The 69,545-nt window shown below is 42.6% G+C and overlaps 1 protein-coding gene and 1 pseudogene across 2 annotated transcripts; one reads left to right on the top strand and one right to left on the bottom strand.

Annotated features, from left to right (window-relative positions):
- Window positions 1-18,895: 18,895 nt before the first annotated feature.
- On the top strand, window positions 18,896-19,234 carry LOC308439399 (cytochrome c oxidase subunit 7A2-like, mitochondrial; annotated as a pseudogene). The gene has a single exon. The product of its transcript is annotated as a cytochrome c oxidase subunit 7A2-like, mitochondrial (transcript).
- Window positions 19,235-45,868: 26,634 nt separating this feature from the next.
- Window positions 45,869-66,454, bottom strand: SEPTIN14 (septin 14; the record flags this gene model as incomplete). The annotated part of the gene is made up of 9 exons (XM_080940589.1): window positions 45,869-46,048; window positions 48,123-48,255; window positions 50,879-51,047; window positions 52,314-52,410; window positions 57,280-57,435; window positions 60,154-60,340; window positions 62,457-62,652; window positions 63,323-63,440; window positions 66,401-66,454. The coding sequence occupies 9 exons, from the start codon at window positions 66,452-66,454 to the stop codon at window positions 45,869-45,871; spliced, it is 1,290 nt and encodes a 429-aa protein (XP_080796715.1).
- Between the last annotated feature and the right edge of the window lie 3,091 nt (window positions 66,455-69,545).

The following is a 69,545-nucleotide window of genomic DNA, read 5'->3' as shown; positions in this document are numbered from 1 at the left end:
GGGGAGTTTTCCGGTGCAGGAATTAGGGCTGTAAAACCAAACGGAGGTTTTCTATACACACAGAGATAAAAATGCAGAGACAGAAAGCCTCCTCCCAAGAAATACACAATAGAAACATGCTATCCAATGGCAAAAAAATTTTACAAAGCTGGAAATTCAGTAAGAAAGATTCTGGCCTTTAGGAGAATAGGGGAAACCTGGGGAATCAGGCTTTATGCTACAGAAAGGGAGCTGGGGATAAGAGTTATAATCTCAGCCAGATATCAGCAAGGATTGCTAGTTATGCTTAGGCCCCTGGTCGCCATGCTATGTAGGGACAGGAACTAACCTGTTGACTGATCAAACTCACTGTGACCGGGGGTGGGGAGCAGTCCAAATTAATGTTATAGGACTTACAAAGAACTGAAACTTTAACCTAGGCACTTCCCCCTATCCTGATGCCTGCTAGTCTGTATTGTGGGTTAGTTCATATGGATAATAACACTCTTACCAGGCCCCTCATACTACTTGATACACATGTACTAGTGGTTTGACTAAATGTGCCTCTTGCAGTGCTTTCCAAACTGAGTAGACAGGTTGGTATTAGAGGTTTCAGTTTCTGAATTAAAACAGCCATTAGATTCCCTTGCAAAAATGGTCCTATAATATTGGAGAGGCTTAGATGTCTCTAAGACATGAGATAAAGGAAATTATGTCGGGCTTTGGAAGAAACCTGCTTTTTCTATGCTGATTGGGAGTAATTAGAGAAAATCTTGACACAGCTAGGGTAAACTTCAAAAGAGAAAGAAACAAAGACATAAATCAAAGGATTGACACAAGTCTCTATTCTCTGGTCCCCCTGGCTAATGACTTGGGTCTCAGCACTGTCTGGGCCTTTAGTTCTCACTCTGATTGGAACAGTGGAGCCCTACATCTTAAACTATATGACCAGTTATGTATCCGTTCAATAAAATGAATGGTCCTTAGGACTAACCACATCTTTTAGATCAGGATGAATGTGAGATGTGACTTATTCACTAAGACCAGCGAGGAATGTAACAGGGCCCCCAAACCTTAGCACAACTGACTCCAAGATACCACTTAGGCCATAAAATCTAGGACATAAACAGCACCATCAGCCAAGATAACAGACCTAGTCCATCAAAGTCCACAGTCCTGGGAGAGTCTCTAAATGACTAGCCTTGTTTTTGGCTTCTGTAGTTTCATCTCTGGCTATTTCTGTTAAATGAATTGTGTCATCCCAGGATATAGTTTTCATGCTTAAAAGCTTGCTCTGAGAAGGCTCTTGGAAACAACCGGGATCCTCGACACCCAATGCAGCCAGGCAGCTAATAAAGACTTCCTGTTGGCTTAGCTCCATCTGAGTGGCCTTCTCCGGTGGATCCGCCACATGGCCTAGTATCTTCTCAGTGTTCCTGATACAGAACTATGCGCTGCATCTGAAAAAGCACCCAGTTCCATCAGCATCATTTCCCAACTCTTCTGCTTTCTCCCAGGTTTTTACTTCATGAACCACCAAAGCCAGTGGTCTGGCGATAGCTACTTTAAGTCAACAAGAACAAGGTAAAAAGTTAACAGCTGAACAACATGGCTGGGGAACACCTCTGTATCAGAAAACATCTGGATTCAAACACAACATACTTAAAAAAAAAATCAGCCATGCAAAGCTCTAGGGAGAGTCTGGCCAGAAGATGTGAGAGGCACAAGCCTGGCAACTCCGGATGCAGATGATGGGGGCCAGTGTGGGTGGGGCTGGGAGCAAAGTGGGGATGGTTAAGAAGTCACAGCCCCAACAGGATAATGGAGGAGCCGGATGGGTGAAGGAACAAAAGATGTGACTGAGTGGTCCAAGCCCCAGTCAGGGCAAAGGACCTCTGCTCCAGTCTCTGGAGGCTGGAATGAGCCCCAGACCCTTGTTCTCTAGCTCACAGTTTCCATTCCAGACACAGTACATCCCAGGAGGCATCAGAATAGGCAGGTGATATTCTGTGCCATGTGCGATAGTCCTATCCTCTTCTGTGGGTCCTCTCTGTCTTATCTTGGTTGTGGCTGAACTCAGTCCTATGGAATCCTTCCTGGAGTCCAGGAAGCCTGTTGTCTGTGTCCTGCTCTCCCAGGCCCTGGCAGCCACCCTCCCCATGTCAAGCCGTGCCCCTTCTCAGGAGAATTGTATTTGTTTTGTGTTGTGTCGTGTTATTGTTTTACAAGTGTCTTACATGGTAGCCCAGGTTGACCAAATGACCTTGCTCTCCTGATCCTCCTTCCGCTAACCCCTAAGTCAATGGTTCTCAACCTATGGGGAGGGACCCCTTTAGGGGTAAAAAAGACCCTTTCACAGGGGTCACCCAAGACCACCATAAAGCAGAGATTTATGATTCATAAGAGGAGCAAAATTACATTTATGAAGTAGCAATGAAAATAACATTATAGTTGGGGGAGTCACCACTACAGGAGGAACTGCATTAAAGGGTCACAGTGTTAGGAAGATTAAGACCCACTGCTGTAAGTGACAGGATTTCTGATGTGCACTGCCACGCCCAGTTTATGCTGTGCTGGGGATGGAGGTCAGGGCGTCGTGGATATTAGACAAACACTATTCTGACTGAAGTCCACCCCAGCCTCTCAAAGTTGTTTCCTACTGAAGGCAGGGAGAGAACCATGCACCACTGATTGGTCACAGCTGGCAGAGACCAGCAGCAGTAAAGATGAAAGCAAGGCAGTCTAATTGTCAGGTCAGTTTCAGCTGCCCTGCCTGGGAACTTTTGAGGTTATCACTCTGACCCAATCCTAATTTCTGGGAAGGACAATTCACAAATTTGTCTCAGCCCAGTGATACCTCTTTGATCTTTAATACATTCTGTTCAGGAGCTTGTTGAAAGACAGTGGTCCTTTTTCATGGGACAGTGTGGAAACAGGAAAGGACTCTGTGATCTATGGGTATGCTTGATGCCATGGTTGTGGTGGTACGCACCTGCACCCCCAGTACTTGAGAATTAGAGGCAGGAGTATCAAGTGTTCAAGACCAGGGACCTAGGGAGATGGATCAACAGTTAGAGCATGTGTTGCTCTTGCAGAGGACCAGAGTTCAGCTCCTAGCAGGCAGCCATCAATGCCCCATCCCACGAGCAACTGTTAAGTGAACCGGGGTACACTCTACTGTCTTTTGTTTTTATGGTGCTGGGATTAAGCCTATTAGATCAGGTTTGATGTGGAAGTCAAAGAGGAGACAGACCTCTGTAAGACCAGATTGTCCTTTAGTCAGAACAATATAAAGGTACCAGTCTCTCTGCAGGAATGGGACACAGGCAGCTGGGGCAAGGGCAAAGGGGGGGGGGTGTATATAGGGTGAAGAGGGAACTTTGGAGGGGGAGTTTTCTAGGTTGATTTATTTATTTACTTTACATCCTGACCACAGTATCTCCTCCTTCCTCTCCTCCCAGTCCTCTCCCAACCCAACCATCCACTCCTCCTCCCTTTCTCTTTGGAAAAAGTGAGGCCTCCTCTGGATATTAACCAGCTTTGTCATATCAAGTCCAGTGAGATTAGGCAAGTGTCCCATTGAGGCTAGATGAGGCAGCCCAGTATCGGAAAAAGGGTCACAAAGGTAGGCAACAGAATCAGACAGAGACAGCCCCTGCTCCCAATGTTGTGAGTCCTACATGAAGACTAAGCTATACAACTGTTACATATTTGCTGAGGGCCTAGGTCAGTCCCATGAATGCTTTTTGGTTGGTGGTTCAGTCTCTGAGTCCCTATAGGATGTTAAGCAGCCAATGCTCTTAACTGCTGAGCCATCTCTTTGGCCCTAGAGTATTTTCTTAATTAGTGTTTGATATGGGTGAACCCAGGACATTGTGTGTGGTGACACCCCTGAGCAGGTAGCCATGGATGATATAAGAAGAAGGTTGAACAAATCACAAGGAGCAAGCCAGTAAGCAGCATCCTTCCATGGCCTCTGCATCAGCTCCTGCCTCCAGGTTCCTGCCCTGAGCTCCTACCTTGACTTCCTTTGATGATGAACAATAATGTGAAGGATAGGACAAATAACACCCCCACACCACACACACAAGGTGCTTTTGGTGATGCAGCAGCAATAGAAACCCTAACTAAGAAAAAAAAAAAAGCTTCTAAACTCAGAGGTCCCTACCTTCTAAGCCTAAAAAACTCTAACTCAAACATTTCTTCCTTCTGAAGCCTCTGAATTTTCTTTGTTCTTCTGGTTCCTGGTGGATCTCCTAGTCCAGCTTCACACACATCTCCGCCCACCCTCCTCCCTGCCAACCACCATTACTGTGAGTGGCTGACATAATTAAAGGGCCTGATTGCCCAGAATCTATCTCAGTACATGTCTACAGAACCAGTAAAGAATATTTGTTGCCTAAAATTTATAGGTCTTTCTCCCCTCTCTAGATATCATTCACAAGACCCAACACCAGCCATTGTAAGAGGCATGCTCTTGGCTAGAATACCAGAAGCAGGACATAGGCTCACAAAATTTCTTTGCTCGTGGTTTTGTTTTGAGGCAGGGTATCACTCTCAGAGCTCAGACTAGCTAAGAACTCACTATAAAGCCCTGGTTTACCTTGAACTCATAGCAATCCTCCTGCCTCAGCTTCCCAGTTGCTTTTAGTTGTTTGTTTCGAGGCGGGGTCTCACTGTCTGGGAATTCACAGTCAATCATTGTGCCTCACCCTACCGAGTACTGGGATCACAGGTGTGTGCCACCATGCCTAGCTCATAAAACTTACTGACCCCCAGGGAGTTGGAAAGTTATACAGAATAAAAGAAGAGGCAAGTTTGGGGAACAGTGGCCCATACCTGAAATCCCAACACTCTAAAGGCAAGACAGAGTTCAAGAGCAGACTAGGGTATATGGTGAGACCCTGTCTCAAAACACAAAGTAGGGGGCTGGAGAGATTGCTCAGTGGTTAACCGACTGTTCTCCCAGGTGTCCTGAGTTCAATTCCCAGCAACTACACGGTGGCTCACAACCATCTGTAATGGGATCCAGTGCCTTCTTCTGGTGCGTCTGAAGACAGCTACAGTGCACTCAGATACATAAAATAAATAAATAAATAACCCCCCCCACACACACACAAAATATAAAGCAGTTCAAAAGGCACACACCACTTCCAGTTTGTTCTCTCTGCTTCATGCTCACAGTTCAAAGTGTGAGCTCTCAGCTGTTCCCACTGACAGCCTGACTGACACCCGTCGCTTCCCCACCGCCATCACCACAGATCCCAACCATCTGGAAATGGAAGCCAGTAGAAAAACTCTTCCACCAACTGTTTTGGTGGTGGTGTTTTCTATCACAGCCACAGAAGAGCATGTAATACAATCTGGAGATGCGCTGTCATGATGCTCAATTTTATTCCGGTGCAGCCTTCCCCCATCACTACAGTATAAATGTTATCGCAAAGACCCACTGTGCCCTCACAGCCCTGGGTCAGCCATGGCAATGATGTATTGTACCGTTACAATACAGCATTGTAACTTTACAGCGGTCCTGTATGCCGTTTCCAAACCCCACCGAAGCAACGGATGTATTGTGACGTCACAGTGCACACTTGTATCGTAGCAATTACAAGGATGCTACTACAGTGTCCAATGTTGACATTATAATGCCCCATTCTGACATTAAAATCCCCCCCATTGCCTCACTGCAGACTTCTAAGATGACATCAGAGTGCCCCATTGTGTCATGACAGTTTGGTTGTAAATGACCATGCTTCGTTGTGTGGTTTGATAACTCCATGCTCTGTTGCAGTATCACAATGTTTCAGTGTGTCATAATATCCGTTTGTGACATCGCATCACCCATTAATGCTTTTATAACATGAATTATAATACCTCAGTGCTCCACTTTTATATCAAATTCTCCATTGCTACATCACAACACACCACTGGGTCCTCACAATGCATATTTTGACATCACTTTATTATGCCAACAGAATGTGACATAATAAGGGACATTGTATAGTGACATAATACAATTGTGACATTACAGTTCTCTGTGGTGACACCATAATATCTCAGTGTGACATCACAAGCTCCATTATGTACTCACAATGCCTCAGTGAGATAGCAGAATGCTCGACCCTGACATCTCTCTTTCCATTGAGATATCACAGTTCTCTGTTGTGACATCCCAGTGCCATCTGTGTCTTGACAGATCTATTCTGACTTTAAAAAGATAAATGGTCGTCTTAGGGTTACTATCGCTGTGATGAAACACCATGACCAAAGGCAGCTTGGGGGAAAGGTTCGTTTGGTCCATGCTTCCACATCACGGTCCATCATAAAAGGAAGTCAGGACAGGAACTCACACAAGGCAGGAGCCTGGGAGCAAGAGCTGACCCAGAAACCATGGAGGAGTGCTCCTTACTGGCTTGCACACCCTGGCTTGCTCAGCCTGCTTTCTTATAGCTCCCAGGACCCCTTTCCAGCGGTGGCACCACCCACAATGGGCTGGGCCCTCCCCCATCAGTCACTAATTAAGAAAGTACCCTACAGCCAGATCTAAGGGAGGTGTTTTCTCAACCGAGGCTCCCTCCTCTCCAGTGACATTAACTTGTGTCAAATTGACATAAAACCAGCCAGCACAGCTGGCCCCTTGTCTACTTGACACACAAACATCACTACTAGGCCACAACCTTTCCTTACCTATTCACCTCAAAGGTCTCATATCGATAGAAACATCACAATATAAAATACTCTAAATTTTATAAGTCCTACAGTCTTTAAAACTTCAAATACCTAAAATCAATCTCTCTCTCTCTCTCTCTCTCTCTCTCTCTCTCTCTCTCTCTCTCTCTCTCAAAGACAGTCTCAGCTGGACAAAGTGGCATGTGCCTTTCATATGTCACCACTCTGAGTTCAAGGCCAGACTGATCTACAGAGTTTACAGGATCGCAACCAAGGGTTTAAGAAGATGAGCTGTCATTTATGCACTCAGAATATGTCATCTGTATGACAAAAACAAAAGAAGTTGCCCTTGAAATGATCTTTCTCTAATCCCAGCTGCTTGAGAATTTAAAGGAGCAAAATTGTGGACAGAGGTCAGCCTGAGAAGGTTGTCAGGATCTTAAGGTTTTTGTTTTTTTGTTTTTTTGTTTTTTTTTTTTTTGTTGTTGTTGTTGTTGTTTCCAAGACAGGGTTTCTCTGTGTAGCCCTGGCTGTGCTGAAACTCACTCTGTAGATCAGGCTAGCTGAGAACTCAGAGACATCTACCTCTGCCTCCTGAGTGCTGGGATTAAAGGCGTGCTCCACCACTCCTGGCGAGACCTTGTCCAAAATAATAAAAACAAGCCAAAAAATGTTTCTAGCTCAAGTTTTGATCCCTTCTAACATTCGACACTGCAGTCTGAAGCTTTCCGAGAGGTAGAATTATTTATACTGCTCCATGTTATTCCTGTCTTCAAAGGTACAACATTCCTCTCGTCAATTTTCAGTACATCTCCTACAAGCTCCCTAGTTATTTCCCATCAACACTCCCCACCCACCCTTTCCAGATCTAAATCTTCAGAGTCCCCACCTCTCCCCCACTTACTGAGTCAAGCTGTCTTCTTCCTGGGACCCACTCCTGCCTTCCCCCTACATTTCTTTAATGTCTGAGTTCCAAGACAGGCCAGGACTACAGAGAGACCCTGCCTTGGGGGGAAAACAGTCTTTTAAAATTCAGTCTCTCCACTGTGGGCTCCTGTTAATTAAAAAGAAAAATAACTAAATACTTTTACTTCAAGAGGGAAGAACCAGGGAACTACCACAATCTGATCAAAGCAAAACCAAACTCCCAAACTGTAAATAACGTAGTGTAGTGGACAACTATCTGGGATCCACTCACCATCTTTTAGGCTCCTCCAAGGGGCTTGGGTTACTTCTCCCTGGATCCGCCCTCTGCAGCAAGCACAGCTTGTCTGCTAGGCTTCAGCAGGCTCTGTTCCCTACCACGGCTGTTCTTGGTGGTCATCCCATGGTACTGGCATCTCCAAAATGCTGGGGCCTTCTGCTGCAACTGGGCTGCACTTTCACCAATAGCCTCTCCAGGGCTCTCTTCATGGTGCAAAGTCTCAATTTCTCATCATGTCCTCTTCAATCCTGGGCCCTCAACAGCCACTGATTCTGCACCTTCACCAACGGCCTCTCCTGGCCTCTCTCAGTGCTAAGCCTCAGCTGCTCTCTGTGTCCCAGCTCAAAAACTGTTCAAAACCAGTACCACCTGGGTGACTCTTACACTACCAACCAAATTCTGTTGCCAGCATGAGGTACAACCTTGGTCACCTCTGGAACACAGTTTTCTGTGTGCTGACTCTCATGAAACACTTCCCAGATTTCACCTCAGTGATGCTGGTCTCTTTTTAGTCACTGCTAATCTCTCAGCTCCAGCTGACCAGCATCAATTGTCCTAGAAAAGTCTTTGACTTCAGTGGTGCTGATCTCTTGTTAATCACAGCTGATTCTTCAGCTCCAGCTGACCAGAAATGGCCCGGTAGAGTCTTTGCTTCCCTCTGAAACCTCACAAGCCAGGCCTTCATCTTCTGCACTGCTCTCAACATTCTTACCCTCCAAGCCCCTACAGAGCAGCTCACTGAGCTCTCAAGTCAGGACAGGAATTCAAAAAGAGCCGGAACCTGAAAGCAGGAGCTGATTCAGTGGCCATGTGGAGGTGCTGCTTACTGGCTTGCTCATCTCTTATAGCACCCAGAACCAGCGCATGGTGGCTCCACCCACAATGGGCTGGGCCCTCCTACATCAATCACTAATTAAGAAGATGCTCTACAGGCTTGCCTGCAGCCCAATCTTCTTGAGGAATTTTCTCAGTTGAGGCTCCCTCTTCTCCAATGACTCTAGCTTGTATCAAGTTGATATAAAATGCTCATACATAAACTGCTACACTATTGTGTGGTGTGCTGGCTAGTTTTGTGTCTACTATCACAAGCTCAAGTCATCAGAGAGGAGGGAGCCTAAGTTAAAAAACAGCCTCTGCATCAGCTCCTGCCCCCAGGTTCCTGCTATTTGAGTTCCTGTCCTGACCTCCTTTGGTGTTGAACTGTGATCTGCAAGTGTAAGCCAAATAAAGCCTTTCCTCCTTAAGTTGCTTTGGTCTTGGTGTTTCATCACAGCAGTAATGACCCTAACTAAGCCACACTGTGACCGTACAGTGGTCAAGTGACCCTAACTAAGCCACACTTTGACCGTACAGTGGTCAATTGCGCCATCCCAGTGCTCTGTTTGCCACCAGAATGTTGTTTATGATGTCACTGTGATGGATTTTGAGATCACTTACCTGCAATGTCCTTACAATGTTCTATCACACCACCTTCAGCCACTGCAATGCTCCATTATGCCATAATGCTGAACTGTGACATCATAATGCTTCACCATGTCACCGCTATGCTAAATCAGTCCATATCAATGTTCCGCTGTGCTAACACTCCGTAGTGACACAACGCTACATTGCTCCACCGCAATGCTGAATTTTGACATCCCAATCCTACATTATGTCTCCACAAGGTTGAACTTTGACATCTGGGCTGCAGTCTGATGGCACGGTGCTGCAGTGTGTCAGCACCATCATCAGGTCACATGACTCCCTACCCATGCTGAATTTTGCTATCACAACTGTGACTGGTGACATTCAAGTGTTTCACTACAATATCACTAATCTGTAGGGCCAGCACAATGCTACACTGCGATGTTGTGTTGCTGAATTCCAGCATCAAGATGTTTTACGGTGACGAATTGGGTCACTGTAATTCTCACTTGCTATGTGACAACATTCCATAAAACAACAGAGTCCTTCAGTGTAATGTTAAATTATCCAAAGCCCCCTTGTGACATCACAATGACGAATTTTGACACTGCAATAACCAACCGAGCTAACATAATGTTGAATTGTGGCTTCATGATGCTATGCTATGCCACAGTGGTGTTGAATTTTGATGACATGGTGTTGAATTGTAAATATCACAGTGCTGTGTTTGATCACCATGTCTCACCGTACCATGAACCTTTGGGTCATCACATAGTTCAGGTGTGAGAGAACAAGAACTCGATTTAGAGATACTTCCACTCCAGCCAGACTAGCACCCCCAATCCCTACAAATGCCTGTCCAGCTTGAACATCACCCTTTCCTTGGTCTTGTTATATTCTTCCAGCTACACTGCATGTTGCTAAAATGCCTTCTGGAGGTCAAATATAAACATCTATCCCTTCTCATAAAGACCCAACAACAATCAGAGGTATGAGTCCACCCAACTTCACTCTGGGGGAAACAAAGAGTTTACCGGGCTATCTTATAGAACATAGATAAGGGGTTGCTTATGGTGTGTGTGTTTCTCCCCACCAAAGGCTACACCAGAAAGCCTTTACCCAGAAAGTACAATGGCTTTCCCACAGCAACATAGATGAAGCCCCTCCTCCCAGTCTTCTCTCTGACCTATGGCCTATCTCCTCCTCGAGGCCATATGCAATTAGGGCAAAACTGCATGTAACAGGCAGAATGGAGTACTGTAGACTCAGATGAGGGTCCCATGACCTTCCCCACCCTCCTCCTATGAGTGGGTCAGTCAATAAACCCAGCTGGGCCGATGCTTTGCAAACAGGCTCAGCTGAACCCCTGAGGTTTTCGGTTGATTGGCTCAGAGGATAACCATGACAGATAAATGTCACATAAACACAGTTGTAAACTTTAACTCATACATATGCCCATCATGATTAACAAACATGGAATCGGGAAGTTACCATTCTAAACAAAGAACCATGAAGTTGTTTAAATGGGTCCCATTTAGACAACACAGACGTTATTCCCGCCAAACATAAGGTCTCTACCTTGCCATAAATTATCACCTCCCTTAAAATTATTTTTGGTTTTTCTACTTCCCTTTTATTCTTAATCATTATCCATAGACACAGAGTACTTCTGTAATTCTCCTCCTAAGGTTTACCACTGGACTGTGATTTGTACGTCACAGTCAACACAAATGAACGCCAATATTTCTGTGTTCTTTGTATATATCCAAAGGGGTGGTGTGTGGATAAAAAAACCATATGACAAAAGAAATGTGCAGATGACTTAAGATTCAGAAAGCTAGAAGACTTTATTATACTTTTACATCCTTTGTAATTCCTGGGTTAAGTGAAAAAGGGATGGATTAAAATATCACGTACAAAAACATCTCCAAATTTATACATCTGTTGGAGGGATAAAGACCCTGGGAACAAGAACTGCCAGTCATTCACAATTATTCAACGATATGCTACTAAGATCTGTTCTGTACATGCCGCAGTAAGAGGGTTTAATCTCTGTGACAAAATGACACATCAAGCAACGCATACCAAAGAAACAAGTGCAGAAACATTAACTCCATGTATAAAGTAAAGTCTATACATAATACACAGTTTTTCAAAATCAACTTTATGCTCTCTGGAAAAACCAGTTTAAAACTTCTCAGAAAGCAGCTGTATATTGCTGCTAAGATGGCCTGAGGCCTGAGCTTTTCAGTTTTTAAAGTGAGGTTACTTAGTACATTTGGATGTCTAACAAATTTCATCCTTTCAAAGATGAGTTCCAATCACTCTGGTGATATATTCTTTCCACCCACTGGTTAATAAGCAGCAGATCAAAATTTTGCCACGTTCTACATATTTGTAAGATTTCTGTCCTATGCTAATTCTTTGTATACATCAAGTTTCTGAGGTTTGGGCTGGGTACAGGGATGCAAGCCTTTTAGTCCCAGAGCTCTGGATGCAGAGGCAGGCAGATCGCTGTGAGTCTGAGGCCAGCCTGGTCTACAGAGTTAGTTCCAGAGCTATTACAGAGATCCTGTCTTTAAAAAAAAAAAAAGGATTTGTTGAAATATTAGTGACAGCTATGTTAGTCTTTTCATTTTATGAGGGAATTTACAGTATAGTATTGGCTGTTCTGAGGGTTACACATAGGACAATACTCTCTCCAATATGAATTAGCTACTTTGATCAAAGCTTCTCCAATATAGAAGAGCTTTGATCAAAGGCCAGGCCATATTATCACATCTGTAACGGTTCTCAACTATGTGGTGTTTAGTACACACTCTGAAACTGTGCCACATACCTTTGAAAGGTTTTGCCACATTCTTTACACCTGTATTGTCTCTGTTCATAAATGGGCCTTTTGGTGCAAACGGAAGATTCAGCAGTTATTAAAGACATTGAGTGCATGAACAGAGTTTTTTTCTCCTTTATGACACACCCAGTGTACTGGCTGGTTTTGTGTCAACTTGACACAAGCTGGAATTATCACAGAGAAAGGAGTCTCAGTTGAGGAAATGCCTCCATGAAACCCAGCTGTAAGGCATTTTCTCTACTAGTGATCAAGGGGAGGAGTGTCCAGCCCATTGTGGGTGGTGCCATCCCTGGGCTTGGTAGTCCTGGGTTCTATAAGAAAGCTGAGCAAGCCATGGGAAGTGACATCCCTCCATGGCCTCTGCATCAGCTCCTGACCTGCTTGAGTTCCAGTCCTGACTTCCTTTGGTGATGAACAGCGATATGGAAGTGTAAGCTGAATAAACCCTTTGCTCCCCAACTTGCTTCTTGGTCATGATGTTTGTGCAGGAATAGAAGCCCTGACTAAGACACCCAGTAACAACTATCCTCCTATTAAGGCTTTGCTTATACACATATACTTTTACACAAATTTTATACACTGCGTGGTTTCAGTAGAGTGTGAGTCTCCTGGTGTCGCTTAAGGCTGGAGGAAGTAACGAAGGCCTTGCCACATTCTTTACATCTATAGGGCTTCTCTCTGGAATGAATCCTCTGATGTCGGTTAAGCTGGGAGGAAAAGTAGTAAGCTTTGCCACACTCCCTGCATTTGTATAACCTGTCTCCAGTGTGGATCCTCTGGTGTTTAGTAAGGTATGAGGAACAGTTAAAAGCTTTGCCACACTCCTTACACACATAGGGCTTTTCTACAATGTGGATTCGCTGATGCTTATTAAGGTAGGAAGAGCAGTTGAAGGCCTTGCCACACTCCTGACAGACATAGGGTTTCTCCCCGGTGTGAATCCGCTGATGCCGATTAAGCTGGGAGGAAAAGTAGTAAGCTTTGCCACACTCTTTACACTTATAGAGTCTGTCTCCAATATGAATCCTCTGATGTTTAGAAAGATAGGAAGAGCAGTTGAAGGCCTTGCCACACTCCTGACAGACGTAGGGTTTCTCCCCGGTGTGAATCCGCTGATGCTTAGTAAGGTACGAAGTACAGTTGAAGGCCTTGCCACACTCCTTACATATATAGGGCTTCTCTCCACTGTGGATCCTCTGGTGTCGGATAAGCTGTGAAGAACACTTAAAGGGCTTACCACACTCTTTACATCTATAGGGAATCTCTTCAAAATGAATCTTCATATGCTGGATCAAGTATGAGGAGCAGTAAAAGGCCCTGCCGCACTCCTGGCATTTGTAGGGCTTCTCTCCTGTGTGGATTATCTGGTGTCTAGTAAGGGTCGAACTGTTATTGAAGGCCTTGCCACATTCTGGACATTTATAGGGTTTCGCACCGGTGTGAAGTATTTGGTGACGGGTAAGGTTTGACTGGTACTTGAAGGTTTTGCCGCACTCTTTACATATGTAGGGCTCCTCCCCAGTGTGGATTCTCTGGTGCCGGATAAGCTGGGAGGAAAGCCTGAAGGGCTTACCACACTCTTTGCACCTGTAGGGCATCTCTTCAAAATGAATCTTCATATGCTGGATCAAGAAGGAGGAGCAGTAAAAGGCCCTGCCGCACTCCTGGCATTTGTAGGGCTTCTCTCCTGTGTGGATTATCTGGTGCCGACTAAGGGTCGAACTGTTATTGAAGGCTTTGCCACATTCTGGACATTTATAGGGTTTGGCGCCTGTGTGGACAATTTGGTGTCGGGTAAGGGTTGACTGATACCTGAAGGCTTTGCCACACTCTCTGCACTGATAGGGTTTCTCACCACTGTGTATGACCTGGTGCTGTGTAAGAGACGAATGCTTGCTGAAGGCCTTTCCACATTCGTCACACTTGTGCGGCTTCTCTCCTTTATGAATTACCTGGTGTTGACTGAGCGTGTGGCTTCTCTTGAAGGCTTTGCCACATTCCTGACATTTGTAAGGTTTTGCTTCAGTATGAATGACTTCGTGTTGAGTAAGGGTTGAGTTATACCTAAAGGCTCTGCCGCATTCTTTACATTTGTAGGGCTTCTCTCCGGTGTGGGCGATGCGGTGTTGAGTAAGGACAGAAAGCGTAGTAAAGGCTCTGCCGCATTCTTCACACTTGTGTGGTTTCTCCCTCTTGTGAGTCACCTGATGCTGAGTGAGGTTTCTACTTCTCTTGAAGGCTTTGCCACACTCTTTGCATTTGTAGGGTCTTGCGGCTGTGTGAATGATGCGGTGCTGGGAGAGGACCGAGCGGTATTTAAAGGCTTTCCCACAGTCTTTACATCTGTATGGCATGTCTCCTTTATGCATCCTGAGATGCTGGTCGGAAGCTGATTCATCACGTTCTTCCTGCTTGTATGGCTTCTCTTCCCCCTGTGCACATTGCAGGATGGTAGGTCTCGCCTGTTGATCAAAGTCTTTTACAGAGTTGTTACAGTCAGAAAGATTCTCTGGGGAGAAAAGAGGATGGACAATTTCATGGCTAAAGCTATGGATTTTGTTAGGCTAACAGCTTTTTCTCTCCCATGCATTATTTACCATTAACATCCTGTTTCAATACAATATTTCAATAATCTCCAAGGATCCGCATGAGGATGTGGATGTAGAAAAGAACTGGTTGGGGGTTAACAGTGCAGAAGCTGTAAGCTCAGCACCGAGGAGGGTGAAGCAGAAAGATCATGGGAAGTTCAAGGGGTGCAGGGGCTCCATACCAAGTGCCAGGATAGCCTGGGCTACATGGTGAGACCTTGTCTCAAAACAAATAAACAAAAAAAAAAAAAAAAAAAAAAAAAAAAAACACCCAATAACCCTGTCTTATATAGTTTTACTGTTGTGAACAAGACACCATGACCAAGGCAACTCTTATAAGGACAACATTTTATGCAAGGAAATCAAAATAACCAGTCCCCTCAGTTGCTACACTAAGGTGACTTACTTCTAAATCTAACATCAAAGCCATGCCAAGAGGACATGTCCTCTGGATGGAAGAAGAACAGACAGAGAAGCCTCTCCATGGCCCCACAGGAATGTGAAACTAACAACAGATAACAGTCAACTGCCTTTGTGACAAATCCCCAAAGTATTTAACATGGACGGACAAGCCCCAGTGGGGACAACAACTAAGGCCACCTGAGGGGTGTCTTTTTTACTTTTGTCATCAACTGTAGCTCCTCTTTTCTGAAAACAGCCCTCCATGGTCATCCCAAAATATAAACTACTTCTGACATCAGTCTGCTCTCTTGGGAGAGGAAAAGAGTGGACCAGTGCATGTGTGAGGTGTCTTAGGGCTGACAGGTAACGTCAGTGTAGTCAGGACTGGAGGATATATGTGCATGCACCTACAAAGGTCACAAGGGAGCAATGGTGCCCCTAGATTATGGGAAGTTGTGAGTTTCCCACCCCCAAACTGAGCGTTGAGAATCAACAGGATTTGTTCTCAACCACAGAAAATTCCCTCCATCTTAAGCCCTGGGGTCCTAGGCAGATAGAGATAAAAATAAGACCCTATAGAAAACAAAAATCTATTTGAAGGACTCGGGTGAACTCTACAGGGTTCATGGTATATTATCTGGATGGCCCTGGCCCACAGAGACAGAAGCAGATGATAGACTTTATATTACTATTGTTTTAATTATTAGTACACTTAAGGTTATGTAGCTAGGGCCAGAGAGATGGCTCACAGTTTCAAGCACGTGCAGCTCTTCCTAAGGACCTGGGTTCAGTTCCCAGCATCCACATGGCAGCTCACAACTGTCTGTAACTCCAGCTCCAGGGCCTCCTGAAAAATCATCTCCACTGAAACAGAGCTTCCCAATCCACATCTGAAAGCCAGGCATCTTCCTGTGTCTTCTGATCCATTCCTACCTACCTGGGTACATGGTTCCTGACTCCTGTCCTTTCACATCCCAAGGCTCTTGTCTCTGTTCCAGCAGTGTGACCAGGGAGGGCTTACACACAGCAAGACCTGTTTGGTACAACCAGAGAATGGTGGTTCAGTATTTCTCTGATCATACTGTACTGGGAAAAAACAAAAAGAGATTTGATGAAATTAGTTCCGCAATTATTCCCTGACATATACATTAGAATATGTGTGAGGGATTTTCAACTTTATGATGCTAAACTTCACTTGCACACTCGACCAACTCAAAGCAGAAGAGGAGATGGAATAGAAGATACAAGCACATGCCTAATGCCATTTACTACTGATTTGGAGCAGTGGTCCTCAACCATCCTAATGATGCAACCCTTTAGGATGGTTCCTCATGTTGTGATGATTCCCCAACCATAACATTATTTTGTTGCTACTCCATAACTAATTTTAGACTGTTAGGAATCACAATACAAATATCTGATATGTGAGCCCTGCGGGGTATCATGACCCACACGTTGAGAACTGCTGATCTAGAGTGAAGATATTCCTCAAGAAAGAAGATATCAAGATAAATACAATTACAATAATCTTCTTCTGACCATAAAACCCCTAAATATTTCTCTTATGGGTGGAAATATGAACTGCCTTCATACAAAATGGAAGCCCCTAATATACTGTCTACAGAGAAAAGAAATCAGCTGTTAAGAGGCCATTAAGAATTCTATAGACAGAGATCCTCACCCAGAGAGACAAGGTTTCTGTAATTCTCCAACATCACATTTCTATACAAATTCCACAGAGAAGGGTCTATGCATTCCCACTCTTCTGGAGAGAAATCAATGAACACATCCTTGAATGACAACAGCTCCTGAAATAAAAGTGGATAGCAGAGAGAGCTAAACAAAAAGAAAACATGCCCTAATCAAAAATCGGGATAAAGAACCGAGTAGAGGATCCTCCAAAGAAGAGATACAAATGGCCAAGAAGTACTTTCAAAATGGTTCAGCATCCTCAGACGTTGAGGGTCTACAAATGTACTTTCAGGACAGTCAGAATGGGTAGCATCAAGAAAATACAGCAACACAGGATGATGAGGATGTGGGAAAGGAGACCACTCCTCACTGCTGATGCAAAGCATAAGTTGGAATGACCACTTTGGGCATTGGGGGAGGTTCCTCAGAAGGCTAAAGACAGACCACCACATGTCACAGTTACTTGTTTATCCATGAGCATGGCTGCTCTCGTCCTAACAGCTGGGAATGGACCCGACCTGGCTGTCCATCTGCAGACAGTGAAGATGTGATGCATATACACAGTGGGATTTTATTCGGTTGTGAAGGACAGTGAAATTCACTGGGAGACCAGAAAGACAAATGCCACATGCTCTCCCTAGTATGCTGTCCTAGCTTTGAACTGTACACATCACTTCGGGTGTTTCTAGAAGTCAAGAAGCTAGGCGGGGGCTGAGGCCTCAACTGACATGAAAGTCTCAGAATAGAGGAAGGGGTACCAGGGCAGCACCTCCCACAGTGGATTGGATCCTTTCAAATCAATCATCAGTCAAGAAAATGCCCCACATGTGCCCACAGGCCAGTGTTTGATGGGGACGTTTTCTCAACTGAGGCTCCCTCCTCAGATGATTTGGGTTTGTTCCAAGTTGACAAAACAAAACTACCTAACCAAGACACGTGTGTTCTGATTAAAGAGCCATACTGTGGACCTGGAGAAATAGCTCAGTACTTACCATTCCCTACAGAGGGTAAAGGCACTTTTGACCAAGCTAGACAACTTGAGTTCCATCCTGAGGACCCACCTGGTGGAAGGAGAGAACCAGCTCCTACATGTTGTTCTCTGACTGCCAGAAGCATGCTGTGGACAGCACCATTTGTACACACACATACACACCAACACACACAAGCAGACACAAATTAGATGTAGTGAAAAGAAGTAAACTTTAGGACAAAAAAAAAGGATTCTCAAGTTATATAGAAAGGTAAAAGACAGAATAGTCAACACTAGAAAATAAGTTCACTGGATGAAAACTAGCTAACTTTAGTGGATTTGACTAAAAGTTCTTTTTCAGTTCTGAGGTCTCTGAGTCAAGAAAGGTCCCAGAGAAAAGATGGGAGTTGCCGGCTGTAGTAAGGGATAAGTACACACACCCCAGAGTTGTCTCTCCCAGAGCTGTGGGGGAGAACAGATGTGAGGGCATGGCAAACACTAGCCACTCATTTTTAGTATTCTTTCTCCAGGGATGTCCGAATACCTGTTGGAGCTAGTGTGTTTATAATTCCTTTTACACATACCCCACAACCAGAGAAACTCAGGAAGGCCCAAGAGATGCCAGTAGAAATCCTCTGTATCGTGTCTTCACAGTTTTAAAAACCAGCTTTTCTTCCTTCTACCCACAATGACCAGCTGCAGCCTCCCAGTTATTTGACGCGCACTTTCGGTGTGTAAACTTGGCTGACGTTGAGGCTGTGGGATACAAAAGTCTACATAGCTAACTCCTTACACCGGTGAGAACTCCTTTACCCTGGGAAAGCACAAAAATCGAGCGAACTAAAGGCCATGTCTATGCGGATGTCACCATGAATCTTGGTCATAGCACCCCAGATTTTTCAGTACGTACTGTCGAGTGAGCACATGGGCGGAATGACTTAAATGTGAACTCCTGCTCCCATGTGCACAGAAGTGACAGAAATGCATGACACCCGCAGGATTCACAGTTCAGCGCTGGCGATGGCCTTGAAAACAAAAACCAAGTGTCAAGAATTCACACGTGTTAAAACAGGGGACTTGCCTTTTTCTAGGGTGCTCGCACAGGCAGCAGCTGTGCGAAGCCCGGCTCAGCCAATATGTATTACAAGTTTAGCAGTTTCACACAGTTTGGCCAGAGCTTGGGCCTCGGAAGCCTTTGCGCCGCAGGGGTTAAAGCCCGTTTCCACAGAAGCACCTCCTATGGTATCTGCCACACCAACCAAACTGACCTCCAATGTGACAGCATGTGATTATGCTGGGAAGAACAAAGTTCCAGAGTTGCAGAAATTCTCCCAGAAGGCTGATGGTGTGCCATCCACCTGAAACCAGGCCTTCCTGACCAAATGCTTTACCGGACCACCATGGCTCTGACGGTGGGAGGGACCATCTACTGCCTGATCGCCCTCTACATGGCCTCACAGCCCAAAAACAAATGAGTTTGGCTGTGGAGGAAAAAAACCCTTTGAATTCTCATGTTTCATTTTTTTCCCACTTGGATAGTCTACTTAACATTTTGCAAACAAAGGAAAAGATAACAATACACTGTTCTGGTTTGTTTATGGCATGCAGATGGCCTGTCAGATGTCAGAGCTTGTTTGACAGTTAAAACTATTGTTTAAGGAAATGACACTGAGCCATCGCTGAGCTGTGCTCCTGCTCCTGATTTCCCTGGAGATTCTGGATGAAAGCTGCTCACGAGCTCATTCGTGGGCAGCTGCGCTCCGGGCCTCAGGGACTCAGGCAGTGTCTAAGCAGGAAGCCCAGAAGCCTTTTTGGGCGTAGGTGTAACTGAGAAAGGAAGACAGAAGCCAGGGGACAGGCGGGTGAAATGAGGGCTGGAGGTAGCCACCTGGGAGATTGCTCCACCCAGCAGAAAAATGTTAATAGAAATTATTTGCAGTCTGCCTCTATTTGTTGGGCAGTTTGTTTCAGAAGGTTGTTTGAGGGAAATGTGAGTTTGTTCCATCATGGGAAAGAACACCTGTGAGTGTTGCACTTGAGACAGCTGTACAGCTGCGCAGCATTCGTGGAAATGCCATGTGGGCCTAGAGGCCTCCTTGGAATCCCAACTCTCAGGAGATAGATTTGGTGGCTCTCTGGGTTCGACAAATCAGCACATTCTGGGTTCAAGTGAAAGCCTTGCCCTAATAAGTCAGATGGAAACAGTTGAGGAAGACACCTGACACAGACACTTGACCTCAGCACATGTGTGTGCCCACCTGTACCTAGTCACGGGTGAATATGCACACACTGCGCATGCGCACTAAAATGACTAAAACTCAAAGGAAGAAATGGAGACTTCTGGGCGCATCCATTTCAAAGTTTAAACACAAGTAAGAATCACAACGCGGCGGGAAACGAGTAATCACATTAAAAATGGGTAACTTTACTGATAACAACTGACTGTTGCATCTGTACGATAAAATAGAGGCAGGGTTACCGGAATGGAAAGATATTACAAGTCATTCCCCGAACTTCTCCTTCCCTGCCCACCAACACATTCTGTGATTTTTAAGGACGTGGAAAGATGCTCAAACTATCAGAAGATGAGAAGCACAGTTTGTGGCATGTGCCTGTGATTCTAGCACTCGAGAGGGTCAAACACACTGGGGCTGGGCTATGGCACATTCTCAGCTCGGCAGAGCCAGATAATAAAGTCCTACCTCAACACATCAAAATGAATAAATAAGGCATGAGCTAAGTCTGCACATCAATATTGATTATTGTCATGTCACAGAAGAACTCTGAGTCTGGGATGCAGCTCAGTGAAAGAGCACCTCCCTGGTAAGCATGATGCCCAAGGTTCAAGCCCCACTACTACCAAGACAAAAGTCCTAACTTTTGCAAGAGGCAATCACAACCACCGTAGTGTCTTCGCAATCAACTCTAAGTGACTCTTGCTGTTTCACATCTGCAGATTCACCCAGCACAAGATGGTAGCAAGGATGTAGGAAGACACCTGAGCTAAGCACACACTTTTCTTGTCCTTATTCTGTACCAGTGCAGAAAACCTACTAGGTCGGTAGTATTTCTACAACAGCAAGAGCTCTGAGAAATACCAAGTATCCCAGAGGATGTCTCTAGCTTGTTTGTGGATGCTGTCATTACACACAGACTACTGGAGTATCTGTAGACTCTGGGTACCAAGGGACTAGATGAGTCTCCACTATTTCTATCATTTTGTTAACCAAAGCAAATTGCATCAGTAGCTGTGGTTCTCAGCCTAATGCTGAGACCCTGTAATTCTGCTAGTTCTAAATCATAATATAAATAAATTTGGGGGATAGAAGTTTGCCAGAGGGGCCATGGCCCACGAGTTGATAACCAACCACTGGTTTAGTGGCTTCCCTGATTCTGAACTGGCCTTGAGACTTTGTTCTTGGAAAATCACCCTGAAAACTTGAAACACAATTTGTGAGCTTAACTGACCTTAACACATCGTTATCAGTTAGGGTTCCCTAGAAAAACTGAACCAACAGAATAAATATGTCCAAAGGGAATTTACAGGAGTACTGGGGACTCCTAAAACATGATAAGCTATTGCCTTCGGTTCCCTTCTGCAGAACACTGTGTACTTCAGACACAGGACCCGGAGGATGTGATCTGAAAGTCTGCTATGAGGACTAGCATTCAAGGTACCAGATGGTGCCATGGAAACAACAGTGCTACAAGCTAGGATGCCTATGCATGACATGATAAGTCAAAAGATAGCTTGAATGTAGCTATCAATTCTAACTGGACTTGGTGCTTCTAACCAAGAGGGAAATCAGGCCTGGTCCTGGGAACCTAACCAGCTACTCAGAACCAGTGACACCATGGATCTAGGAGAACCTACAACTGTCACTTTCCTGGGCCAGCGTAGCTTCTAACTGCATGCAAAATATTCATGCCCACACTCGCAGATAAATGTAGCTCTCACCCATCATTAGCCTGTATAAGAGCACATTACAGGTTCACTGAAGCTGTCAGAACACAAGAGGGATCTAGTCTACAAGAGAATTTTGAAACTTGTAACATGGGTAATGGGTGTCTACTGCCCCATGACAGACCTGACAGTGATGAGGAGACTGCACTGAGTTACCTAAATACACCATCTTTCATTAAAGGGACCATACATGAACTGCCAAGCTTTTGGGAACAAAGGAGATGGAAAGTCTCCCTAGACCCCAGGCAGTAAACATACATACATGTGTAAGCACTTCCACAGGGTAGTCATGAGGTAGAAAAGCTAAAAATCACAGGTCCCTGTATGGTCCTAGAAAGTGTTCCTAGTATACACTCCCAGGAGCTACATAAGAGCATGGCCTCTCATTTATTTGCAACAGCAATTTAACCCAAGACCGGAAGCTCTTACCAAAAAGCTAATCCAGCTCTCAGGAGGCATCAACAAAAAAAGAAAGGAAACATCCAGGCCAGCATGGGCTACCTGAAGAGATTAGGGGAAAAGGGGGATTGGGTTCTAGGGAACATAAACGGGGGGGGGGGGGGCAGTCCTTGGGAACTATTGACAAGATGGCAAATTGACGATATGAATTTTTAAATAATGTGAAAGCTCTTGGGGAAATAAAGCTAAAGCTGACTTACTGTATGACTCAAAAGTCACAATACAAAGTAAGTATACCAGGACAAGGACACAGTTATAATATTACAGTAGCTAAGATGTGTAAACAAACGCAGTGTCTTCAAATAAAGGCTGCGGGTTCACAGACCGGTCCTAGGACAGAATCCCAGGGAACTTAACAACTCCTGTCCTGAGACACGGCACTGGTAGCACCTAGTATCTGCACTTGAGGTCAGAAATACTGAACTCCAGTACAAATAAATAAATAACCTCTGAAATAAACCAGGAGAAAACTCAACCCAAAGATTTTGTGCTAAAGTGTCTGTGCCTAGGGAGAAGTGTGATGTGAAAAGTTTTGCCATGAGTCTAATAACTGTCCTGAGCTTTCTGCACCAGCGCAAAGTCCATGAACACAAAACAAGTCCTTTCAAATTGCCACCTGATGTGCACCGGAGAGTCTGTTTGAAATCTACGCGGGGACGGTTTAACGTGAAGACAGTAAGCTGGCAAGGGAAATTCTTAGGAATTTACTGTCCTGAATGGACGTTGTCCATGATGTAGGACGCTCAGGAGAAGGGGGCGCGGACCCCAGCCCAGAGCTTTTCTTAGGCAGGACCGGCACATGGGGAGCCGGGGTGTCCCCAGAATCCCGCCATCTGGCTGCCAGACTTGTGCCCTCGCTGCAAGCCGACAGAGCCGCCCCAGAGGAGTCGATCTGGGACTCCCCACTGACACTGCTCGGCTGCAACAACAACAAAAGCCTCCCTTCTCGGAGGCCCGGCCCCAACTCACCGTGTCCGGATTCCGGAACGGAGCGCTTCCGCGGTGTCCCGTTCTGGGGTGTCCGGGTTCTCCGGTCTCCGGTTTCCGCAGGGTTCCGTTCCGCGGTATCTGGGTTCCCTTATCTCCGAGTTCCCGCTGTGACTTGTTCCAGAAGTTAGGTGTCTAGAAATCCGCCCTGTGAGTCCAAGTTGCAAGGGCACAGGGAGGCCGGCAGGAGCTGAACTGGAGGTGCAAAAAGCAAACGGACTCCAATATGGTGGCAACCCACACAAAACCCGCCAGGACTGAAGCCTTTCTCTAGGCAGTTCTCAATCTAGAGTCCCTGTCTGATTGGAGAACACTAACGGGCTTCCCACAAACTTGTTTGACAGTGCAGTCAATTCCAGGCTAAGTAGGGACAAAAAATGATAGGTCTTTGCTGTATAAATTATTTTTGACAATTCTCTTAAGAATTTCGTACAACGTATTTTGACCAACTTACTCCTGTATCTTTTGCATTTCCATACAGTTGCTTATTAGATATCATGACTTCCACTTTGTTCTGGAAAGAATACTCTGATGAATACAGAATCCTGTATTGATATTATTTTTCTCTAACTTTAAAGATGTAACTTCGTTTTTGCTGTTTGTTTGTTTGCTTGTTTGTTTGTTTGTTTGTTTGTTGAGACAGGGTTTTCCTCTCTATCCCTGGCTGTCCTGGAATTCTGGAGATCAAGTTCTTCAAACTAAGAAATCCACCTGACACGCCATGACCGAAGAAACTTGGGGAAAAAAGGGGTTTATTTTGCTTACATTTCCATATCACTGTTCATCAGGGAAGGAATCAAGACAGGAACTCAGAAAGGGCAGGAACCAGGAGGCAGGAACTGATGCAGAGGCCACAGTGGAGTGCTCTTTACTGACTTTCTCAGCTTACCTTTTTCATAGAATCCAGGACCACGACCCATAATGGGCTGGGCCCTCACCTATTAATCACTAATTAATAAAATGTTCCCACAGTCTTGCCTGTATCCCAGTCTTATGGAAGTATTTTTTTATTTGTGGTTTCCTCTTCTCAGATAGTTCTACATTGTTTCAAATTGAACAAAATGAAAAAGGGGAGGAGGAGAGAGATAACAGTGGGATTTGGGACATTTAGTATCATAAGACAAACATGAGCTTTTCGTGGAGAAAGATGACCTATCTGGAAATGAAGGCCTCTTAATTAGATGCTAATTAAAGCTTGGTTTCTAAGAAATTATGTACAGAGAAGTGGAGTCACATAACTAATAGCTTCCATTGAGGTGGGTGAGGATGCCAATCATTTATTTATTACAAATCACCAGAACCACTGGTACAACTTCCAGAAATGTATGCAGGGTATCAACCAGAGAAGACTACTTAGACACAGGTTTAAGCCAAAACAAAAGCTAGACAGCAAATAACACTGGGTGTTGAGGATCCCAGTGTGGCCCTGAGCCTTTCTCAGGATAAATTTTTCAGCACAAAACCATATCCTGGGTTGAAATACTTCAGCTGCAAAGACAGTTACCAGAAGTGGAACTCCAGAAACCAAAAAGCGACGTTAGTACATTTAGAGACTTTCCAAGAGCTATATAGACTTTCATGGATTAGGGTTTTATTTTCCTCTTGGCTGGTGGATCTATGTGTTCAGTTTTAGGACCTGAATGATACTTCCATCATGGAGTTAGCTGTGTTAAGTTTGGGGATCTATTAAGTTCTAGGGGCCTGTTATAAAAGAAACAAGGCTTACTTGCTTGCTTTTGGTAGCATGTTAAGCTACTTCTCTAGAGCCCACCTGCCAAGGAATCACACTACCCAGAGGGGACTCAGTCCTCCTATATCAATTAGCAACTAAGCCAATCTGATGGAGGCTTTTCCTCAATTGAGGTTGCCTCTTCCAAACTGACTCTGGATGTGCCAAGTTGACAGCATAAGCTAAGTATGACACTGTCTTAGTTATGTTTTTTGTTGTGATAAAACACCATGACCAAGGCAACTGATAGAAATGAGAGCTTATTTGTGGCTTACAGTTATAAAAGGAGAGAAATCCATCAGGATCATGGCAGGGATCATGGCAGTAGGCAGGCAGGCATGGCACTGGAGTACCAATAGAGAACTCACATCTTAGTGCACAGATAAGGAGCAGAAACACACTGTGACTGGTTCAACTCTTTTAAAACCAGAAGGCTGCCACCCCTGTGACACCTTTAAAAAGGCCACATCGATTGCTCTTTCTCAAACAGATACCAACTAGAGATCCATGTATTCAAAAGCCAGAGATTTATGGAAGATATTTCATTCAAAACACCACAGTCATGGTGACTTACTACAGCAATATAAAAGTAATAGGCCAAAGTTGGTACCAGGAGTGGGGAAGTGCCATGAAGAAAATTACCATGTTGGTTTTTTTTGGAGGAATATGGAGGACTTTGGGACTTTAGAAAAGTGGTTGAACATTGTAAGTAGAGCTTAACGGACTATCCAGAGAGGAGACTGAAAGACAGTGGTTATGAGAACAATGTGGACTTTGGAGGCCCAGATCAAGAGGTTTTACAGGGGAATAATATTAGCAACTGGACTAGGAACCATTCTTGTGGTTTTTGCAAAGGATGTGGCAGATCTCTTCCCTGGTTCAAAGAATGTGCCTGAGGTTAAATTAAAAAGCAATGAACTATTACTTTGGTGGAGGAGATTTCAAAACTATCTAATATTGACTCTGCTGTGTGGTTATTTGTGGATTGATGTCTATATGCAGGTGAAGGCAGGCACAAGATAAGGCAAGGTCTGTGATTGGGCAAGTGAAAAGGAAAGACACAGAGTTTTTGAGAGACAGGAGAGATAGAAGTGAGGAGAAGAAACCAAGATGAAGGAAGAGAAGGACAACCCAGATCTGTGTGGCTTTACATAGTCACAGGTAGCTATGAATATCTTTTAAGGGATGGATTATTACAGGACAATTTGTCTTATCTAGGTGGGCAGTTTATATCAATGTCAATTGGCTCTGAGCTTATTGTGTGCACATTTTGTAGCATGAGAATTTACTGATATAAATCTGATTGATAAATTACAGCCTCTAGGGTTTTTATTTTTCCATGTTGCAGGGATTTGTGACAACTAACCAGGAGATGGGAGGTTGTTACATCGAGCTGGTATGGCAGAGACTCACTGTGGAGCTAGCCATGGTGACAAGATCACTGCTGGGGCCAGATAGTAGCAGGAGGTAGTGTGGCATGGAGTCTTTATACATTGTTTAATATTTACCACGGTTATTGGTGATCTCTCTCATATGAATCTACAATGAAAAAGAACAGGTGGGGCAAAAAGAAATACAAAATGCAGTTTGAGGAGGAAAAGAGTACCAGGGAATTTAATGGTGGGGCCAAGGCTGCTACTGAAAGAAATAGAGAATTAAAGGAGAGGCCTGTTCAGCAGGAAATAAGGGAGGGATGTCCTTGAGACAGGACCTCACTGAAATAACTTTCCAACTCATGAGAAGAAAAGACCGAAGGAATTTTCTGCCCCTATGAAGGAAGAACAAATTAAAGCTGCTGCAAATGTGTTGTTGAGGGGGCTGGTTTCACTACAAGCTGATAGGCAAACATGGTAGTGTCGTCTCTGTGGTACTGACTTTTGAATCATGAAGGATACATTTGTAAGAGGGGTCCTGGATTCGTCATCAGTAGTTTTTGAAGAGCCACAGAGATAAATGTGTGGTGGAGGATGCCTTGCATAGAGGCCTTGAGAGGCCATTGTTTGAAAGTTGTGAAAGTGAAGCCTGTTTCTTGTTGGAGATCCCAAGATGTTAGAGGTGTCAGAGCCTTGGAATATCTAATAAAGAAAGCTACAGACATAGAGTGGAGCCTGCCCAAGACAGAAGTTTGTACCAGGCAGCAAAGCTGGAAGAATGGAGCCACTTCAGCCCTCTGACCTCGGGCATTAACCTAAAAGATTTGGAATTTGACCTACTGGGTTTCAGTCGTGCCTTGGTTCAACGTTTTCTCACAGTTTTGTGATTCCTTCCTTTTGGAATGGTAATGCAAATTCTGCACATTGAATGTTGGAAGTATGTTATTTGCTTCTTAGTTTATAGGGGGTTACAGTTAAGAGATTGCCTTGCATCTCAGATATTTTGACCTTTGAACTTTTAAGTGGCATTAAGACTGAAAGACTATGGGGACTTTTGAAGTTGGATTTAATGCATTTTGCATTATGATATATATGGTCAGGAGACTATGGAAGCTAGAGAATGGAATGTGGTGGGTTAAATAAACATGGCTCCTATAGGCTTACATTTGTGGATACTTGTTCTCCAGATGGTGGAACTGTTTCCAAAGGATTAGGAGGTGTGGCCTCGCTGAAACAAAAGCTGTGTCACTGGGGATGGATTCTTGCCATTCCTACTGTGCTGTTTTCTCTTTGTGGTTCATCGTGTGAGCTCTCAGCTGATGCTCTGTCATGTCTGCCCCCTCCTACCTGCCATCTTGCTTCACTGTTAAGAAATCTAAGCCATTAGAACCAAATGCCTAATCAAATACTTTCTTTTATAAGTGTCCTTGGTCATGATATATTATCATGGCAATAGAAAAGCAACTAAAGTAAGACTTTGGAGTCTGTTAAACTTTTCCACTTCTTCACAAGAGAAGTCTTCACACGACCCTGAATGTATATAGGTGTATAAAATAGACATAAAAATCAAATATTTACTAATAACAAATAATGTGAAAGTTTATTTTAAAACAATGATTTGTTATTAGTAAATGTTTGGTTTTTATGTCTATTATATACACCTAGACACGTGCAGAATGGCTGAACTGAGAAGGAAGGACTTACCCTGAAAGGTCACAGAACCCCACAGGCCAGGGCCCACCCTGAATAACAAAGGATAAAGGAGAGCTGTAGTTAAGCGTCCGGATGTACTTCTCTGCTTCTGACTGTGGGTCTAGTGTGTCCAGCCTCCTCGTGTTTCCATAGCCAGTTCCCAGCACTGGTGGACTAGACTATCAAAATGAGCTAAAATTAACCCAGCCTTCTGTATATTGCTTTTTCTCGGGTATGTTCTGACAGGAATGAGAAAAGTAACTAAGACAGGGCCTTTCAGAAACCATTGGGAATTCTGTCCTGATGCTAAGCAAAACTTCATTTAGCACATTTCCATAAAACTCAAGTCAGCCATGCAAACAGCAGTTTTTAATATTTTACTTTATTTGAGACAGGATTTCACTGTGTATCCCTTGGCAGATATGAAATTCACAATATAGACCAGGCTGACCTTGAACTCACAGAAATCTACCTTCCTCTCCCTCTGCCACCTGAGTCCTGGGATTAAAGACCTGCTCAACCACACAAGGTTTAAATGACAAATTTAAAAACAAAACATTCTTGAAAAAAAAAAAGGAAAATACTTACAAGTTCACTTTCTGTTATTAAATTATTTTTTTCTAAGAACAAGAAATGCTGTGTATACTAAAGATTCCATACTTCATAAATACAGCATTTTTTATGTGTATAGATGTTCAATGTGAATGTGGAGGTCAGAGGATAGCCTCAAATGTCTGCATTTAGGGACATTCCACCTTTTGTTCCTACCATTTGAGACTAGGTCCTCTGTTGGCTTGGAATGTCAGTGCATAGGATGGAATAGCTGGACCGTGAGCTTCAAGAGATCTGTCTTCCTCCGCCTCTCACCTTGGTATCACAGCCCTGGGATTACAGCCCCGCACTTCTGTGCAGGTTTTTGTAGTCTTTAGCTTTTGTCAACTTCACATAAGATAAAGTCATCTGAGGAAAGGGAACTTCCATTGAGAAAATACCTTCATCAGATTGCCTATAGGCAGGTCCCTGGGACAGTTTCTTGATTAAGGATTGATTTGGGGAGGCCTCAAACAACTGGAGACAGCGCCACCCCTGGGCAGGTGGCCTTGTGTAGTACATAAAAGAAGGCTGAGCAAGCAAGCCATGATGAGCAAGCTAGTAAGCAGCACTCATCCATGGCCTCTGCATCAGCTCCTGTTTCCAGGTTTGTGCCTGAGATCCTGGCCCAACTTCCCTCAGTGATATAGTGTGACTCAGAAGTTTTAAAATTAAGTAAACCCTTTCTTGCCCAAGTTGCTCTTGGTCATGGAATTCCATCATATCCATGGAAATCTAACTGGAACAACTTTGTACCTGGGATCTGTGTGAGGAGTGTGAGCTCAGATCCTCATACATGCAGAACCAAGCACTTTACCTACTAAGTCATCTTCATGCATGAGGGTGAGTGCAGTGAAAATGATCATGTTGTATGTATTTCAAGAGCCACACAAGGAAGCTTGGGTTAGCAGCTCAAAGAATACCTCACATTCATTTTGAATGTGGCTTTTAATTTTTTATTAGTATATTAAAGGTGTACAGTGTATGTGTACAGTTGTGCAAGCTATGTGCATGTACATGTGTGCATGTGTGAGTGTGTGTGAGTGAGTGTGTGTGTAGGTCAGATGACAACATTCCCATATTATTCTCTCCTTACATTTTTACCTAGGTTCTGGGAATTAAACTCGGGTTGCACCTCTACCTCCTGAACAATTGTGCTGGTCCATGAAGTCATTCTTGGTTCTAACTTCTTTTACAACAATTGGATTTTCTACAACCCCCACACTCCCCTATACAACTGGTGTACAAGATTGCAGTCTAAAGGTAAGAAGCACCAGTGTACATGTCTTGAGTCTTTTCCGTTCACAGGCTGTTTCCCAGAGTTCATAAGGAAAAATAGAAAGAAGGCTAAGGTGCTGTGCTTTTGCACACCTAAGAGGTTTTATTTCCTGAGCCACAGGTCACAAAAGCATAAATTATATGACATCACCAGAGGAAAAGATTTAAGGTCTTGTTTTAGATGCAGGCATTATTCCCTCAGTATGTTATGCACATCTTTTATCTGGGGGGGGGGGGCGGGGCATGTACTAAGTGTGGAGGGGTTTTTTTGTTTTGTTTTGTTTTGTTTTGTTTTGTTTTATTCAACCCAGGGCCTTTCCAGATGTAGTCAGTAAAAAAATGAGCTATGGTGTTGGCTTAGCACCTGTCAGAATGTGGCAGGAAATAGTACAGCTCTGCACCCCTCTGAGCTTCAACCACGCAGCAAAAGCTTCATGAGACTGGCAGGTGGGAAGGTGTGCAGCAGCCTGTGGCAGGAGCAACACTCCAGAATGGTGCTGAGAGGCTTGTGGAATAGGACTGTAGATTGGGTAGGGCTAGATGAGGTAGTGGCTCTCACACACTCTACTATACCTAGTGTTGAGAGGCAGCAACGGAGGATCATGAAGACTCAATGTGCAACTAATCTAGCCCACTGGTAAGCACCAGATGGAGACCAGTAGAGGAAGAAAGAGTTAAGCTCTGGCTTCTACGTACATATGCAGGAATACAACACACCCACATACACACAACACATCTGCACATACACACACCTCACATACACACTGTGCATGCATAGACACACAAACACACATATAGACATACACCATACACATACCTTGTAGACACACATACACCATGCATACACACATATATACAAACACATAATATACATGCATACACACCATAGACATGCACAAACACATATATACCATACACAAACTACACATACATGATTCATAGACATATACACACATCATGCATATATACAAACACACAAACATACTATACATATACACACACCATAGGCACAAACAATACACAATACCACAAACACACACCACACACACACACCATTCACACATACAAATACAATAAATATACATGAAAAATGTCAACATCATCAATTATGAGAAAACCACAATAAAATACCACTTTACCACAGAAGAAATGGCTAATGTGAAAATACAACATATATTGATAAGGATGTGGATAGAAAAGATCATTTATGTGATGTTCATGATGATGTCAATTAGGAAAGCCATTGCAGAGAACAGTATACATGTTCTTCAACAAACAAAAATACTGTGCAATCCAGTAAGTGCATTACTCAAAGGGCATAGGATGTTGAATACAGATGTGTCCCTCCCACACTCACTACAGTGCTGTTTACAATAGCTAAGAAGTGAGGGAAAGTATCCATCAACAGATGACTCATAAAGGACACATAGTATGGACAAAATGGCATACTATTAACTAAATAGTAAATTCTTTGATTTCCAACATGAACAACCTTGAGTGACTTACTTTGTTAAGAGAGAAAGAGACAGAGAGACAAGCAGGCAGGCAGGCAGGCAGACAGACAGACAGACAGACAGACAGACAGACACACACACACACACACACACACACATACAAAGAGAGAGAGAGAGAGAGAGAGAGAGAGAGAGAGAGAGAGAGAGAGAGAAACAGAGACAGAGACAGGGACTGAGTGTATGTAGCCTGGGATTGCTACATGAACCTGGCCAGCCTCCATCTTGCAGAAATCTTCCTGTGTTTACCTTTGGGTACTGGGGTTAAAGGCATGTGGCACCTTACCAAACACAAAAAAAAAAATCATTCAAGGCTGGAGAGATGGGTCAGTGGTTAAGAGCACTGACTGCTCTACCAGAGGTCCTGAGTCCAAATCCCAGCAACCACATGGTGGCTCACAACTATCTATAATGAGATCTGATGCCCTCTTCTGGTGTGTCTGAAGATAGCTATAGTGTATTCATATAAATTGAATAAATACTTTTAAAAAAAATAATTTAAGACACAGAAAGTAGAACAGCTGTTTTCTCCATGGAGAGAGGAGAAGGAATATCACATAGCTTAAGAGTTATGCTTACACAGAAAGCATACCTTCTCCTGCTCTCCAACATCAGTGGTTCTCAATCTTCCTAATGCTGTGGCCCTTTCCCTATTGTGGTGACCCCTAACTATAAGATCATTTTCATTGCTACTTTATAACTAATTTTGAAAATGTTAGGAATCACAATGTAATCATCCGACATGTAGCGTATCTGATATGATCCCCAAAGGGGATCATAGCCCACAGGTTGAGAATCGCTGTTTTACATATTTGCCTAACTCAGGTTGATGTGTTACCTTCACAGAGTAACTAGAAGAAATTCTGAATATTCTTAGCATGAGAAATGAGAAAAGTTTGAGCAAGAAGTATGGTAATTATACATTTGATTACATTTATACATGTATTAAAACTTCAAACCATACCTCATAGATAACTATAATTATGGGCTTATCATAAATATATTTTAAATGTAGAACTCCCTTAAGCCCAAACCACAACTGTACCATAGAAATTGAAACCTGTGCATCAGAACATAAAGTCCACACAGGAGACAGAGATGGGAAGAACGGAACAAACTGTAACAGAGACTTAACAGAGACTTACACTGCAGTTACTCACCTCACCTCATTAATGCTTAGTTTCAAAGATTTATTTTTATAGGCATTGGTGTTTTGCCTGCATACATGTTGGTATGAAGGTGCCAGATCCCCTAGAACTGGAATTACAGACAGTTGTGAGCTGCTATGCGGGTGCTGGGAATTGAACCCAGGTCCTCCGGAAAAGCAGTCAGTGCCCATAACCACTGGGCAATCTCTCCAGGATTCCCTCCCACCCACCCTGCAAGAAGAGCTTCTTTAGAGTGCCCACACTGAAGCCTTACACAGGCACATTCATTCCATATTAATATATTCTCACTGTCAACAGTTATGTGAATATACTTTCTTCTCTGTTTGTGAAGCAGTCTGACTTTACCCTGCAGGGCATCCTTGAGCCTGCCTAGGCTGGCCTTGGGATGACTGTCCCACCTCAGCGTTCCCAAGTTTGGAATTCAGGTGTAAACCCATACATCCATCCAGCAATGAGCCCATCCTAATAGAACATCTGGTGTGTTGCTTGCAGAGCATCTATTACACTCCATTACTGTTCTGTGTGTGTGATTGTGACACACAAATGTCAGAACCCTATAATGTATGAAGCCTCCCTAGTTTTCATCTAAGCAAACTGTGACAGTGAATTGTTGGCTTTCATGTCATGTATTCAATTGAAAGGAAGAGGTAAAATTTTATAGTTAAAAAAAAATGATGCTTGGTTTGGTGGCATATGCCTTGAATCCCAGCACTAAGGAGGCAGAGACAAGCAGACCTCTGTGAGTTCAAGACCAGCTTGCTCTACAGAACAACTCCCAGGACATACTCAGTAAGATCCTGTCTCAAAAAAAAAAAATAAAAGGATATAATATACTAATTTAAATCTCTCTGTGTACATTTACTATGGTATAGCATTGTAGAATTAATTTCTAATATGAAATTTAATTAAGCCTTAAAAATCTGGTAACTAGTTATACAAAAAGAGTCATAAAATTCATGAGGCAAGTCACACATTATGACTAACAGGTAAATCAAAACTAATTAATAACGGGAAATTATAAACCAAGATCTATGTCATTTTGAAGAAATATACTCAGTGAAAACAAAAAGTTCCCCCACATAATATGTGAGGATTCTAGTTAGTTCCAAATTAACAGCTCCTGTAAGATTCACTGTTTGCTGATTCAATCCTGAATTCTATAATTACCTTCCCAATCATTAGGCAAACAGACCCATGTACAATTCTCCTAAAATTTACCATTTGATTGTAATAGCTGGACATCTGAGTCTATATAAATGAATACCAGAATATTTATGTGTGCTTTTGAAACCGAAAAGGTGAGATGGGGGAGGGGGTGATTCTGGTAAAATTTTATATTTAGGACACACTAAAACACATTATTCTGCTCCTTACCGCCCCCATAATTCTGGGATAATTGTTAAAATAGGTGAATAACGTTATTCCTACAAAATAGTCTCCTATGAATTATTTAATGTATGACAGCACAGGAAGGGAATTATGTGTCAGTCACTATTTCTCAGTACTGTATTGAGTGGGATCTGCCACCTGCCTTCTTGAGTGTGGTGATTTAATGTCTGTGACAGAATGAGATGTCATTCAATGCACGCCACTGATAATGCACTGAGAACCTTCCTAGATTTACTAAAACCAAGGTCACACATGATGTACACAACATCCCAAAAGCCCCTTTGCAATCTGTGGAGAACACAGGTCAGTTTTCAGGAAGCAGTTTGGTGTTTCTGATGGAAGGACCTAAGAGTCCTGCCTTGAGCAATGCCGGGCCACTTACTTAAACGGGGATTGGTAATGTTTACATCCCTTCACATTTGAGCTGCCCGGTGCCTCTGGTGTGATTTACATATTTGGAGGATTTCCATCTCATACTAATTCCCATATATGCGTAAAGAGCTAAAATATGAGCATTCGTGTGCTGTTTATTTTGTAAAAGAGTTTTCAAAGTGAGTAATAGGTGGGCCTTCTGAGGTGTGGATACTGGGCAATGGCCTTTTTCTGAATCATTACACATAAACATGCTCTAGGGATGGACATATGTCTCAGCAGTTAGCACTGGGCTGCTCGTGCAGAGGACCTGAGTTCAGTTCCCAGCATCCACATGGCAGCTCACACCTCTCTTCTGCCCTCCAAAGGCAATACATGCAGGTGGTGTTCATGTGTACAAAACATCCAAACAAACAAGATTATTATTTTTAATGTATAAAGTTTCTATCTAGTAATAATTAGCTTGCATAAAATAATTAAAAATGATCAGTTCAATCTATTAAGTTCCATTTCGCTATGAATTCGGTGCTCAATAATGTGATGGTTTGTATATGCTCTGCCCAAGGAGTAGTACTATTAGGAGGTGTGGCCCTGTTGGAGTAGGTGTGTCACTGTGGATATGGGCTATAAGACCCTCACCCTGGCTGCCTGGAAGTCAGTCTTCCACTAGCAGCCTTCAGATGAAGATGTAGAACTCTCAGTTCTGCCTGCACCATGATTGCCTGGATGTTGCCATGCTTCCCAGTTGATGATAATGGACTGAACCTCTGAACCTGTAAACCAGCCCCAAATATATGTTGTCCTTTATAAAACTTGCCTTGGTCATGGTGTCTGTTCACAGCAGTAAAACCCTAAGACAATGAACTTAAACATTTTGTCATATTCTTTCTTAAATTACATGCATATGTATGTTTGTGTGTGGGTGTGTGCATGAGTGCAGGTGCCCATGGAGGCCAGAAGAGGGCACTGGATGCCCAGGAGCTGGAGTTATTTATAAATGGTTCTCAGGTACCCAGTATTAGCTGAGAACTAAACTCAGGTCCTCTGCAAAAGTGTTTCATTCTCTTAATGACTGAGCCATCGATCCAGCTCCCTTTTCCACACTCATTATTGATATCACATCTCCCTCGTGTGTGAGTCCTTCAGTGATGTGTCAAAGTTGAATAGTTGTTAGAGGCTTTCTGACATAGTTTGCATGTATAGGGTCTTTCTCCAGTATGAACTAGCTGGTGCCGGAAAAGCATCCAGCTGTTGTTAAAACCTTTGTCACACTCCTTATACATTGGTGGGTTTTTCTCCTCTGAACCCAGAGACATAAAGGGCCTGAGTGCCGCCTTTTCATGCCAGAGGTGAGGGAATACCTTGCCCTAGCATGTCTTGTCATGCACAAGATAGAGACGTGCCTAAGACTGGAAAGAAAGCTGCCACACAAAAGCATCCAAAGCTAGACTACTGCTTCAAAGCTGCTGCTGCTGCTGCTGCTGCTGCTGCTGCTGCTGCTAAAGGTCAGACACCAAATATGGGAGCTCAGGAGGAGACAATCTGCTGTTCTCTGTATTGTGCAAAGTACTGGACTCCAGATTAAAGGCAAACTTCTTTTGCATCTTAGCTGTAGATGTAATGGTCAGACTGAGCTGCCTTTTCTGGTGCCATGGAGTGCTCTCCACGTTTAAGCATCAACCATTTGCATGCATTTATATCGGTCAGATTGTAACGAAAACTTGAAGATTGATGACTTTGGAATCAGAGACTATAGGGTGGTTCCAGTTGTCAGGTAATGTGCATTCAGCATGTTATTGAATTCTAGTCACCTGCCAGTAATGGGAACATTAGCACTAAATCACAATGTAACCATTTGAATAATGGCCCTCATAGGTTCACATGCTTGGATACTTGGGCCCCACTTGGTGGAGCTGTTTGGGAAGGATTATGAGGTGGGACCTTGTTGTGGTACTTGGGGCAGGCTTCCTCCTCCTCCTCCTCCTCCTCCTCCTCCTCCTCCTCTTCCTCCTCCTCCTCCTCCTTCCCCTTCTCCTCTTCCTCCTCTCCTTCTTCCTCCTCTTCCTGTTTTTATTGAATGGCAGAAATCATTTACCTAACCTTGGCTGAAACCTGAAATGCTCTGTTTGCTGGCACTCTGTAATGCTGTAGTTCCAAACATAATTAGCTTGCTATATGAACTTGATAGCTTTTACTTTCTCTTTCAGAACTCTGTTTTTTCTATGTGAGCAGGCCCACATTAGCCTTAGGAGGAGGAAAAGAAGAAAAGAAGGAGGAGGAGAATTCATTGCCAGTTCCCAAGCTCACCTGATCTACAGACCCTAATCTTGTCCATCAAGATGTTGGACTCAACCATGCTACTTACCATTTTGAAATTTGCTTCTGTACCACCTAAAATGTACGTGTTCATGTGCACGTGCGCGTGCTCACACACATTCACACACAGTCACAGAGCCTTCTAGCATCACCAGAATAAGCAATGATTCAAAGCCTCAGTTGTCATTTCTCCATTCCAAGATCTAAGGATCTCATGCTGATGATACTGACAGTGCAGTCCCCTCACGTGCCTTAGTGTCAAACAATAGGACACTCATATACTGTCCCAAACCCCAGATCTCCTCCTGCTCCCTCCCATCAACTTCAGGTGGACAGAATCCAACTCCAGCCTATGGTGCCTTTCCAGGTGTCAAGGATTCTGGGGGAGAAGCTAGTAGAACATGTGGAGCTGTCTATGTGCCAAAGGAAGCAGGAAAAGCCTCTCTCAGACCCTGTGCCAATGATATCACGACTGGAGGGCTAACTACATTTCCCACAATGCTCTGTCCTCCTCCATCAGAAGCCATGGACATTTCATTTCTCTTTTTCCAGCAGTACCTTGCTGTCAGTAGGCCAGGCCTCCACAGAAGAACAATAGTCTGCATCAGTATGCAAGGATGTGGAATTTTGTTCTCGACTAAGTCTTGATCACTTCAGGTGGTAAAAAAAATTAATAGGAAATACTACTACTATTAAATCAGCAGAAGACATTTTTCAGTAGCATGATACTGTACCAGGAAAGACAATGATGTAAGCTCAACCTCAATTTACAGAGGTGACTATTTTAAAGAAACTATAAAATGGGACAGAAGCTGACCAGGGGCTTGGTGTGTTCAGAAATTTAAAACGGACAGAATCAGTAAGATATGTGCAAGTGGAACTCCCTTGAGTCAACTAACTGTTCTTTCAGGAAGTTGGGCCTTTGAGCCTCACTCACAGACACAATGCTCAGTGTCTTAGGGTTTCTATTCCCGCACAAAGCATCATGACCAAGAAGCAAGTTGGGGAGGAAAGTGTTTATTCAGCTTACACTTCCATATCACTGTCCATCACCAAAGGAAGTCAGGACTGGAACTCAAGCAGGTCAGGAAGCAGGAGCTGATGCAGAGGCCATGGAGGGATGTTACTTACTGGCTTGCTTCCCCTGGCTTGCTCAGCCTGCTTTCTTATAGAACCCAGGTCTACCAGCCCAGGGATGGTGCTACCCACAATGGGCTGGGCCCTCCCCCCTTGATCACTAGTTGAGAAAATGCCTTACAGCTGGATTTCATGGAGGCGTTTCCCCAACTGAGGCTCCTTTCTCTGTAATTAACTCCAGTTTGTGTCAAGTTGACACAAAACCAGCCAGTACACTCAGTCTTTCTAATGTTTTACAAATGAATGGGAACCTTCAGTGTTTAGGTTGCACGTGTGGGTCCTTTAATGGGCAACTGACGCATTCCTGGTGATAAATCTGTGAACCATTAGAATGTACATTAGTGCCTGGTTCAAATCATCATAGGCCACGATTGAGGCCTCATCCAGGAGCAGGCTCAGAGACTGGGATTCCACGATTCTCTTCTTAAAGTGGTGGGGTGGGGGTCACAGGGGGTCACCACAGTAGCACTGATAGAGACACAATTTGAGGATTTGTATTCTTCAAGTGATAGCTACAGCCCCCTAGATTAGACATAAAGAAACTCCTTGTTTGCTCTGGAAGTTGGAAGTTTGCGCAGGACACTTGCTTAGGGTTTAACACCTTTCCTTGGTCATCCTCGGGCAGCTCCTCTGGCTTTTCCTCTGGCCTGAGGTCCACACTGTAAGAAGAAAACCCAACTGTGACAGTGAAAGCAGTTGGGGTAAGAACAGGTGAGAAGCAAGCCCTGGGTGGCCTCTGCGGATTTCTTTATGTAATCTCTAGAACCTTAATGTCACGTACATTCCCTAAAAATACCACAGATTTATCCAAAAGTATGAAGGTTAGAAAGTTAGGTCAAAAGGAGGTACAGTCAGTAGGAGAAATAATAAAATCCAAGGCATTAGCTAGGGGTCCACCACATCTAAGGTCTTATAGGTTCCCATTAACAAAAAATATATGTATATATACATATATGCATGTATACATACATGTATATATGTGATATATCATGCGTATAATGTTACATAGTGCGATATGTGTTATATATATGATATATATTATATGTATAATATTTTACATTTATACATGTCTTACAAAGAAATATGTAGATATGATAAAATAAAACTTATACAGACAAATAGACTCTGACCTGGGAGGGCACCGCTCTGCTCCCTCTTGTGGCCTGTTTTGTGCGTCTGCTTTGTGCGCCCCTGCCTTTGGCTCTCTCTGACCCAAGTAGTCTGGGGGTCCACTCCAGAATGGCACCACCATGCCACTCCAGTTCCGTACATCTCCATTCCGTGGTAGGCTTGGGGCATCCCACCACCACACCCTCTCTTGAACTCAATTAAGTCACCACATGAAAGAAAGCACCACACAACATCCCTTATAGAATATTCATAACAACCTGCATTTATGCACGGAGGAGAATATTAACATCTGTAGCCATGTTTGCTCCCAGCTCCTTCTCTCTTTTTCTGCTCTTGCTCCTCCCTCTTTCTAAAACTTAGTTTCTGCTCATCTTTCCTTCTTGTCTAATGATAGGCCTCACTTCATCCTGGACCTGCCCTCCTGTATAAAGAAAGACACCATCTTTAGTGTGTTTCTTCTCTGGGCAGTTAGGCTTCATGCAGTACTTGACAATAAGAAGAAATTACCTCATAATCATAACTGCAACTTATATTGGCTTATTAATGGATTAATAATATACTCAGTAATTTGGATGGCATGAAAATCAACAAAAGGAAAGATCTGGTAATTATTCACTGTAAAATTCTTCCCATTACTAATAATCAGCCTAGATTGGTGCTTGCCGATCTAACTCTGTGCCCTGACACAGAGACTTCCCATTTTTAGGCAATGGACCCCAGCTACCTGGGTCCTAACCTCTGTAACCCAAGTAGAGAAGAGATGTGTACTAGACTCTCTCTCCCGAATGCTGTTGCTCCCAGCCTGGCTGCTTCCAGGACCCTGAAGCACTCAGACACTTATTAATATGAGCATATACATGTCTTACATATACTTACACCCATGGAGAATGAGAACTCATAAGCACCCATACAGACAATCTAACATGCTTATATACATGCGACCATACCAGGGCATGCATGAAGATTGGTGTGAAGACATGTTTAGGCATCTTTTGTGTACATATTTACTTCCATGAAGTCATAGGGATATAGCAGAGTGATAATTTTTACACAGTGTTGTGGACTGAAAAGGAAATGTCTTCAACAAGGTCATGCTTGGAAGGATTGGTCTCTAGCTTGCTATTTTCAGGCATTATGGAAACCTCACTTGGTAGATTCTAGCTGGAAGAAGCAGCCACTAAGAGTGGGACCTCTGTCATGTCTTATTTCTGGCTTCTTCTTGTCTCTTTCTGTTTCCAGCCTTCCACCTTCCATGATGTGAACTGAATCATTTTACCATGCCTTCCACACCAAAAAAGAATAAACTATTAAAAACCATTAGCTAAAATCTTCTTTCTTCTAAGATATCTCCATCTAGTAATTTGTCTACAGCAATGGAAATGATAAATGTCATAGATAGATAGATGGATAGATAGATAGATAGATAGATAGATAGAATGTATATATATGTATATAAAACATGACTATGAAAAAGAGTGTCCTATGTTTTCATTTGTTATTTTGAGCCAGCAACACTGGCTAGCAGGACAAGTAAATCACCTGCCTTTAAAAGAAAGGCAAGCTGCCATGGGGAAAGTAACCTTCCTCAGCCAACTAGATGAGTAAGGAATGTGGCCTTTTGTATAACAAACAGCTGACAACCAGAGCTGGGGCAGGATTACAGGGGCAGAACTTCTGGGCAGGCAGACATGCAGGTACAGATGTAGGGGATGTAGCAGAGGGAGACAGACAGGGCTGGAAGCAGAAGTGAGAGCCACATAAGAGAGACGGAATGACAGAGACATCAGGACAAGTTTCGACAAGCTAGCTGAGACACTGCCCCAGCAGACAGACCAACAGCTTTAAACTATATAGATGCCTCCATATCTGAAATCTCAAGCAAGATCTCAAAAGCCTCAAAATAGATCTCTGTACCTCTAGGACAACCTGGTCTACATAACAAGTTTCAGACCATCTAGGGATACATTGTGAGACCCAATCACAAAGAATGCATGTGAGGGGAGGGGGACCTCTAACACTTCAAAACACCAAGGTTGGAGCTGCTGGGAACAAGGAATGTTATCTAGGAACAGGTGCAGGGAATGAATGAAGCCAGGCTAAAAGAGGTCACATGGCAAGACCATGGGAATGAGAACATGCATTGGCCATCTAACACGTGACCCAGAGGCTGAAGATGAAGCTTCCCCTGTTATGGTTCCGTCTTGGGTTTGGTTTGGTCCCTCTTTTCTCTGCTTCCCATTTCTCTCCTTACAGAGGTATGATCTTGCTTGGTATTTTATCTTGGACACATAAACTTGTTTATTTCATCTCACAAGGGATCACAGCAAGGAGTTTGTTTGCAGTTACGGAAGAGATTGTGAAGTTGGGAATTGAGAAAATGTGATAACAGATACATCTTGGGTACTTCAATCCATCTTGTGTCATGAGAGAGCCACACCATTTAGCTCCACAGATGTGATGCTATGGCTCAAATCTGAAATTGTCCCTATATGTTTGGGACTCAGTTGATGATGTTACTTTGGGAGGTCAAAAAGGCTTTAGAAAATGGAGGACAAGAAATTGGTCACTGGGAATGTTTCTCAGCCACTCTCTGTCTTGATCTCTATTTCCTGACCCATATGGTGTAAACTAGGCTGTCCTGCATTCCTTACCAGCCATAGTAAACTGGACCACTGTATCCATGAGTTACAATAGGGATTTCTCATTTAAGATACTCATTCAAAGTAATTTGGAAGAGAGATGGAAAAATAACTAGCACACATGAATTTTATTGACTTTATTATCTATCTAACATTGTCAGTACCAATTTTACACACAATGCATTAAGATTAAAGAATAGCAATATAAAAGCATTCAAGCAATGTAACTCGCAGCCATGTTGAAAAGCAGTAACACACTATAAAATATTTAAAAGTCAATTATCTGAATTAAAATATCCATGCATAAAATACAAGTAATGCACTACTTTTGGAGATATTTATTCAGCTAACAGTATTTACTGTGTGTCAAGAAATTGTCCTAAGCCTAGGATTATATAAATGATCAGAACAAAGATATTCCCATCTTAAGGTGACTTACCAACACATATGAGACTCATTGTGGATTTGTTTCTCTTTGTTACTTTTCATGTAAAGTGGAATTTTCTCCTTCTGACCATTATCTATTTAAGCTATACTATACATCCTTGGCTATTTTAATTAATAAAATATTTATTAGGTATTACGATCCATCTATGTAGAATCATCTGATGAGATACAAATGGTGTCTTAGTTCCAGGATATTTGATCACACTGTAAATCCTGAGATTGTATTATTTAATAGAAAAAAAACATCTTTTAGTTGTGTTGTACCTTAGCCTTAGCACACACCTTTAATCCAAGAACTTTCTGTTTGAATATTATAAACAGGATTAAATAAGTCAACTACAGGTCAAGAAGTGGAGCAAGAAACCAGTTGACAGGAATTATTAAAGAAAAAACAAACATACAGACTTAGAGAGCCGGAGGACAGATGGAAAGACACAGGAAGTAGAAGGGAGGGACACACAGTGTTAGAGACAGGCATTGCTGGGGGGATGTTGACTGAGGAGAGTCAGCTGGGTGCTTTCTCTGTCCCTCTGAGCTAGTAGCTGAGCTTTCATCCCAGCATCTGGCTCCCAAGTCCTCATTGATAAAATTGAACAATAGAGATTTTGTTTAAAAAACAACAGTTGGTACCCAACATGGGGCAGAACAGCAGGAACTGAGAAACAGAGAAATCACAACAGCTAAGGACAAACTGAGAAGCCATCAGTTTCAGTAAAATACCAGGGGAGCCCTCAAAGAGTTAAGTAATACTAAAAGGAAAAATCATTCCCATGTTAAGAATGGTAAATATCATAAAACAGGGTGTTAGGACCTTGTATAGTGCTTTTTTAGATGGCTTGAAAATAGCAGGAAATGAAAAGATAATGTAACTGAGATTGACATAATTCCAACTATGATTAGTATCAGTATGGTAATTCATAATTCTATTCTCAATGCCATATACAGTATGCAAATTTGTTCCATGATATTTGATCACACTAAATCCCATGATTGTGTTATTTATATTATGTTATGTTATGAATGCGGAACTGTCATAGTCATAATGCAAATATAAACATTGGCTTAATTGTGCCACATAGGAAAAGTGGGTAAGATACAAGCCTTAGAAAAACTTATAGATAAAATAAGAAAAACACTCAGACACAGACAGAAGAATTTAGGCAAGAACCTACACCATGCCACTGCATGATGAAACTGAAGAAGGCAGGCCAAGATTATGAGAAAACTAACCTTAGTTTATCCAGTTACTATACAAGAATTACCACCAATGATAGGCAATACCAAGGTTATGGAGAAGTTAAATGGAATTCTATAGAGGTATTAGATTTAAGGAGACTTAAGGAAGCTATTGTTTCACATGGTATGCATTCACCCCTATGTGGAACAGATATTAAATTCATGGGCAACTCAGAACAGAATTATCCCCCAAGACTGCAAAGATTTGGCAACAGCAATATTGCCAAATTTACAAAGGTGAACATGGTGGAAAGAAAAAGCTAGGGCCAGAGAATGACATAAGGCTGGAGGTACTAATATTTCTCAAGATCAGATGCTAGGTGAAGATTGATATGCTGTTCAGGACAGCTTGAATTTGATGATCATCCCTTTGCTGCTATGTTGCTTGGCAGCTTTGAACGCTTCAAATAAGGTTGAAGAGTCAGAAAAGTCTGAGTTCTTTACTAAAATTATGCAAGACTCAAAAGAAACCATCACTGACTTAGCACAAAGATCGACTTCAATTGTAAATAAAATCATATGAGATTTAGAAGTCAGACAAATAGTAATCAAATCTTTGGCTTTCGAAAATGTTAATTCAGAATATGAAAGGGTGATGAGGCCTTTAAAGGCAAGATCAGTACCAATAGATGAATGGATTAGAAGTATTGCTGATATTGAATCTCACCAGTCATTTTGCTACTCTGATAGAACTAATTTCTAAGAGTTTTAAGAAAAACCAGAATGTCGTGTGTTTTAATTGTGGTAAGCAAGATCATTCAAAAACGGATTGTAGGAGTTGTATTCCTAGAAACAATGTTTTTTTTCTAGCAATAATTCAAAAAGAAGGCCCCAGCCTTCTGGGGTATACAGAAGCTGTGGTAAAGGCCAGCATTAGACTAATTAATGCTTATTAAGAAGGGACAGACAAGGTGACCATTTGATATTGGGAAATGCCTTAGGGGACCTCCCCCAGGTTCCAATTATCAAGTATATATATTATATATATAATAAATCTTTTAAAACTTTTGCTAGAGAACAAATTCAGAATAAACCAACAAGAATGATGGATTATACATTCAAAAAACTTCAAAGTTTACCCTTAACACTAAAAATTAAGGGGAAATGGAAAAACAAATTAAACCAGGACAATCTATGAGAATGACTATTACAAGGAATCCATAGTCAGGCAGTGGTTCAACACCTTCAATCCCAACAATTGAGAGGCAGGCACATAAGAATTACAGTGATTTTAATATAAAAGATGCTTGCAAAAGGCAGGCTGAAATTTAAAGTGAATGTCCTTTGTGACCTAAAAATAAATACACCTAAACCTCAATTCAATACAAAAAGAGAAAGGGGAATATAGGTATGTTTAGCCAAACATACTAAGGTATATTTAGTTTCAATTTTTCAAGAGTTTAATTTCAACTGAAAGATAATACTTTCTCTGTTGCCAAAAAAAAAAAAAAAAAAAAAAAACAAACAAACATTCTGCCCTAAAAAAGACATAAACTGCCAAACAAGGGAACCCCCACCCACCTTAGAGTTAGGGTTGTGGTGAACTCCGTGGAGGAAAGGCTGCAGTGGGCAAGTGAGCTTCTTGAAGACATCCCAGCATCTTGCTCAGCTATGATGGGTGGACCCTGGAAAGGCACACCACCAGGGGCTTTGTCCCATGAAAGCTTCTTGCTCCTGATATGCAAACAGTGGATACCTTTGGGCTTGACTGCTGTGTTCTGCATCATCGGGACTGCCATTAATCTGACAAGCATCACCGAAAGATCAGCTCCAGATTACAAACTACTAGGATGTTCACATTGCTGAGCCCAGAGGAGATTGACACAAAAACATTTTATAGAACTCTGAACTCAAAAATATCTAATCCTAACACTGCCGAAGACAACTGTAGAAAAGCAAGACACTGTAGAAAGCTTGGAAGGATAGCTTCGTTGTTGCGATCAGTTTTGCTGTGTTAGAGTTAAAAGCCTTTCCTTTTTAGACAAAAAACAGGAAAGTGCTGCAGGAGACGATTATACTGTAATCCTCAAGACTGTGTTATTTATAAGAAAGCCTGTTTCTAGTTCTGGTGTGGCTCGGCCTTAGCACACACCTTTAATCCAAGAGCATTCTTGAATATTGTAGACAGGATTAAATAAAGTCAACCATGGGTCCGAAGGTATAAGAAGCAGCCAATTGACAGGAAATGAACATAGGATTATTAAGAAAAAAAAAAAAAAAAAAAAAAAAAAAAACAGAGAGTCAGGAAGACGGATAAAGAGATGCGCAGGAAGTAGAAGGGAGGGGCATTCAGTTTGGAAGTTTCTTGAGATGGCATGAGAGAGGGAAATTCAGTGTGGGTCCACTTCAGCTGAAGAGAGAGGTCAGTTGGGTACTCTCTCTGCCCCAATGAGCAAGCAGCCTTTCACCTCAGCTTCAGGCTCCTGAGCTTTCATTGGTTAATATCAAACTATTGAGATTTTGTTTAAAACAAAACAAAAGAAAAAAAAAGGTTATCTTCCTCCCACAACTGAGATTTTGTTAAAAACAACATACCTTCCTCCCAAGTATTTGACGCTCTTGTGGAGAATGACATGTGCTAAGTCATTTTTGAAAACAGAATTTCAGTCAAAGATAAGTGCTATGAAGACAACCTCACAGTCTGTGAACAGGACCATGGGGCTTTGAAATCAGATGGGACGGTAAGAGACTATTTCTTACGATCTTTGTCCTTCTTTATGCTGGCGCACACCTGAATCTGTGCTGACTCACAGGCAGCCTTCATCTTATAAAAATCTATGATTTGTTCTTCTAATTTCCTTCTCTCTTCTTCCAGCTTCAGAATCTCCTCCTGCTGGATTCTCTTCAGGTGCTCAAACTTGTCCTGCAACTATAAAAAGAGCAGTAACCCTGCTGTCACAAAGATTCATAAAATCCAAAAGGCAGACTATAACCCAAAAAAAACTTATTTAAAATCCTTGGGCTTCCACAAGAAATACAGAAGCTCTTAAGAGGGGTAAGAGTACCGTTCCCCTACTCTTCAAGGTTTGGAAGTTCTTAGCAATTACCTTTGGAGTAGCCCAAAAACTGTCAAATGATTTTTAAAAAAATTAAAACTAAGCTTCTAATAATTCTAATAATTGGCTTTTATTTCTGTTTCTAGAGTTAGGCAATGGGCCATTTTAATGGACCTACTATATTGATATTTATATTATTATATAAAATATGATAGGATGCCAAGGGATGAGCAAAGTGGGCATTAAAGACAGAAGAGGAGCAGAAACCAGGAATAAAATTCAGATGGGTGTTTCAGAGTTGCTTTTCCTGCAAGTTTAAAAGGGAAGTTTTGTTACACTAACTTGGGTTGACTTTATTCTCTCAAGGGTTTGTTTGCAGTTGGTTCTCTCCTTCCACCATGGAGGTCCCAGGATCTAACCAGGCACAGCATCAAACACCCTTGCTGAGCCACCTTGCTGGATTACAACTGGTCCATTTTGAAGTCTCACTTGATTATATGCCGTTTAGCATGTGTAATTTCATTCTGGCTTACTCTTATATTTTTATTGTAAAAAATATATTTATTAAATTATTCCTAGTCAATTGGGTGAATGGTGCTACAGTGTGAATGTAGATTCCAGGGATTGAATTCAGGTCATGAGGCTTGGTGGTAAGTGCAGAAGATATATTTAATTAGCAAGGCACACAAGGTGCCATGTGGCTTTTATAAAACTGCACATAGTAAAAATGAGAGCAGAGATGAACGATTGAATGCATAACTAAGTAGAAATATGAAATTATCAAAAGCTGAAATCAGCAATATAAGGATGTTCTCAGAATAATGTTCTCAGGATATGTCCAAGTAACCCTTTGCTAAAGAGATTAATATAATTAGAAATCAGTTTTATTCATCAATATAATGGAGAATGGCCCTGAGGGGGTTGAGAGGTCTTGCAGCAATCTGGGTGTCCCAGTAACCTTGGGATTCACTGCTGTGTACTGCCACAGTTCTCCTTAGTAACCCCAGCCAATATCAAATGAGACCAGACATGGTTCCATCTGATGCCCTAGAAGGTACAAAATTATAGATCTTGGGTTCTACCTGGTGATGCTAATTCTATGCACATGCACAAGGCAAGAGCTGTGAGATCAAGATGTCACATAGATTTCAAAGGGTATCATAGTCCTGTCACAGGATTATAGCTGCTACAGAGGGACTCCACTTATGACAATGCCTAATGGAGCTATGGAGAAGAGGCAGTCCTCAAGATCCCTGTAGTGGTCTGAATAAAACTGGCCCCATAGGTCTATAGAAATGGCACTATTAGGAGGTGTGGCCTTGTTAGAGTGGGTGTGGCTTTATTGGAAGAAGCACATCACTACGGGGTGGGCATTGAGGTCTCAGATGCTGAAGCCACACTCACCGTCTCTTTCTTCCTGTTGCCTGTAGCTCCAGATGTAGAAGATGGAGAGGAACTACCTCTCCAACACTGTCTGCCTGTGTGTTACCATGCTTCCTGCCATGATAATGCACTAAACCTCTGAACTGTAAGCCCCAGTGTGGCCATGGATATGGTGTCTCTTCACAGCAATAAAACCCTAAGACAATCCCCAATCTATAGGGTTCCCAGCATGCGACTTATGCTGGGAGAGCTATATGCAGTAGAGGTGCTGGGTAAATGGAGGATGAAGCCCCTTCCTGATTACATCAGAGACATGGGGCATTTAAAAGACAGACGTAAAATGCTCAGAAAAAATTATATATATATATATAATTTTTATAATTAAAAAAATATATATAATTTTTTCCTATAACTTCATAAAGGTGCTGTTAAGAGCCTATGCAGTGAATAACTACTTTTAGAGAGACTTAACATTTCTTCCAAAATAAGAATACACCAGTCTCTAGAATGTTCTCCCCAGAGGATCAGGAAGAGGAGAATTGGTGTGAGGTGGGTAGTACATGCCTCCTTTTCTGCGTCCTTAAAGGTCAGTTCCTTCTCCTTGACTCGCTGCATGAACGTCTGCTTGAGCTCTTCCTCCTCCCTCTGACACTGGTCATGGAACTCCTGTCTTTTGGCTTCATACATCTCTTGAAAGCTGAAAGCAAGAAAGTTGCTCTTTGTTCGTCTCACAGTTAAATGCTAATAAATGGCCGGGAAGACGGCAGGGCAGGTACGAAGTTCATGCTACGGAGCTGAAAGACCTGAGCTGACATCCAGGAGCCACATGGTAGGAGAGAACCAGCTCCTGCAGGTGGCCCTCTGACCTCTGCCAAGTGAGCATACACAGGTGCGTGCAAAATAAAGGTTAAAAAATTACTTTTAAACGCTAATGTGAATTAGCTTGTGGACCATCAATCTGTTACTAAAGTGATACTAATATTCTGCGTAGCGACGCCCCAAATTTCTATATGAGGAGGTGTAAAAACTGAGACATTAATTATGTGAATATCTGACTGGCCACTAAACTTTGAAACACCATGTCAGTGATTTTTAGTTTTTATTCCTGTAGTTAGTTGGTTTATTTCCCTGGAGATTTGGTGGTGGTGGTGGTGATGATGGTGATCATAGTGATGTTGGTGGTGGTGGTAATGGAAGTGGTGGTTTCGTTTATGTTTTTTGTTTGTGCTACTCTCTGTTTGAGGCAGAGTCTCACTATGCAAGCTTTGGCTGCCCTGGAACTCACTGCAAAAGAAGCTGTCCTTCAGTTTAGAGACTCACCCACCTCTGCCTCCCAAGTGCTGGGATTAAAGGTATATACTACCACATCCAGATGTTTCTTTTTATTTATTGTTTTACAATCTAGCCATATCTCCCCTCCCAGTCCCCCCTCCAATAGTTCCTCATCCCATTCTTCCCCTCTCCCACTCCAACCCCTGACTCCAAGAGGGTGTTCCACCCTCCACCCCCACCAGGACTCCCATTCCCTGGGGCCTCGAGTCTCCCAAGGGTTAGGTGCCTCTTCTCCCCCTGAGGTCAGATCAGGCAGTCCTCTGCTATATGTGTTTCTTGTCTTTTGGACAACAGCATTTTAGGAAAACTAAGGTATGAGACTGTTTTCAAAATTATTCAAATAAAGCAAGCAAGGCACCCTTTAAAATAGAATTCGCTTGACATAGTTTAGGATTAAGGAGAAGGTTGGGTGTGATGTGGGTCATGACCCCTACAGGGGTCGCATATCAGATAGTTACATTGTAGTTCATAAGAAGCAAAATTACAGGTATGAAGTAGTAACAAAATCATCTTATGGTTGGGAAATCACCGCAGTGTTGTAGTGACTGTGATGGGAAGTGAAGGCTTTGTGTCTGGCTTTGACTGAGATATTTCAAGCCTTTGCTATGTTTGGTGTTAATCAATAGAGTTAATCAGACAACACTGAAGAATACTATCTCTCTAGGAGGGCTGCGCTTGGTACTACGTGGGAGCTCGCAGCTACACAGATCTTGGTCCTAAGACACTCTTGGCAAACCCGGAGTTCTTAGTTTTGATTACGGCTAGCCATGGTCGAAAGGGACTGAGATTTGTGTGAGGTGTCTGTTCTCACAGGCATTGATATCTCAGGGACAAGATAACATTGGTAGCTGGAACCTTTCCCAGCCCCGATCAACCTTGTAGAATTGTTTGAATGACTGGACTGAGCTAGCTGAGAATCTGTCTTTTCCGAGACTGAATTCCTCTGCTCCTTTGGGAAATGAAGGCTTAGCATCTTGATGGGCTTCTCTCTCTATGGCAGCACCTATGACCAACATCAATCAGTACAAAATGGGAAAGTGAATTAAAGGGCCACAGCATTAGGGAAGTTGAGAACCACTGGCTCAGTCGGTAAAGTGGCCCACCACACACACTCACAAGGATCTGAGTTTGGATCCTCAGAAGCCAAATGAAAAACCTTCAAAGCTAGGTTACAGCAGCACGTGCCTACAATCCCAGGGCTGTGGAAACAGATTACCGACAATCCTTGTGGCTTGCTGGCCAGATAACCTAGCCAAATCTGCAATCCAGATTTAATGAACGACCCTGCCTTTAAAGACACAGAGAAATTAAGGAAGACATTCAATAAAAATTTCTAGCCCACAACAAATTGTAGGGCATGTGCCTCCTAGTTGTGACATTCCTCCCAAATTAAAGTATTTGCACCTCAGGAAGGGATGGTAACCTCATGAGGGTGGTAAAATCTCATACCCAAGAGAATAACAATTAAAAACCCCAGAGATTTCTGAGAGCCCCAACCAACTGTATGAAAGGGAGTCAGTGGTTGCTGGGGGTGAAGGACACTCTGTGGGAAGACACATGTTTAGACTATGGAACTAGCTATGAGGTCAGGAGAGCACCAGGGTGGTAGTTCCCATGAGTTACCACCCTCTTTAACCAAAAACTATTAAAAACCTAAAAATTCATGAAGAGCCGCAGCCTCGTTCTTGAATGAGCATGCCTTGTGGCTTTATAGGCATCTTAAATAATCAACTTATATGTAACGGCAATTTCTTTCTAAGGCTGCTTGCTTTTAATGTTATGTGTGTGAGGGTTGATTTACACATGTGTATCTTGTGCATGCCAAGAACCCACAAAAGTCAGAAGGGGGTGTTGGGTCACCTAGGACTGGAGTCGAAGATAATCATGAGTCACCATGTGGATGCTGAGAATTGAACCCTGGGTCCTCTTCCACAGCGCTCCCAACCACGGAGCCATCTCTCCTGCCCGGCAGCCATGTCTGCACTCACCTCACTGGCTGGTTGTCTGGGCCCATATCATTGAAGCCCAGTTTCTGCAGCCTGTTGCTCCTGTAACATTCATAATGCTGAGTGTGGGTTTGATCTTTCAGATCTTCCATATTAGTGCATAGAAGCAAATCCCGGAGCTTCACAAAGTCACAGTGGTTTTCATTTTCCACTAGTCAAAAAACAAATCAGTAATAAATTCATTGTGGAGGGTTTCTATTTATTTTCCCAAATAAACTTTCTATTATTTGGGTGTTCTCAACATATCTCCAAGCTTTCCTCATTCATTTCTACCCCCTCTCTCTGTCTCTGTCTCTCTCTATCTCTGTCTCTATCTCTATCTCCATCTCCCTCTGTCTCTCTGACTGTCTCTTTTTCTCTGTCTCTGTCTTTCTCTCTGTCTGTCTCTGTCTGTCTCTGTCTCTCTGTGTCTGTCTCTGTCTCTCTGTCTGTCTCTCTGTCTGTCTCTGTCTCTCTGTCTGTCTCTCTGTCTGTCTATCTCTCTCTGTCTGTCTCTGTCTCTCCCTCCTGTATATTTCAACAAAACCTATCAGCTCACTGATTACTTTCTCCTATTGATTTAGCCTATGTCTGTTTGTCTCTCTCTGTCTCTCTGTCTGTCTCTCTCTGTTGTATATTTCAACAAAACCCATCAGCTCACTGATTACTTTCTCCTATTGATTTAGCCTATGTGATGTCTGACTGACTCTGGTTATCAACCTGACATACATGGGAAGGAATTGCCCCCAGTGGACATGTCAGCTGGGCAGTTTCTTGATTACTAACTGATGTAGGAGGGCCCTAGCCCACTTGGGGAGGTACCATGCTGGGCAGATGGATCTAGGTAGTAGCTCATGTGATACCTTTAGGTATTAATATTTATTCTCTATGTGTGTTAAAGCAAGTCCCAGCATTGTGAATGGCATGTTTCAGGAAGACAGAGACCATGTGCATGTGGCCCATTGGTTAAACACGGAGACTTGGGAGCTATGGGTCTAAGTCAGCTGCTATTTCTACCCTAATTTCTACAGGGAAGGATCAGAGATGCTCTATAATCTTTGTTGGTCAAACAAGCCTTTCAGAGAGGCCGGATATCAAATATCCTGTATATCAGATGTTTATACTGTTACAATAGTATCAAAACTACAGTTAGGAAGTAGCAACAAAAATAATTTGGAAGTTGGGGGGGGTCACCACAATCTGAGGAACTGTATTAAAGGGTCTCAGCATTAGGAAGGTTGAGAACCAATGTCTTATAGGAAGGGATCATAGTCACTCAAAGAAGTCTAAAGGGAAGAAATATGTGATCCTCATTAGCAACGGCTAACTACAAGTTAGCTGGAGTTTTATCAAAACCGGCTCAGATTGAAATGCTATCAAGAGTACTGATGACAGTCCATATTGATTCCATCATCTTGAAACACAATCTCATATTCACCTTGCAGAACGCCCCAAGGGTAATGGCGGCCTCTGACCATTCTTTTTCCAACTTTGACCTCTTCCATACTTCCCACCACAGCAAAGGGTAACAGCCCCTGAATAAACAAAGGATACAAGTTAAACTGCCTCCCAACAATATGGCTTACTCTGTTGCTCTTTTCTGTCCAGAGGTGAGGCTAGTCTTGTACATTTAACCACACAATCTATGCTGTGTTGGATTTTAATACTTAGCAGAAAATACATACTAATTGATTTTTATAAGCATTAATCCCAGGCTGGCATATAATTAAAAACTACCTACCTAGTATTTCTTAAAGCAAGGCATCCTGATGCACGCAGTACAAAGATAAAAAGAATTAGACTGTTAATACTTACAATTTTGTCACATTATCTTTACAAATAATAAAATAACAAAGACAATATTGATGAGTTGATATGAAAACTATTTCTTTTCTTCTTGTGTTTTGGTTTTCAAAACAGTTTCTCTTTATAATCCTGGCTGTCCTGGAACTTGCTCTGTAGACCAAGTTAGCCCTCTTGAATACAGGGATCAAAGATGTGCGCCACCATGCCTGGCTGAAAACTCTTTTATTTTTTAAAATGTATTTGCTTTATTTGTGTGAGTACACCGTAGCTGTCTTCAGACACACCAGAAGAGGGCATCAGATCCCATTCTAGATGGTTGTGATCCACCATGTGGTTGCTGGGAATTGTACATAGAACCTCTGGAAGGCAGACAATGCTTTTAACCACTGAGCCATATCTCCGCCCCTGAAAACTATTCTTAATGATGGTGTGTATGTTAACAGAAGACACTATTAAAGATAAATATTAAGCAGGGCTTAATGGTTTTCCTATCTTTAATCCCAGCACTAAGAAGGCAAAGGCTGGTGGATCTGGAGCTGGTTTACAGAGTGAGTTCCAGGTCTGCCCAGGCTAACTATTGAGATTCTATCTTACAATGCACTTGTTAGTAGTCGTAGTTTCGTTATTATTGTTGTTTAATGAATACATGGCGTGATGTATGCTAATAGACAATGTTGTGTATGTCTTCAGGAGGGCTGGGAAGATAGCTTTGTTCATCAAGTGATTCCTGTGTGAGCTTGAGGACCTGAATCTGGTAAGAAAAACAGGCAGGGTGGCACATGTTTGTCATCTCAGCACTAGGGAAGAGAACAGGCAAATGGATCCCAAGGATTTGCCAGTCAGCCACCTCAGCCTACATGGTAAGATCTCAGCCACTGAGAGATGCTGTCTCAAAAACAAAAGGCAGACAATGGAGAAACAACACCACAAGTTGTGCCCTGGTTTCCACATGTGCATACACACACACACACACACACACACACACACACACACAATGTGCCTGCTCACATGAACATGTATATGCCTGCATAAATTCTATGGTGCTTTTGCAGAATAGAGTTAGTTTACATGTCAAGAACACATTGTATATTTCGAAAATCTGAAAGGGAGTCTTTTGAAAGAAGTTTCTGCCACAAATATGCCTAACTAGATACAAATGTTGTGCAACATATACATACATGCTACATGGTATCCCATTCATACATGACTCTGTGGTTTTGTCAACTAAAAATGAACTCAGATGAACTTTTAAAAATGCTTTTTGTTTGCTTGTGCTTTCTTTGATCATTTATATTTTTATGTGCATTGGTGGGCTTGCCTGCATGTGTGTCTGTGACAGTGTCAGATCTTGAAGTTATAGTTGTGAGCCACCATGTGGCTGCTGGGAATTGAACCCAGGTCTCTGGAAGAGTAGTCAGAGCTCTTAACTGCTGAGCCATCTCTCCTGCCCCTCAAAAGAGCTTTTGAATTGAGATGATGAGATGGAAAAATAGCTCAGCAGATAAAGGCATGTGCTCCTGAGGAGTAGAGTTCTGTCCCCAGGACCCACATGGTGGAAAGGGAGAATTAGCCCATTCGAATGGTCCTCTGACTTCTACATGACATCTGTGCATTTGTATACACATACACACACACACAACCCACATAGACCACATAAACATGAGTCAATAATCAATACAATTAACAAAACTTTTTAATATGAAATCTAAAATAGATCCAGATCGATGTTATGGTTCAACTATCCCATTTCTGGCTATATGCACAAAAGAAAAATATTGGTACAATAAATAAGCATCTGAATATTTACACCTATTGTGTCATTATTTATATAATGACATAGCTAAGACAGCAAGTTAGGAAAGATGTCCACAGATGGGTCAGAGGATCAAGAAAACATAGTTGATATATGCATTCATTTAAAAAAAAAACATGTATTTATTATATATACAGTCTTCTGCCTGCGTGTATGCCCATATGCCAAGAAAGGGTGCCAGATCCCATTACAGATAGTTGTGAGTCACCATGTGGTTGCTGGGATTTGAACTCAGGACCTCTTGAAGAGCAGTTAGTGCTCTCAACCCCTGAGCCATCTCTTCAGCCTGATATACACACTCAATGACAAATAAGACTTGCTGCAAAATAGAGCTGGATAGGGCTGGAGAAATGGGTTAGTTGTTAAGAGGACAATCTGCTCTTCCCAAGGACCCAGGCTCAGTTGCCAGCACCTAAATAGTAGCTCACAATCAAGCATCTGTAACTCTGGTTTCAAAAGATCTGATCTTCTCCTCTGGCCTCTATGGGCACCAGGCCATGGGTACACAGACAGACATTTAGTCAAATCACACATGTACATAAAATACTAAGATGTTCAAGTGAATTTTGCTGGAGGACATAACGTTCAGTAAAATATGCCAGACAGAAAACCAGGAGCTGCCTAGTCTCTCAGATAAGAATTTTGCAAAGTCAAGAGTTGGGCATGGTAGCACATGCCTTTGACCCTGATACTCTGGAGGCAGAAGTGAATGAATCTCAGAGTCGGACGCCAACCTGATCTACAGAGCAAGTTTCAGGCCAGCCAAGGCTACCCAGAGAAACCTTATCAAGAAAGAAAGAAAAAGAAAAGAAGGGAGGCAGAAAGGGAGAGGGAGAGAGGAGGGAGAGAGGGGAAGAAAAAGGAAAAGAAAAGAAAGAAAAAAGGAAGGGAGGCAGGGAGGGAGGGGGAAAGAGGAGGGAGAGAGGGGGGAGAAAAAGGAAAAAGAAAGAAAGAGAAGAAAGGAAGGAAAAAGGAAGGTCAATCTTTCTGTCTCAGGCTGGGATGGAGGTGAGGTGAGCAGCCAGTGCTTGCTTGCCTAGCATGTGTGAAGCTCAAGGTTCAATGCACACTACTGCAAAAATATTTTTTTAATTTAAATGTATCACAGTGCCAAATGGAGTCTGGGAAGGAGGTGACTTAGAGGTTCGTGTAGAAGAAGATCAGTGAGTGGAATAATTTCGGCTGTATCACAGCATGACAGGAAAGAATGACATGGAATGAGAGCCTATAAGGAACCCTTAGAACTTAAAAATGTCAATCTAAAACGAACAAAGAATCTGAAGATGTGTTTCTCTCTAGGAAGCCATCAAAGCATATGTAAACCCATGGAAAGACATTCCACATCTGCAGTCACTCAAGATGCAAAACGACAGTGGGACCCACTCAGACCAAGTAATGTAGCCAGATTTTTTTAAAAATGTATATACATGAACTGAGGTCAAGAAATGATATCAAAGCTCCTGGGACAGGTGTTTTGGGAACTAAAAGAGCCGATCTTCAAATGATTAAATAGAGTTATTATATAACCTACTTCTAGAAATATCCCCAGGAGAAATTATTTACCAGCACAAACACTTGTATAGAAAGGCTTATTACAACAATCGCTGATAATAGCCAAAACATGGAATAAACCCAAATGAATAGAGAAAGAGAGAGAGAGAGATGCAATTTTGAAATTTTGAAAACATTACCCTAGTTGAAGACAATAGATTAAAAAGACTACATGTGGTTCATTCACATAAAATACCCAGAAGAGTAAACGTATAATAAAAATACCTATAATGCCCATAAAGTGGTACATAAATATACATATGATATTTTCCCATCTGAGCTGGCAATGTTCCCTATCCAAAAACCATCTACCAAAACAAAAAAAAAAAAAAAAAACCACCAAGCATGAGAAGACCTCCTCAGTTGCTGGTCAGAGTTGTCCAAAGAACTCCCAAAACATTACAGGTTATTTCTATTGTCCTTGAACACTTCCTCCTTGAGCACTTGGTTTCATGCTTCCAAGAAGGTGCCATGCAAGTTTCCAAGGGAGGGAAGCAACCAAAAGCCCTGCTCAAATATGGAGCCTATGAACTACAATAACCATCATGCAACAATAACCCAAATGGGCAGTAGTGGCACACACACCTTGGCAGTAACCAACAGCTCTCAAATTGGACTTAAAGACCTGATAAACAAGAGGAAATTATGTCTCATCATTGAAACCAAGCCTACCACCCAGGACCAGTGAAATCATGAATCTCAGAGAAGCTACAGCCACCACTTTACTAAACCAACTTAATCCCTAACTACCATCTAAATGTTTGCCCTATACCTATAGGTAAGTAGAGTCTTCACCCCCTCATCAAGGAAGCTTCTTTTTGCAACGGATAGAGACCTTTCTAGAAAACCACAACCAATAAAAATGTAGAGTTGGGAGCTCCAGTCCCAACAGATGCATCTACAGTACAACTCTGGGACAGAAATCTCAGTACTCAGGAAGTGAAATTAAGAGAATCAGGGATTTTGGGTCAGCCTTATATATGCCACAGTAAATCCAAGGGCAAGTGAGTTACATGAAACCGTGCCAAGAAAGGATTGAAGGGGGGAAGGAGAGAGGGAGGGAGGGAGGGAGGGAGGAGGAGAGAGAGGAAAAGGGAAGGAGGGAGAGTGGAAGAAACAGAGGGGAGGTGAGAGAAGGGGACAAAACACTTCCCCACCATGTATTTTGAAGAAAAGTGTATTGCTCGTCAGACACAAGTGAGAATAAAGCGCAGGTAATATTATAAACACTTACCGAGTTGTTTACGTGAGCAGTAGCTTCGTCATTGACCAGGAACTGATATATCTGGATGCCGTTGCTGTTCAGCTCGCTCATTATGTTGCTCTTGAACCTCTGTAGGTCGTTCTTGGAAAGTGAGTCGGCTTTGGCAATCAAGGGTATGATGTTCACCTGTTAGGAGGACGAGCGATAAAAATTTCACTGTCTTTCTGTCTAACCCCTGCACCTGAAAAAAAAAATGTGTGTATGGTTTGCTGTTGCTGCTGCTGCTGCTGCTGCATCTTCCGTGGAATTCTGGGAAGGTTGTTGGGCGTACCCACAGATGTGCCCCATCATGCTCCGCCACAGAGATTTTCCTGTTCAGGGGAGTGACGAGGACTAAACCTCAAGCCTTGACCGTTCTAGGTAAACATTCTGCCTTTGAGCTGTGTTTTGAGCCCTCATTTTTTAAAATCAGAACTCAGGTTTAGAAGATCTTGTATCTTTTCTTAAACTCCCAGGCCCTGCATACCTCTGGAATTAGTACGATTTAAGCAGTAGGGTTCTGTAGACCTCTTACGTATCAAACCGAAAAGACTTCTCATTAAAATGTGGCGGGGAGAGAGTTTCTCTCCTAGCGGTCATTCATGTGACTGTTTCTCCATAAATGTGTATTAGCCAATGTCTTTCATACACCTTTGCTCTACCAATTCAGAGCTACATATGTTTAAGTCCATCACATGGTGCAAATGAATAGATATCAGCTTTGAGCTCAAATCACATTTGTTTAAATCCTTGGGCAAATCCCAGATTTTCCAAACATGCTAAACTGGGGGTGGGAGGTTGGATCTAATAAATGAGTAGAAAAAAATAAATGAACAGAATTTAATCTAAATGTATAATATACATTATATTATAACTATATTATATCATATACAATAGATAATATTATATATCATAATATATATTATATTTGACATGTAATATAGTTAACTCAATGAGAATACATACTCACAATAAATTCAAGCACTGGAGATTGGAAATGAAAGTCAAATTTAGAAATGAATATATTCTGGTATGAGTTCTGACCTTGAGGAGAATCTGAGAAAGCTATGAGCAGGTTAGCATGCGTCTTCATACATGGTTATAAAATGGTCATTTTTAAGATTAAAGAAAAAACCTTAATGGTCTTATAGAAACAGATGAAAACTTTAACTTTAATGTGTTAAAGAGTCTGAGAGAACTTGAGATGAAACAGCCATCATCTGTTATATACCCATCCTTACGAATAAGATGAACCTAGCCCTCAACTAATTCTTCCACACAGCATGGGCCTCTGTGCAAACTGGAGAACAGGCTGAATATGTTGGAGCAGAAGTACAGGGTCATGTTGCTGTTAAGGACCTGGCCATTCCTGCAGTCCATTCTATGTAAGAGGGAAAGTCACATACATCTTGTGGCTGTAGATCCATGTTATGGGCATGAGCCTAGAGCCCCTCCGTTCCTCACCTGCAGGATGGGATGCCCTCTCCCTCAAGAACTGAGCCTTTGGTTCTGGCACCTAAAGCAAGGATCTTATCTTGTCCTTATACCAGAGACTCATAAAAATGCTAATCTTCTAAACCCCTGGAAACAAGATGTCTGTCAAAGAAAGTCCGATCTTGTATGGTCGCACCTGTAATCCCAACGCCTGGGAGGCTAGGCAGGAAGATCATCAATTCTAGAACAACTTGAGCTACAAATCAAGCCCCTCTATGAAGAAAGCAAGTTCACACGTCTCTTAGTATCCCCCCAGGTTTTGTCTGGGGTCTCTTTCTCTATAGCAGGCGGAGCTACCTGTGTGACCTGTACTCTGAGTCTCTCCTCTGAGAGAATTTGAAACCAGAATCAGAAAAACTTCATGTTTCATTTGATCAATGGAACCAGTCAAAGGGTTCATAAGATTATCTTGTAGTATGATATAGTAAAATCAATTTTTAAAATGTATACAAATGCCTGTCACCTGATTAGAATTTAGTCACAGGGAAAAAAATTAAGTTTTATTTTAGTGTTTTTTTTTAACCAAACATGTAACATTGTTGTTATCCTCGTTGTTTTGTTTTGTTTTGTTATTGCTGCCTTTGGGGTTTTGTTTTGTTTTGGTTTGTTTTGGTTTGGTTTGGTTTTTGAGACAAAGTCTCATCCTGCAACTCAGGCTGCCTGAAGACTACTGTAGTCCAGGTTGGCCTCAAACTCACAGCCATCCTCCTGTCTCAACCCTGTAAATGCTGACATTACAGGAATGCATCCTCATGCTCCAAGCAGTCATTGTTTTCATTAATTTTACCTGGAATGATAGCTAAAGATGAATTCCATCAAATGTTAAGTTTCCCTCCCTGTAAATATTATATATTGGTGTCTTAACCGTCTATCTCTCAAAATGTATCAGGACTTGTAAATAGAAACTCTTAGGTTAGACTGTTGCAGTGGGCTCTAATCCAGAAAGATTACCAACATTACAAGAAGGAGAAACATGGCCTGGTATAGTGGTGCATGCTTTAAATCCCAACACTGAAAAACCGAGGCAGAAAAATCAGGATGTTTGAGCCAACTTTAGCTACGTAGCAAGTTCGAGGGCAGCCTGGACTTGTCTCAAAAAAAAAAAAAAAAAAAAGAAAGAAAGAAAGAAAGAAAGAAAGAAAGAAAGAAAGAATGTTGTGCATACAGACACCAGAAGATAGGTCACATGAGGAAAGCAAGGGGGTGTTAAACCATCCACTCAATGGCATTTTGTTAGGAATGTCCTAGAAAAATCCATTCAAATGCTTTCAAGAGCAACAGGAAAAATATTCAAATATATGCACATAAATATACGTGTACATGCTTCAAGATACGTTGAACTGTGAAGAGATTCATGCAGTTCTCACACACCCGTCTATCAATTTTCTTCATCGTTAACAGGTCCAGGGACTTGAGGGAATGTCCTGTGGGGGCGATAAAGTAAAGGCAGACATGGATGCGAGAATCCTGATAGTCAGCTAGGGAGCGCTTGATCTTCAGCTCCTCCTGGAAGTAAGCTTCAAACTGAGCATCCAGATAGTCAACTACTGGCTGGTAGCTAAAAAAAAAAAAAAAAAAAAAAAAAAAAAAAAAAAAAAAAATTAAACATTTAGCATAACATTAATAAAATCAAATTCTGATATCTTACTATGAGATAATCCACACTGTATGCTCTGAACAGTTTGTCACCAGGTAAAATTGATGCATTTCATGGCCATAAAATTTTAGGTCCAGGGGCAGGAGTGGGACTCAGTTAGTAGAAGGCACGATATCCAAGTCATAATCCCCAAAGAGTGTGATTTTTATCTTAGGGGAAATGGGATTACAGATGTAATTTTAAAATTCAAAAGCTGGTCGTAGTGGCACATTCCTGTAATCCTGACACCAGGAGGCTAGGGCAGGAGGACTAGCCTGGAATACTTAGTGAATTCAAAGCTAGCCCAGGCTACATAGTAAATCCCAGGCTCAAGGGAAAAAACGAGAATCAAACAGAAATTTCAGAAAAGGTCATGGAGACCTTCTGACCACATCTTCACTCCAGTGATAGTTGTCCTTCAAGAAGAACCTCAACTAACAAAGCACAAGTCTGCAGGGCATTTATTTTAAAACTAATAATCAATGTGGGAGGGCAGAGTTCACTGCAGGCAGTGCCTGGATGGTATTAAGAAAGCAGGCTGAGCAAGCCACAAAGAGCAAGCCAGTGAACATTATTCTCCAGTGGCTTCTGCTTCAATTCCTGAATCCAGGTTGGTTTCCCCACAATGGACTATATCCTGGGCTGTGTATGCCAGACTTGTGGATTGATGTCTATATGCAGGTGAAGGCAGGCACAAGGTAAGGCAAGGCCTGTAATTGGGCAGTAAAAAAGAAAGAAAGAAAGGAAGGAAGGAAGGAAGGAAGGAAGGAAGGAAGAAAGAAAGAAAGAAAGAAAGAAAGAAAGAAAGAAAGAAAGAAAGAAAGGGGGCTGCAAAGGTTTTTTATGAGAGGCTGGAGATTTAGAAGAGAGAGAAGAAACCAAGATGGAGGAGGAGGAAGATGACCCACCCCCGTGTGGCTTTCAATAGCCACAGGTAGCTATGAATATCTTATAAGGGATGGATTATTACAGGACAATTTGTCTTATCTAGATGGGAAGTTTGAATCAATATCAATTAGCTCTGAGTTTATTGTGGGGACATTTTGTGGAGTGAGAATTTACTGGTTTAAATCTGATTGATAAATTACAAGCTTCAAGAGTTTTGATTTTTGTCGGGTTACTGAGAATTGTGTCAATAACCACAGAGGGTGGTGGCAGAGAATGTGAGGAAAGAGCCATACGATAGGTGACCACTGCATGGGGCTAGCCATGGAGGCAGAGAGTAACGGGAGGGACTGTGGCATGGTGAACTTTTTACCTTTATCAATATTTACTGCTACACAAATTAACCCTTTTCTGCCCAAGTTGCTTTTGGTCATGATTTTTCATCACAGCAATAGAAACCAAAGTAGGACAGTAGCCCAGACTAGTCAAAATCCCACAGCGAATCCTCCTGCTCCAGGCACACCAGGTCTGACACCTTGATTCTGAAATTTTGGACTGCAGAAGTATGAAGGAATAGGTTTCTGTGGCTTGGAGCATCGGCTTAGTGTGATTTATTACAGTGGATTGCAGCAACTAATAGAAGACACGCTGTGGGTCTTATTTTACCATAGAACAAAGTGTGCAGAGCTAAGCTGGTTTCTAAAATCATGTTCATTTTCTACAAATAACTATGTAAAGCAAAACGCCATGTGCCTTCAGCCTTTTCTGCCTTGTCCAAAACTTGTCCTGAAATGGCAAAATAATAGTATTCATTTAGTCTTCTCAGTAAAAGAAAAAAAATACTAATTTTTAGAGCTAGCTGGCTTCAAGCCAAGTGTGATGGGACATGCCTTTAATCCCAGAACTTGGGAGGCAGAGGTAGGCAGATAGTTGTGGGTTCAAGGTCAGCCTCAATCTATATAATGAGTTCCAAGCCAGTCAGTACTGCTTAGTAAGACCCTGTTTCAAAAAAAAAAAAAAAAAAAAAAAAACAAGCAAAAAGAGTGATCTCTATCCCATTTTTAAAAAGAAGAAAACACATCATCATAAAGCTCAAATTTGCCTTTTGTGCTGACTTTAAAATTTAATTTAAAAAAAGTAAGAAACTACTAACCTGGCTTCCTTGTTTATCTGATCACCATACCCAACTGTCTTGACAACAGTCAATTTCAGTGGAATATTTCTTTCCTGAAGTTCATATGTCTTCACCTTCAGTCCAACCTTCGAGTAGAAATGGGATGACTTTGCCTCTTTCAGATTCGTATTGAACAGTGTATTGATCAGGGTTGATTTTCCAATTCCAGTTTCTCCTGTAGGGAACATAAATGCAACACGGCAGAGGCATAAGAATATGCTGAACCTCAATCACCAGCTTCAGTGGGAGTGGCGTTATTTGAAAAGAATTGTGGCCTTTTTGGAGGAGGTGTGTCACTGGGGGAAGGCCTTGAGGTTTCAGAAGTCCAAACTGGGCCCAAGTCTGCCTGTCTACTTGCCTGCCTGTGTGTCTGCCCCCCCCCTCTAATTATCTATCTATCTATCTCTTGCCTGTAGATCAAGATGTAGAACTCTCAGGTACTTCTCCAGCACCTTGTCTGCCTACATATTATCAAACTCCCCACTAACATGATCATGGACTAAACCACTGGAACTATAAGTAAGCCCTAATTAAATGCTTCCCTTTGTAAGAGTTTCCGTGGGCACCATTCCTCTTCACAGCAACAGAACACTGACTAAGACACACAGAGATCTATCTGCTCAGCCTTCTAAGTGCTGGGATTAAAAGAAATTTGCCACCAGGTGAGGCTGAAATGTTCTTAAATACTTAAACAATGCAGCTAAGAGAAGGAACAAAAACAATGTATATATGAAGAAATGGTCTTAAATTAACATCATTTAATATTTATTATTATGCTGCTTGGTATCCATTTAATGAGTAAGAGACAAATGGAATGATAATATAATGCAGTGTCTGGCGCTTACCCACGCAGAGAATGTTAAAAGAGAATCCTTTCTGGATCGATTTGTTCACCAGCTGAGTGGGAAAACATTCAAATCCAAAATGCCCAAGAGTGGTTAAGCAGCGAATGTTCTCCTTTTGCTTAGAACAGAAACAAAAAGATTCTCGTTAGATTCAGAAATAACATCATTTGAAAAGACAACATGGGTTATGTTTTTTAAAAAGATCAGGACTGGTTATCCCTCTATTGTCTGCACAATGCAAATGTACAAAGAGAATTTGGGGAAAAAAACTCACAACGATGCTGATGTTCATCTTATAAATAATTGAATCAACCTCTGATCACACTCTAAGAGGCTATGTCTCTAAAACGTAAGGAAGAAAGTGAAGAGAAGAAAATGCCATGAGAAACCCCAGGGTATTATTCTAAAATAGCAATGGCTTTTCTGCCTTAAAAGAAAGTTTTAAGGGCTGGAGAGATGGCTCAGTGGTTAAGAGCACTCACTGTTCTTCCAAAGGTCCTGAGTTCAAATCCCAGCAACCACATGGTGGCTCACAACCATCTGTTATGGGATCTGATTCCCTCTTTTGGTGTGTCTGATGACAGCTACAGTGTACTTACATATAATTAATAAATAAATAGAAAGAATGAAAGTTTTAATACTACTCAGTGTGTAGTTATAGTAGGAGAACCTAAGGTGTATATAGTGGTACACAACTGTGTTCCCAGCACTCAGAAAATCAAAGCAGAAAGACCCAAAGCTACAGGCCAGCCTTGGCTACATAGTGATTTAGAAACCAGCCTAAACATGAGATCTCTATAGTAAAGAAATCTTCACTAAGTGTGGTGGTACACATCTTTAATCTCAGAGCTTGAGAGACAGGCAGAGCCATCTCTCCAGCCCCCATTACAGCATTTCTAAGTGCTAATGCACGTTAATTGTATAAATCACTGGACGTCATGCATGCATCCACTGATCAGGTCTATTTACTCTGCTCTCATTTTATGGTTGGGGTCACCATATAAGGAACTATATAGAGATTAATCCCTGCAATGAGTCTCCAGGTGATAGAATGGAAGTCTGCAGGGGGTGTTCGTTCTAACGCTCTCATAGCGAATAGTAAACACTGAAGGTCCTGTTCCCCAGTTGGTTCTTGACCGATCAAAAAAGATGCTAGCAGCCAGTGAGCTGGGTGGAATGGGCAAGACTTCAGTTTTCCTGCAGGCAGGCTAGGAGACACAGGGGAGGAAAAAGATTGTACCATGCTTTGGAGCGAGAAAGAGCCACAAGCTATGGGAGATCTTGGTTGGAGTGGCCATTGGCCACTTCCCCGTCTGGGCCTAGGGTAGCAGGCAGGAGATTGAAATGCAGTTAATCTGAGGGCAGATTTCAGGTGCTGAGCAAGGACTAAAGGTAACTGAGCAGCCCAAGTTGAAAGAAGATTTAGGATGCTGAGCTGGGAGCAAAAAGATGGATGCGATGGACGAGGAAGGCTTAGAAGAGTCTGGCCATTGAGCTAAAGCATATCAGAAATAAGCTTGTGTGTGTGTGTGTGTGTGTGTGTGTGTGTGTGTGTGTGTGTGTGTTTCATCCACAGATCTGAGAGAACCTGGGTGGGGCTGGTAGTAGGAACTACACACTGGACTGTAGCCACAGATCTTCTAACCCTGTAGCTGATTCAGAGGCTCCATCTGTGAGCACTGGATTAAGATGGGACTGTGATAGTTCGACCAGTGTTAGCTTTTACTCATTAAAACACCTGGATGGTCTGCCCAAAAGTTCAGACAAGCTGGGAGAAACTCAAAAGACCCTAGACAGTGGAATGAAGGGAACGCCAGAACTATACAGCCATTTAACAGAGTACAGGGTCAGACATGAGAGAGAACCTAAGTGGACCCTTCACAGGAACCATGCTGTGCTGAAATGCTCTCTTCAGACAGTGGCAATGAGATCCTCACAGAAACTGGCTCTGAGGAAGTTCTCTGTTCTTGAGCCAGGTGCGTGGTGGCCTGGGCCTTTAATCCCATCACTCAGGAAACAGGGGCAGGCGGATCTCTGAGTTTGGGACCAGCCTGGTCTACAGAGTGAGTTCCATGACATCCAGGACTATCTCAATAAAACAGAAAAAGAAGTTCTATATTCTCTAAGATGATACTTATATAAGCATCATGGGGAGCTATTTTGAGAAGACCCCTGAACTTGTTTCTCTAGGAGTCAGAACTCCTGGTTTTCTTGTTACTGGAAGCCCCCCTCAGCAGTAGTACACCAACTCAGCCTTGAAACACAGTCTTCCCTTGGTGGAAAACATCTGCTACAAACCCACTGATCCACGGAGAGCTTCTTGCAGTTCGGAAACTGATCTGTGCCGTGTAAGGTAAATGAGGACTGATTTACTTTAGGACTGGCCGCTCAGAAAGCCAGCTGGGGTATCGGGAAAGAGATGTTACAAGTCATTTCATGCAACTACTTTTGGCAACAAGGTCCCAGAATACCAGAGCCATGGAAGGCAGATTGATGGATAGGGTTTCAGTAAATTAGAAGTTTGTTGCACAGAGAAGGAAATGATTGTCAAGTGAAGAAACAAACTACAGCATGGGAGAAATTCTTTTCCAGCTAGTCATCTGACTGGAGATTGCTTAACTAGAAGCTCCTGGTTTTAGGGAGAGGCTGATCCCACACTGCTGTAACAGGGCCTCCTTCCCTTGGCTTTCCCATCTGCAGAGTGCGGAGCTGGGGACAATATGAATAGCCCGGAACAGTGAGTGGGTCTCTGCAAAACTAATAACACCCCCTAGAGTGACTTTACATATTGACTTAGTCTCCTTTGCTTTTAAATGAGAATGTTTTTCGAGTGTGCACACACACAGACACACACAGACACACCACACGCACACACACACACCCCAACAAAGTCACAAGACTCTGACAGCTGTTTAAGCTACCATTTCCATTTACATCTAACCAATAGTAGGGTTCGTCAGTTTCCAAAGACACCAAGCCTCTTCTGCTGTCCAGCCGTAAATCTACCCAGGTCAGTTACTTTGAAACTCCTTATAGAAGTACATAGTGCACTCGTGATAAACAAGAGATTTACTCAACTGGATCTTCTTTGCCAGGTGTTTGCACCGATGTGAAAATTGGTTTTTCTGCCATGTCAGACTGAAGAGAAAACTGTCAGAAAGAAAGAAAACTGTCAGTTCCACCTACAAAGGGCCTGTCCTTTAACCTTAGACACTTAGAGGATTCAGTACAGAGACTACCACACACTATGCCATCCCATTGACACTTCTGACTTGCTTGAAGTTGTGTCTTTCATCCTAAGTGAGCTTGCGTGGGCTCAACAACATAGTCCATATATAAAGTTAGCATTAGCTAACCAATGATATCCAAAACTATAATATATAATATCACAAAGTCAAGAAGTTACTGTCATCATCTTTTTATGGGTTATTTTTAGCTACCAATGAATTGCACTGAGTTCCTATGGATTCATAGCAATGAATTCCATACATGCTGACAGTATACCCAGTCCTCTATTAAGACTCTGAGCACGAGAAAAAGAAGTCACAGGACAAGAAGACACTTGGAATGACTTCAATTCCCAGAGGAGCTTAAGCCTGAAGCTAAAGTGACAGCCACTGAGGGAGAACTGAAGAGAGGCAAACTAGGGGTGTTGCAAAAGGGAAGCTTCTAGAATCTGTACAAATTCTTTAGGAACCAAACCAAAGCCAATTTAAAAATTGTTTTGAAGCACTTTTATACAGCAATCTTTGTGCTGTATGATTTACCCCCCACAAGAGTTAAAGGACATTTACTCAGAAATACCAAGGGACTTACCTGCCCCAGGTTTCAAGTGTGAAGCACACAGTCCAAACAGACCCGAAGTCTGGTGTGCTCTCCCTTGCTCTCTGCTGATTTGGACCAAATTAATATTCACTGTATTTGCAACAGTTGGGGACGAGGGAGTTAAGGTACGAAGGAGCATGCTGTCCTGGTTTCTAAGCTAATCTACATTTCAGTACAGCACAAAGATACTGGGAACAGGAGGTTTTTTAAAGGGAATTTACGTGGGTGTGTTTTATATATGTGAGTGTCATGCCTGCATATACATACATATACACACATACATATATAAAATGCTTCTCTGGTGTCCAATTCAGGGTTTTTCTATTTAGCTTTGGCTGTCCTTGAACTCACTCTGTAGACCAGGCTGGCCTCAAACTCTGAGATCCACTTGCCTCTGTTTCCTAACCTAACCATGAACAAAAAGTAAGTTGTGGGGGGGAAAGGGTTTATTGGGTTTACACCTCATTATCACTGTTCATCACCAGTGGAAGTCAGGACAGGAACATAAACAGGTCTGTAACCTGGGGACAGGAGCTGATGCAGATGTCATGGAGGATGCTGCTTACTGACTTGCTCTCCATGGCTTGCTCAGTGTGTTTTCTTATAGAACTCAGGACCACCAGCCCAGGGATGGCACCCAGAATGAGCTAGGCCCTTCCTCATCAGTTACAATCAAGAAAAGGCTTGCATGAAGCCTGATCTTGTGGAGGCATGTTCTTATTCGAGGTTCTCTCCTCTCATATGACCCCAGTTGTGTCAAGTTGACATAAAACAATCTAACACAACTGATCCCTTGCCAACTTGATGCAAACACATCACCCTTAAGCCACCGGGCTCTCCTTTCTCCTTCATCCTCAAAAATCACACATTAATAACACCACCATAGAAAATATTTTTACAAACTTTTTTTCCAGTCTTTACAGATTCAGACATTTTAAAATAATGCAACCTCTTTAAGAAAAAAAAAAACCAGAGAGCAGAGCAGGATACATTGTGGCAAGTCCACTAAATTAGAAATCAGAGCCCTGTGTTTAAAAGCCTGGTCACGTGGTCACTATTCTCCTGTGAGAAGCCTACACCTGTGCTCTCTCATGAATCTTCTCTTCCCAATAGCCTCTCTTTCTCTTGTGCTTAAAATCTGTGCTGGAAAAAATGTGTTTTTAATAAACTCCAACTTTTTCTGATGAAATAAAAAAGTGAATAAAGCCTAATTATCTATGCCTTAGACAAACAACGGTATTCTTCTTGCATAAAATCTGGACAGAGGGGAGCTGGGGAGATAATTTAGTGGCTTAAAAGCATTTGCTGCTGTTCCAGAAGACCCATGTTCAACTCCCAGCACTGGTATCAGTCAGCTCACACCCTCCAGAACTCCAGCTCCAGGATGTAACCCCAGCTCTAGAAGATCCAACACCTCTGGTCCCCACAGGATGCTCTAATCATAGGCACAGGCTCTTGGGTAAGCACAGACACACACACACACACACACACACACACACACACACCTACACACAGTTTAAAATAATAAAAAAATGCTTTTTTTTTTTAAATATAGAGCAGAACCTAAGTTTCTTTTGGGGTGCTCATGAGACCTCCCCAACAATACTGGGATATGATTTGCTTTTTCTGCTCCGGTGAAATTTACACCAGTGATCCAAAAGCAAAAGCTGGCCACTGGTGGCACAGGCCTTTAATTCCAGCACTGGAGAGGTAAAGACGGGTGGATCGCTGAGTTCAAGGACAGCCTGGTCTGCAGAGTGAGTTGCAGGACAGCCAGGGCTACACAGAGAAATCATGTCTTGAAAAACTAATAACAGGGGCAGGCTTAAGGGCACACACCAGTTGACTCAGTCAAAGCAGGAAAACCTCAAGCCTGAAGCCAGCTTGAGATACTTAAGTACTTAGTTGAAGTACTTAGTGGGTTGAATTGAACAAGAAATAAAAAATAATGGAGAAGGAAAAGGAAGGGAAAGAGAAAGGGAGAGGATGTTGATGAGAACAAAGTGGGAGAAGGAGGTACAGAAGTACAGGATCCCCCAACATTCACCGCCTCCTCCTCCTCCGCCAGGAAGACTCAAGGTAACAGTCCTATAGCTTCATGTGAAGTCAGTGACACTGGCAACAGGATGTCAAAACAAGAGGAAGCTTATAAGACTCAGAAACAGGAGTACCATCCCATATAGAGGGAAACCGATTATCCTGGCGTCTGCCATCCTCACTCCCTATCTGGAAGAGCGGGGCGGCTCCGTTCGCCAGGCAGGATAAAGTCAGAAGGGAGTCTCAGAACACTCTTATCTTCAAGCCTTGCAGGCTGGGGAGTTGCCGAAATAGGCACAATTGTCTCGTTATCTCTCAGCAAAGCTCCAGAGACCTGAAGCCAGAGTCACCTTGAGAAGGA

Source organism: Micromys minutus (genome assembly GCF_963924665.1).
Source record: "Micromys minutus genome assembly, chromosome: 29".
NCBI lineage: Eukaryota > Metazoa > Chordata > Mammalia > Rodentia > Muridae > Micromys > Micromys minutus.
Note: the sequence above shows the minus strand (reverse complement) of the source record. Positions and strands in the feature narration are given on the sequence as shown.